The sequence below is a fragment of the Tenrec ecaudatus genome, chromosome 8 (genome assembly GCF_050624435.1).
Source record: "Tenrec ecaudatus isolate mTenEca1 chromosome 8, mTenEca1.hap1, whole genome shotgun sequence".
NCBI classification, from domain to species: Eukaryota; Metazoa; Chordata; class Mammalia; order Afrosoricida; family Tenrecidae; genus Tenrec; species Tenrec ecaudatus.
The window spans coordinates 151,510,683-151,582,771 of NC_134537.1; positions in this window are offsets into that span (position 1 = coordinate 151,510,683).

A 72,089-nucleotide genomic window follows, 5' to 3' on the forward strand; every position below is an offset into this window, starting at 1 on the left:
GAAGGCCCTTCAGGAGACGGATTGGCACTGTGGGTACCATGATAGGCTCAGGTTCAGGAACAATTGTGAGGATGGCGCAGGATCAAGCAGTGTTTTGTTTTGGGGTGCATAACAATGTCGCTGTGGGTGGGAACTGACTCGATGGCACCTGCCAACAACAGTAACAACCTTCCCTGAGCCTTGCTCCTGGTACAGTGTCCCTTCCCCTCGCTCTTCAGTGCATGGTCCCGTGTGACGCGTCCACATTTGCATAGAGATAGCATCTGGAGCGAAGGAACAGGGAGTGGGAGGCAGGAGAAATAGGCCCGAGTGTTTACCCGCTGCAGAGAGCCTGCAGGCATTTACTGTGGAACATGCTCTTGAGCATGCTGCCCCCAAATACTTCTCGACCGCCTTCTGTCACCAAAGGCTTGAAGCTACAGCGGTGCTTTCCCAGGCCGCTGGCATTGGGATTCTGGGATGTACTCTTCTCTGTCAGGTTGAGCGTGACCACCAGTTCACAGTGAGGCCCTTCTTAAGTTTGGCCGTCCAGGCAATTCCAAAGCTCTCTGTGGGTCTTTATGCTCAGGTGGCATGTTCTGCTAGGTCACAAATAGGTCAAGCTGCAACTCATGTGATGGGCTACTTGAGGATGATGGGATGATACTAAATTGACTGAAAAATCACAAGGTAAAAACAAACAAGTAAACAAACAACTCACTGGGTCCCTCAGTGGTCCATTAGAATAATGATTAAACATACTTTTTAAATGAAAGGAAAATACACAGGGGTTAAGCCTCCGATGAATCCCCTCTGGCCATATTCCAAGGCTGAGAATGGCCTTGCTGTCATGGAAAGATGATTATTGCAGATGCAGTTAGGTTAAAATGTTACATTTTATCACTTGATCTTCCTGTCGGCCCATTTTAATTTTTCCTCTAGTTTTTAAAAATATTTTCTACTTTCTTTTTGATTGAGATTTTCCCGTTTTACTTTCTTGTTAGTTTTTTTCATTGTTGTTATTTTTGTTTGTTGGCATGTTTTCCTGTATCAGAAATCCAGGATGGGTGGATCTGTAGTGACAGTAACTGGATTAATGGTTTCTTGAGAATATGGCAGGGAAGGTTGGGGTAAGCAGGGAGCTGGTCACAATGAGCACAAGAAAGAAGAAAATGGTTTAAAATTGATTGTGGTGATGATTGTACAACGGTTCTTGATATGACTGAACTACGGAGTCACATGATGTCTGGATTATGTGCCAATAAAGCTGTGCTGCCAAAATAAATGCTTTTTACAGGAGTCCTCGAGGCACAAAGGTCGAACACGTGGCTACTAACTGAGAGGTTAGCAGTTTGAATCTACCCGTGATCTGCACTTATAGAGATTACAATATAGGAACCTGTATGGGACAGTTCTACTCTGTCACATATGGTCACGACGAGTCAGAATTGACTGGATGATAACCAACAGCAACAACAACATGCTTTAAGATTTTTTTTTTCCGGTTGGATATGTGTGATATGCCACTTGGTGTGGGTCTGTGTGTTATGTCCTAAACAGAGCAGGGGCCTGGTAGAGAGTGAATACTACTTTCATGAAATTAATTTAACCTCTACTAAGTCTCAAGGAAAATGAAATATTTGACAATTTCAATATATTCGCCATTTATTATGATGTCGCTTATTGGTCCAGGTCTGAAGAGTTTTGCTTTCCTATGTATGGTATCATCTCTACTGAAGGCTGTAGACCTTGATCTTCATCAGTAAGTGCTTCAACTCTTCTCTACTTTAAGCAAGTAAGGTCGCATTGGCTGGAGAGCGTAACTTGTTAGTGATTCTTCTTCCAATCCTGATGCTAAGTTCTTCATGTAGAAAATTTGCTCAGCATACAGATTGAGTATTTATTGTGAAAGGATACAGCCTTGAATTTAATGGGGGAAAGGACACACATGCTTCTTGATTTTAAACCCAGCAGGATTTTGTTTGAATGACTGTCTCCTAGTCTAGGTCCAGGCTCTGCATGAGCACAATTAGTGTTCCAGAATTCTTCACAATGTTATCCCTAATTTGTTATTGTCCACACAGTTGAATATCGCATGCCTTTGCATAATTAATAAAGCAGCAACAATAACAAATCCTTTCAAGTGCATGAAGCTATTGAATTTCTTTGTTAATAGATGCTGCTTGCTGGATTGTTCACACATTTAAAAAATAGCATGATAGGTAATTTTTAAAAATCATTTTATTGGGGTTCAAACAACTCTTACCACAATCCATACATCCATTCATTGTGTCAAACACATTTGTACTTTTGTTGCCATCATCATTTTCAAAACATTTTCTTTCTACTTGAGCCCTTGGTAACAGCTTCTCATTCCCCCCCCTCCCTCCCCAACCTCCTGCTCTCATGAACCCTTTATAGATTATTATTATTTTCATGTCTTACATTGACCGATGTCTCCCTTTAGCTACTTTTCTGTTCTCCATCCCCCTGAGAGGAGGTTACAGGTAGATCATTGTGATACGTTGCCCCCCTCCCCCCAAATCTTCCCCTTACCCTCCTAGTATGGCTACTCTCAATATAGGTCCTGAGGAGGTTATCTGTCTGTCCTGGATTCTCTGTTTCCAGCTCTTATGTGTACTCATGTACATGCTCTGGTCTAGCTATATTTTAAGGGTGAATTGGGGTAATGATAGTAGAAGTGGGGGAACATTGAAGAACTAGAGGAAAGTTATATTTTTCATTTGTGTTATATTGCACCCCGACTGGCTGGTCTCCTCCCCACCACTCTTCTGTAAGGGATGTCCAATTGCCTACAGATGGGCTTTGGGTCTCCACTCTGCACCTCCCCTCATTCACAAGGATATGATTTTTTTGTTCTGGGTCTTTGATGCCTGATACCCGAACCTATCAACAAGTCATAATCACATGAGGCTGGTATGCTTCTTCCACATGGGCTTTATTGCTTCTCAGCTAGATGGCTGCTTGTTTATCTTCAAGCCTTTAAGACCCCAGACACTATATCTTTTGATAACCAGGCACCATCAGCTTTCTTCACCACATTTGCTTATGCACCTACTTTATCTTCAGTGATCCTGTCGGAAAGGTGAACATCATGGAATTCCAGGTTAATAGAATAAAGTGTGCTTGCATTGAAGGTGTACTTGAGTAGAAGCTCAATGTCCATCTGCTACCTTAACACTAAACCTATAAATATAGTTACATAGATCTATTTCCCTATCGTCATATATATTTGCATATGTACATGCCTGTATTTAGACCTCTGTAAATGCCTTTGCCTCCCAGTACTTTCCTCTATTTCCTTTTACTTTCCTCTTATCCCGCTATCATGTTCAGCCTCTTACACTCTCCTCCCCATCGATTTTAGGTAACTTGCTGTTCCCTTGTCCCTGAGTTTGTTAACACCCACTTCCTTCCCCCTGCCTCCCCCTCTCCTGTGTCCCCCTAGAACTGTTGGTTCCATTGTTTTCTCCTAAGGTTTGTTTACCCCACCTATCTTATTGAGATAGACATACAGAGATAATAATATCTACAAAACCAAGACAGATAAAAACAAAGTAACAAAACAAAACAACACCCCCCCTTAAAAAACAACAACAGAAAAGCCTATACATAGTTCAAGGTCTGTTTGTTGATCATTAGGAGTGTTTTCCCATCAAGGCTGATAGGGTGCCACGTCCTGGCCCTACAGTCTAGTTTTGGTATTCCCCAGGGACTTCATTGCTTTGTTCTTGCTGTTCTATTCCACACCCTTAGTGTGTGGTGGGTTCAGATTGGGCAGCATTCCCTCACTGTGTCTCCAGTGCTGGCCCCCATAGTGCTAAGGGTCAGTGAGGGATGTCGTGTCTCGTGGTGGGGCCGGCCCTATGGTTCTCTCTGTGCATTGGCTGCTCTGAGCAGGTATATCATCCTCAAGGCTTGGTGGGCCAGGATGTGCTCCTCCCTGTCTCCCTTCTCCTTTGTTTGCTCCTGTGGGCTCTGATCATACATGTCCCTCTCCCTGACCTGTAGCTTCAGTGATGTCCTCTGAAGTGAATTATTCTGTGGGGAGGGTGGGCTGTTCATGTAGTTGGGATTGGGGCTGGCCTCTCAGACCGCTCAATTGGTTCCCAGCTTCATGCTGGTATGTTGCATTCATGTCTTGGAACACTGGGTTGAAGTCTGGTCCCTCTTTCCTTGTGGAGATATAAACAGCATCCTCTCCTTGGGTGGGTTAGTGCCCTGTCCCTTGTTACCCATGTCTTCTCCTCCCTCCAATTCCAGCCCCCCCCACTTGAATTTCATCTAGCCCCTGACACACTACCTGGACCTCACCCCAGGAATGTATGTATACATAGCTTTTCCCCTATGTCCCTTTTGCAGTTTTTAAGCTAACCTCATTGGACTCCTGTTTTACTTGTCCTTTTCTGAATATTAAGCAGTTTTTTGTGTTAACTTACAAAGTGTAAATTCTGATGAAACTATGTATGAACACTCATATACTTTGGAAGACTGTCTGCATATCAATAATTGTTGTTGTTTATAGGTTCTGTTGAGTAGGTTCCTAATCATAACAACCTTAGATAAAGTAGAACAAGGTGCTAGCCATTACTGGGGTATCCCCACATTTTTGCTATGTTTAACCCCATTGTTGTAGCCACTCTATTCATTCATATTGGTGAGAGCATTCCTCTTTTCTCTGGATTCTCTGTCTTACCAAGTCCTCCTCCAAGACATCTTTATCCAGGAACTGGACCCTTCTGATAACATGTCCAAAGATCTGAGCCTAAGTCTCTCCATCCTCACTTATAAGGAGCATTTTGGCTGTCCGTCTTTCAAAACAGTTTTGTTTGTTCTCTGGCAGTCCATATATGGTGTATTTGCTATTCTTCAACACCACAGTAATCCAAAGGCATCACTTCATCTGCCTCTTCTATGCATTGTCTGGCTTTCACATGCATATGAGGTGATTGAAAATACCATGGCTAGGACCAGGTGCCTTTTAAGTCCAAGTGCACCTCATGTCCTTAAGGTAACATTTTTTTTTGTATTTTGAAACACTTAAAGATATTTAAAGGTCTTTCAGCAGACCTGCCCTATGCAATATGTCATTTGAATTACTGACTGGCTTCCATGGGCCTTGGTTGTGGACACAACTAAAGGTCCTTGACAACTTGATAATGAGAGATATGTTAATGCTTCTTTTGTCTCTTCAGAAAACAGACATTGCAGTCTCTAGCCAACCCGCACCCCGTCATGCCATCCACAGGTAAGTACGTGCTGTTGTCCTTCACTGGACAGAGTTAGACCTATCTATTATTAAATCCGAGGCTTTTGTACCAACCACTCTATGCAATTTATTCTTACTGATTACGATAGGGGAGCCTTGGCAACAGGGAGCTTGGTTTCCCATTGGCTGAGAATACCTGTGAAATGTCACTTGTTTGCAGTTGTTAGAACAAGTGTCTTGTCTGTGGGCTCACTGGCCTTCAGAGCCATTGAAAAATCCTAGTCTATGTTTAATATATTTATTTATATATATTAAAAAATTTTAAACCCCAGTAGGATTTGGTGCAAAGATGATGCTCCAAACGTAGTTAAAACTGGCTATTTCCTGAATGGTGTTTCTCTCTGGCGGTATGAAAAAGACCTGGAATGCCCAAGCCACTTGCCTAGTGGGTGCCTGGATTTTCAGCCAGCTGGAATGCCCGAACCACTTGCCTAGTGGGTGCCTGCATTTTCTGCCAGTGCCTGACACTGGCTGCGGCACTGGTAGTTTGAGGGTAGAATTTGTCACAAAGTTGGAGCCCATGCTGCTCAGGAGAAGACAACACCAGTGTGCCAATTGGAGGCTTATCTGTTGCTATGAGGCTCAACAGGGAACCCTGCTGGTACTGTGGTTAAAGTGCTGGGTTGCTCATCAAAAGGTCAGCAATTCGAACCTACCTGCTGCTTTGAGGTAGAAACATGATAGGAACATGTGGCAGTGGCCTTCTGTGAAGACTAACAGCCTTGCAATCCCTAGGGGGGCAGTTCTACTCCAACCTTTATAGACACCCCGAGTTGAAATTGACCCCACAGCAGTGGGTTGGGGAGGTCAATGAGGCTTAACAGATTTCAGGGAGTTTTCGGAGTCAGGGGGATTAGGGAGAAAGGCCTGGAAATCTACTCCTGAAAAATCAGCCCATGAAAACTCCGTGAAAGAGAATGTTCTGACCTGCACCCAAGCTTGGGGACGGTTTAGGACCGGGCAGCATTTTCTCTCACTGTGCATGGGCTCACTCTGAGTCAGGGGCTGACTCAGTGGCCGCAAATGACAGCAGAACACTGGATACAATCCTTTGACCCTATTTTGGTTTGGACCTCAGTTTTATTTTTCTTTCATCCAGTTCTGTTTCTTCCTGAATCCTAACCTTTCCCATTAGTCCAGCTCATTCGTTGTGTGGCCTCAGATGGCACATGGGCAGGGACTGGCCAAAGTCTCACAGTGGGAGGAGAACCTGGGACTTGGGCTTGACCTCCCATGGGTCATGGCTCCAGGTCTGGAGCACGCTGGCTACTCACAACGTTTGTAAAAGTTGGTGGAATAAATATAGAAACCCATACTCCTGTCAAGCACATTTTCAAGGACTGGATTCCTTGATTAGGAGATGTAAGTCTTCTTCTGCCTCTCACCTGATTTCTTAAGGGAGCTCTGTAGTAAATTAAGTAATGATCACTTAGCACCAGGATAACTCTCAAGACACGTGGGATGCAAAGAGGAGCCACAGGGCAGGAGCTGAAGGAGATGAGGGTGGAGCAAAGAGGACAGCTCAGAGTCAAGGAGAGAATATTTGTAAAACTTAGAGAAAAAGTGCCTGACACATAGTAAATTATATCTCGCTCTCTCTTGGGCTTTGTTAAATGAATAATAGTTGGAGTCAAGCAGACTAGGGTTTGCTTGTGACTTCCACTTTTTATAAGCTGGGGACTTGGTAAATTGCTGAACTTCTCCATCTCAAATTGGCCTTGTGCACAATAGGACTAATAATCATTTTCGTCCTAACCCCAGACGTTGGATGCGGGGGTAATATGAGCTAATGACCATTTGTGTAGGGACTCAGGGAACTCTGGAGTGCTGGGCATGTTGAAGGATCATACAAATCATTGGTGCAAATGTGTGGTTGCTCACTCGTTATTCAGCCTCCTACGGCTTTCTGAACACCATTTCTCACTTATTCTATTGTATCTTTCCTCATCACTCCTGACCTTTCCTCTTCCGTTTTTATTCCAACAGCTGTAATTAAATTTACTCCCTAATGTTTCTCCAAGTCTCTCCCGAGTGTTGCTGTGAGGGCCAGGACACGTCGCTTTCATCGTGGAAAGTTCAGCAGGGAGGCAGTGGCTGGATCCAATACGGGTTCCTCCTTCAGGGAGGGAGATGCATATGTGCTGCCGGTGGGCAGCAAGGCTGTTGTTTTGACCCATGTCCAGGGGTTTTGATTCTAGGAAGTGCACAGCAGAGGAGTGGGGGATGTTTGAATACATCAGAGTCAGCCTGAACCTGAACTCTTTTACTCACTAAACAAAAGAACAAGTTTGTCCCATGTCTCATATCTGCCTTCTCACCAGGAGCAAGCCTTCAAGTTCTCATGCTCTTCAGACCAGAGGGGTCTTCCCTGGGTCTCCCCTCGAGTAAGGTGTGCAAACGGTTCTGTGTCACTGTCGTGGGAGGTGGCCATTTGCTCTTGTGGGGCTGAGTGCAAGCACAGTCATTCCTGACACTTTAGAGCAGGAAGCATTTGGAATCGGACACATTCTACTGGCCTTCTTTCCATACGCTTCTCCTCCCAGAATTACTTCCTGAAAGGACCCCAGGAATCTTGAAAGAAAGGATTTGGGATCCAGTGCGCTTACCATGGAATAGTAGAGAGAATTGTATCTACAGACTTTATGAGGATCAAGGAGTCCAAGCAGAGACATTACTTGTAGTCATGCTCAATGATTGTGAGACTCCAGGCACAACCCACCTAATTGCACAACCAATTCTGGTAGAGGACCGGAACTCATCTTTACCGCAGCCGGTGACCTGCGGGTGACCTATAGACATCTTTATTCTGATTTTCCTACTGATTGAACAAACAGTAATGGAGCCTTTACTCTTTGCCAGGTTCTAGGGGGCCAGGTATGGATCTTGGCCCCAACATTTTGGAGTTTACTGTCTAGTAGGAGACATTAATTAATAAATAGGTCATGGCAGGCACAAGGATATGGTGGGAGAGAGGAAACACATTTGCGTGGATGCTGGTTGGTCTTGGAAGTGTTCTAGGAAGCGGTAGTAGAAGCTCATTTGTGAAAGGGGAATTCATTTTAACTGGAAGAGGCAGTGCATGGAGCCAGGGGACCACTCATAAAGTGGCCTAACATCACAGCTTGGTTGGGACTGTGGGGTTTTCTTGGATATTTGATTTTTCAGTGCCAAGACCAAGACAGTTTAGGTAAAACCAGGGTGGCTGGTCATCACAGGTAGTGAAAGAGCCCAGATTTTGAATCGGAAAACCTGGATCTGAATCCCAGTTGAGCTATTTAAAATCTGGGCAAATTGTTTAGCCATGGTGAATCTTAACTTTCTGATGTAAAATATGAGGGTAAATGTGTCACCTTCATAGTTGTATCAGTAAGTGGTAGTTGGGGTGTTACCTGGCCAACTGACTGAGAGAGATCCTTATTTGTACATATTCTAAAGAAAGCTGACTGAACAAAATGCTCAGACTATAGAATGATGTCATTGATATGCACACAAGTAAAATTTTACTGAAGCTCATCCAACAAAGGTTACAGCAGCACATGGACAAGGAACTACCAGAAGTCCAGATTAGGTTCAGAAGAGGACTTGGAACAAGGAATATCATTGCTTATGTCTGATGGATCTTGGCTCAAAGCAGAGATTACTAGAAATAGGTTTGCTTATGTTTACTGACAATGCAAAGGCATTCAACTGTGTGGACCATAATAAACTGTGGATAACTTTGAGAAGAATGGGAATTCCTGAACACTTCGTCATGCTCATGGGACTTGTACATGGATCAAGAGGCAGTTGTACAAATAGAAAAAGTGGATGCTGCATGGTTTAAAATCAGGAAAGGGGTGCATCAGGGTTGTATCCTCTCATCATACTTGTTCAGTTTGAACACTGAACAAATAATCAGAGAAACTGGAGTATATGAAAAAAGAGTAGGGCATCAGGATTGGAGGAAGGCTTATTAACAAACCTGCAGTATGCAGATGACACAACCATACTTGCTAAAAATAAGGAAGAATTGAAGCACTTGCTGACGAAGATCAAGGATCGCAGCCTTCAGTATAGGCTAAAAATCAGTGTAAGGAAGGACAAAATCCCCACAACTGAACCAATAGTTAACATCATGCTCAATGGGGAAAAGGTTGAAGTTGTCAAGGATTTTGTCTTACTTGGATCCACATCAATGGTCTTGGAAGCAGCAGCTGAGAGATCAGAAGACATATCACATTAGGTAACTGCTGCACAAGACCTCTTTAGAGTATTGGAGAGCAAGTATGTTTCTTTGAGGACTCAGGTGCGCCTGACCAAGCCATGGCATTGTCCATTGCATCCTACGGATGTGAAAGTCGGACATTGAATAAGGAAGATCATAGAAGAAGAGATTCACGTGAACCGTGGTGCTGGAGAAGAACAATGAAAGCATCATGGGTGCTGAAAGGACAAACTGCTCTGTCTTGGAAGAAGTAAGGGCAGAGTTCTCTGTAGAGGCGAGCATGGCAAGACTTCGTCTTACGTACTGTGGCAGTTACATAATTTCATGTCTACTTGAAGCTACAGGGATGGAGGTTAGCCTGTCAGTCAGGTCACATTCTGATGGTTACTCCTTGTGGATGTGGTCTTCTCATAAGGAGGGTCCTGGGAGCCTCCCCATCTCTCTCTGACTTCACCTTCCAGTTGACTGACCTGACTGCTGCCAGAGCACTGTGATGCGTCTACCATCATTAGATCCACCAACCTGTGACCTTCCTGAATTCTGCATCATTGCATGTAGCTGCATGAGTGTGAAGAAGGACTTATGGATGAGTTTTGGACTTAGGGACTTGAGCTGGACTGGGCTGGGATGTTTTATTGATGAATAATTACTTCTTGATATCAAGCTTTTCCTTACACATATAGGGACATCTCTGGATTTGTTTTTCTTGTCAACTCGGGATAACACATCCCCTATGGACATATTGTCGGGAGAGACTAGCCCCAGAGAAGGACATCATGTTTGATACAGCAGAGGGCGGTGAAAAAGAGGAAGGCCTTCGTCGAGATGGATTGACACAGTGGCTGTATCAATGGACTCAGGCAGAGGAATAATTGTGAATTGGTGCTGATGCATGCAGGGCTTCATTCTGTTGCACACAGGGTTGCTATGGATCAGAGACAACGGGATAACACCTAACCACAACATGAGATGTAAGGTGGTGAACTCAGCATTTTGAAACTCTAGGCGGTATTTGTGAATGGAGGAGAGTAGAAAGCAGCATGTGGTAGGTAGCTAGGTTGGAAATAGAAGCAGGGAGCAGATATAAAGAGTGTGAATAATAACATAAAGGATTTAGATCCTCCACCCCCACCCCCACTAGAACAATGGCTAATCATTGAAGAATGGAAAATGAGTCACATTTTTGTCTTAAAAGAGAATGCCTTGGAAGCAGAGGAAAAAGCTGATTAGAACAAGTGAATCGGAAGGGGTATGGAGGGCAAAGATGATGTCAGAACGATAGACAGAAAATGGGAAAGCTGAGTTGAGAATTCCAGGGCGAGGTCACCAGTCAGCCCACAGGGCTTTAAAGGGACAAAGACATCATCATTTGGGATTGGGCACTGTCTGAGTTGTAGCCAGATGCTGGGCTGGGCCGGGCTGGAAGGTTATATGAGCTTTCCAAACAGTACCCTTGACAACTCCATGAGCTCCTTGGCGTATGGTGTAGATCTGCTGGCGAAGGGGCAGGTCTTTCCTCTTTTCCCTCCATCTTTCCCCTTGACTTCACCTTGCATAGATTTCTTGCCAGTGCTTTGACATCTCACCATTTCCATGGAGATAGAACAATGGTGTCCTAAACACATGACCTCACTGCGTGATTATGTTAAAGAGGGGTTGAGTGAGTTGGTAGGGGAACTTTAGGGGTTTGTAGATTATGATTGGAATGGGAAATCCTTTGGATCAGATGTCTTCTAAGCAGATTCCTTGAGCCCTGGGAGGGGATGGGCTAGCTTGACCTTTGAACCATGGTGGGTCAGGGGGTGTAGGGACAATCATCTTAGCTCTTTAGGATTGAGAAGGACATTTTCTAAATAAAAAGTAACTGGAAGATGTTAGAAGAGCAACTTGGTAGCATTTGCCTAAGCACATCATTTTTGTATGTAAAGGGTCAAATAAGTAGAAAAAATAAGAAAATTTAAGAAATTATTTGTTAAAAATATACAATACCTTATCTTTAATGTGTAAGGGGTTTCTTTTGTTTGTTGTTTTTAACAAACCAGAGTAATTAATGGGAAAAAAATCTGCAAACTCACTCACACATGCATACACAAATACTTGGAAAAATGTGACAGAGTTCAAAATCATTGCATTTATAAAGGAAACGCCGCCCTCCATTCATCCTTTCTGTACTTCTGTTGAGCATTTACTGTGTGATCAGTTCTATTCTTGATGCAAGAGATACAGCAGCAAACAAAGAAACAAAAATCCCTGCCCTTCTGGACTTTCGATGCTCTCTGCCGACTCTTCTGATGAGTATTTTTATATTAATTTCAGATATTTACCTGAAATGATTTTTACATAAAATTGAATAGTGCATTGATTGCTCTACTCCTAAGAGCAAACCATGTATGCTCTTAAGTGATTAAAAACATAATTACTTAATTAATGATTAACAAATTAATCATTCATTCTTTCCCATCCGTCCTGACATACCATGCCATTTTTACCAAATAATACATTTCTATATTCTTGTTTCATGAGGCCTTCCTGTGCTAATGGTTTATCTAACTACTTTTTCTGCAGTTCCCCACTGTTTGTATCCTCATAGCTTTAAGCCAGGTCAGATTCCAGAAGGTTCACACGACTGGGAAACATTCTGACAGCAGTAACTGGATAGCGTGGTGGTTGGTTCTCCATAAGATGGCACTCACAGTCTTAATTAAATCTAAGTCTTAGTTATTAAATATCTTATCTTGATGCAGAAGTAGGGACTTTTGAACCGTCACTGAACAAAGAGAACTTATGTGTCACAATTTCCAAAACAGAGTTCAACTGTTCTCATAGTTCATGTTCTGTCATGTTTCTAAAACTTAACAGACTTTGCCTTCACAAGGACGTTAGCACATTACTTTTTGGCATGACAAGGTGTCACGTAACCACCAGCAGTAGGATGGGTGGTATCGTTCTGAAAACCTTGCTCTTCTCTTGCCATAGATTACTTTTCTATTAAGAAGTATTTGGCAAATATTTCGAAAACAGAAAGTTTGCTCAATGGTAACAAAGCATTTCTTCTAGTCAAGTCTGCTTTTACACCTCATAGTGGATCTTTACAATGCTTTTATTAGACATTTCATGCTCTTATATTAATAGGATGTTTCTAATGCTGACGAATAGAATGTTCGTTCCTGCTCTATTGTCTAACTAGTTACCTGTGGCATACAATTACCATACATTTCTTCATTTTACAAAACGTATAAGTTTTTAGTTCTGATATTTTCTTCAGTTGATGTTTTTGGAAATGTTTGGTTATTTATTGGTGGACTACAGTATCTTTCACAATACTCCTCTGGGCTCATTGTTTTGCTTATGGGTTTGTCTCCTGTTATTAACTAGAAATAGAAAATGTGGATCCAGGATAGTGAGACAAGCCTGACTTGCCTGGCTTCGAGTTTTAGTACACATGGACACATTCTTTTGCCAGAAGCAGTACGCTATTTACAAGTGTAAGTTCACTGTAGATTGCTAAGCTTTCTTTTTGAATGCAAAAGTAGTATTAATAATGATCAAATATATCTTTAGAATCTATGAGGATGATCTTATGATTTTTCTATGACATTAATGTGCACTAATACATGTTTCTAGTCTTAGGTCACCATAACATTCTAAATACTCCTTATGTTGAAACTCCTTTTAAAATATTTTTATGGATTTTTTTATTAATGTGTTTTATCTGGGATTTTTGCATCCATTCTTATAAGCACAATGGATCTATAGGTTTATAAGTGCATTTTTATTTGTATGTACACAGATAGTATTGTGTTAGGTTAAATGGCATTGAAGCAACTTCAAATTTTAGCAAGTCTGTGTGACAGAGTAGAACTGCCTCGTAGGGTGTCTTGGGCTGTAATCTGCCTGGCAATAGACTGTCAGTTCTTTCTCCCTTGAAGTCACCGGGTGGGTGGATTTGAACTGCCAACCTTTCAGTTAGTAGCTAAGCACTTAATTTTTGCGCCACCAGGGCCCTTAGATAATATGATATGAGATGTGTGAGGGTAAGTCAAACATAGTGCTGCCGAATCAACAAGACCTATATCAAATAAAAATATAAAAACTTGCAGCTACTGTTTCTTGACATGCTCTCCACATAGATCGATACACTTCTGAAAGGCGCTACTTCCACCTCTCCAAGCTGTCCCCAAATGACTTTTCACTCTTCAGTTGATACCACAGCGAGAAAGCAGTTTTGGGAACCTCAAGGGACTCAAGGCACGCTCCATTTAAATGTTCGTTGAGTTTTGAAAACCAGGAGTCTAAATGGGCACGATGAGGGGTACAGGTGGATGGGGACCGTTTCCCTGATGGGATTCCCATAGGTCACCCCTTGCTACTCTCAAAAAGAGGGGCAAGTGCATTGTGACGATGGAAAAAAAATCACAGCAGAAGAAAAAACTCAGCATAACTTTCCTAGACCTTTCTCATCCACAGAGGTTTCCATTTTCTTAGAACATCCTCTCAATAAGATCCTGCCATCAGCCCGTATCCTCTGAGAAACGTTATGGAGATTACTCCTTAGGAATTCTGAAAGGCAATAGCTATAATCTTCTCTGCCTGGAGGCTAACTGGTGCAGCAGATCACCTCGGCAGCCATGGTTTAGATCAGGCCTTTAAAAAATCATTTTACTGGGGGCTCATACAACTCTGATCACAATCCATACATACATTAATTGCATGAAGCGAATTTGTACATTTGTTATCCTCATCATTCTCCAAACATTTGCTCTCCACATAAGTCCCTGGCATGAGTCCCTCAATTCCCCCCTTCCCTCCCCACTCCCCCTCCCTCATGAACCCTTGATAATTTATAAATGGTTATTTTGTCATATCTTAAACTGTCTGATGTCTCCCCTCACCCACCTCTCTGCTGTCCATCCCCCAGGGAGGAGACTATATGTAGATCCTTATATTCAGTTCTCCCTCTCTACCCCACCCTCCCTTCACCCTCCCAGTATTGACACTCAGCACTGGTCCTGTAGGGATCATCCGCCCTGGATTCCCTGTGTTTCCAGTTCCTATCTGTACCAGTGTACATCCTCTGGTCTAGCCAGATCTGTAAGGTAGAATTGGGATCATGATAGTGAGTGGGGAGGAAGCATTTAGGAACTAGAGGAAAGTTGTATGTTCTATCCTTGCTACATTGCACGCTGACTGGCTCGTCTTCAGGGTGTGACCCTTCTATAAGGGGATGTCCAGTTGCCTACAGAATGGATTTGGGTCCCCACTCTGGACTCCCCCTCATTCACATTGATATAATTTTTTGTTCTTTGATGCCTGATACCTCATCCCTTTGGCACCTCATGGTCACACAGGCTGGTGTGCTTCTTCCATGTGGGCTTTGTTGCTTCTGAGCTAGATGGCAACTTGTTTATCTTCAAGCCTTTAAGACTGCAGATGCTATATCTTTTGACATCCGGGCACCATCAGCTTTATTCCCCATATTTGCTTATGCACCCACTTTGTCTTCAGTGATCATATCGGGGAGGTGAGCACACAATGATATGATTTTTTGTTCTTCGATGCCTGATACCTGTAGATTGGGCCTTTTGTTGAAAGCACCCTGAAGAGACTCGGCCAAGGTTATCACCGAGGGAACTTGCCTGCAGCTCTCCACCAATCACAGAGACATAGCTCAACCCACTTCGCTTGGAATAAACCAACACATGCAGGAGCTGGAGCCCTGGTAATAATACTTTCTCACTTACCCTTGTCTAACATGCAATCCTCTAAAGCTCATTACAAACGTATACTACCTTTATCAGAGGAATTGGCAAGTTTACCATCTTTGTTGCCCTGCTCTAGACTGATCTGAAGAACTCACCCATAGCACTGAGATCAGACTTAAAAAAAATATAATTTTATTGGGGGCCCATACAACTTATCACAATCCATCCATCCATTATATCAAGCACATTTGTATGTTTGTTGCCATCATCATTCTCAAAACATTTGCTTTCTACTTGAGCCCTTGGTATCAGCTCCTCATTTTCTCCCCCTTTCCCCCCTCCCCCTTCCTCATGAACCCTTGATAATTAATTAATTATTATTATTTTGTCATATCTTACACTGTCTGACATCTCCCTTCACCCACTTTTCTGTTGTCCATCTCCCAGGAGAGAGAGGGATTGGTTGATTCCCACACAGCTCAGGTGTGCTCATTAAGGGGTGCTTCTTCTGGGGATCACTTTCGTTAGGGTAGCTCCGGTTTCACTTTCCCCTGGAAGCAAAAAAAGGTCTGAAACGAGAACTTAGCATGGTCCCCTGGAGCTTAGCATTTGTCTTTGGTTTCCAGCTATCAAGTTCAGGGTGAACACAGACCTAAGGGCCAATTTCATGTGTCATTGCTTGACACACTTTGTATCCATTACAGGGAGGGCCATGACGTGAAGACAGGTTGGAACCATATGGGCACAGCCTTTGATGGCATCTGGTAGCTGAGCTTAGGTTGGCAAGGGCAAGCGCAGGGCAGGGACACTCTAAGTCTGCCCATGAGAGGGCATATTTCTGGCTACTGCCTTCACTGGAGCCTGCACTGGCAGTGGAAGGGTTTTAATGTGGCCAGTGCGCAGTGAGATGGAGAACAGAGTCAATGGGATTAGAGACCCCAAAATTGAATTTAATAGTTATGAGTTTTTGTGTTGTTTTTTTTTTGTGTGTGTGTGTGTGTCTGTTCATCTGTTTAGTAGCATAGCAACCATTTCCTGCTTAATTGATCATAAGCAGTTTAAAAATTCATTTATATGTGCCAGGGGGCTAATTGAATCCAAGTATCTTAAAATGCTGGAAATAGAAGGTCCTTTTACAGATTTTCTTGTCCCAACTACCCTGTTTGAAAGATCAGAAAATTGGGACCTTAAAATGAGGGGTTACTCAAAAAATCATATCCATGTGAACGAGGGGGAGTGCGGAGTGGAGAGCCAAAGCCCATCTGTAGACGATTGGACATCCCCTTACAGGAGGGTCACGGGGAGGAGACAAGACAATCAGGGTGCAGTATAGCAAAACATACAACTTTCCTCTAGTTCTTCAATGCTTCCTCTCCCCTATTATCATTACACCAATTCCATCTTACAAATCCGGCTAAACCAGAACATGTCACGGTACAGATCAGAGCTGGGAACACAGGGATTCCAGGACAGATACACCCCTCTAGACCAATAACGAGAGTAAAGATACCAGGATAGTAAGGAGAATGTGGGGGGGGGGGGAGGAGGAGGAACTGATCAGAATGATCTACATAGAACCCCCTCTCAGGGGGATGGACAGATGAAAAGTGGGTGAAGGGAGACATCTGTCAGTATAAGACATGACAAAATAATAATAATTTATAAATTATCAAGTGTTCTTGAAGGAGGGGAGGGAGGGGGAAATGAGGAGCTGATACCAAGGGCTCAAGTAGAAAGAAAATGTTTTGAAAATGATGATGGCAACATATGTATAAATGTGCTCGGCACATGGATGTAAGTAAGTGTGGATTGTGATAAGAGATGTTTGAGCCCCCAATAAAATGATTTTTAAAAAACGAGGAATTACTAACCCAGAATCACAATTGAGGATATAGACAGAACTCAGATGTCTGCCTCCGTTTAGTCTGGAGCGTGTGATGTCTCGGTTCCTAGACAGGGTGGATATATGAGGCTGCTCCACTGGCGAGCCGTGACAGCTTCATTGGCAGCCACCAGTGGTCATGGATTATTTGGGTAACAGTACCTCAAACAGGGCCAACCCTCGCTTGTCCAGGGAACTTTACAGTCAGTAATACGTTAGCATGCATGCACCATCCTTTCTAATCTCCCCTCACAACCATGTGCTGTGAGTGTTGGCTCTGCGTGGATGTAGAAACCCACAGTTATGGAGGTCACAGTCACAGAGGCACCTGAATGGCCGTTTCCTCTATGTTGGTAATCATTGATTGTTTCTGTCTCTTCCTTCTCTTGCCAGGATCTCCCAAGAACTCTTCTACCTTGTGATTCTGTGATCCGCACCTTTACCAATTTCGGATTCTGTGTCCTTGGTCAGCTCCTAGAGTATGGCACACAGAAAGGAACACCTTGCAAAACATCCAACATCTAGCTTTGTTGTTCCCAGTGGGTGAGAGCATGGACAGCCGTGGACCAGTGCAGTCACCCTTCATATTGCCCACTTACTTCTTCTCTTAGGAACGAACACTTGGGTTTTTCCTTTGTTCTGCTGGTCCTCACGTCACTCGGCTTCTTTTCCAGTATGTTCCCAGGTATTTAAAAGACACGTCTTCATTTTCAGCTTTCGATCGTTCATTAGTCTGTGGTTTGAAGTCTGGCTCTTGATCCTACAACCCAAGCTTCAGGATGACTCGTCCTCCCTTGTTTTCCACCTCAACGACCTGGCCCGGTTTTGATCTTTTTTGTACCACTCAGCGCCGTTGGCCACCTACTTCTTATTTCCTTTGATAACTGTATCCCCTGAGGTATCACTTAGAAGCCAATTTGTACTTTATTTACAAACAGTAACTGGTTTAAAGCAAACAAGGCTTGCTTCTGACTCCTTGTTACGGATCTTTTGAGTCAGCTATGGTTTTGTTCCAGGTCATCTTTCTTGGACACTCTCTGGAACACTTGGCAGAATGAGACCTGATAGCAGAATGAAGGAAAACTTGGCTGTATTTTATATTGGTCTTAAATGTCCACCCTGAAACTGACATCACTCTCACCCACAGCACAGTGAAGAGAGCAAATAATATGTCCCCACAGCTACAAAGGAAGTCAAGAATGACAGTCCTGTCGTGTGCCTTGACGAAGAGACAGGACTATTGTTGAACCTGACTGGTGACGAACAGTGATACACTTTCTCTTCTCTTTGAATGTCTTTCCTTTGCCCCCTTCTTGGAAATTTTGTCTCTTTCCTACTCTCAACACTGGAAGACAGACATTTCCAATGGGATCTAATATGCCCTCAGTCTAAAGCTTTCTTTTTTCCTTCACCCACTCCACTCCTTCTTTGATACTTCCCCAGTCTGACTCTCCACCTTGCCCTCTTTTCTGATTTCCGATATTTCTGATTTCTACCAGCCTGTTGCATAGTTCCAATTGGATCTTTAACAGGAACCCCATGATCAAACATGTGCCAAACCAGACTTTTCATTTTGCCTATACAAATGTATCTCGTCCCTTTCAACAGTGAAGCTGGTCACCTAGACCCGGTCTCTCTTGGCAGTAGCTTTCTCATCAACCAGTTTTCACCTGTAACTCACTTCTTGGTTTTACCCTTGGTGTTCCTGACGATTGAATTTTAATATTCCCTTTCTTGATTCCGGTGAGTCCACAGTGCCAGGACTCCAGGGTGACCAGAGGCATCAGACACTCGAATGTCTCTCATCCCAATTGTATTAGTCCTTCGTGTCTGCATTCCCAGCCCCCATCCCAGACCTTCCATTCCGTCCCAGGTTCTTCCTCCACAGTAATTCTGGAATGCTTTCTCTGATCCTCTTTTCCTGCAGCAATGTCTGAACAGCAATTGGTATCGAGGCCTCTGAGTCCCTTCATTTCTCTGGAGCAATGGAAAGTCCTTCCATGCTCTCAAGGCCGAGCGCTTAGTCAGCCTGCATTTACAGTTAAAACCGCCCTTGGCCTTTCTGGAAGCCCCCGAGAGAGTCAGTGAGGTTTCCATCATCTCTTGTTGAGTTTCTTGCCTCTTTGAGTCTGCCTAAGGCTTGTATGTGAAAGAGTGAAAGAAAGGGAGGATGTGGGGCTGTTGAAAAATGGCAATGAACTTGATGTCTGCAAACTGACTGTGGCCCCTTGTCACTGCTGGTTTAGGTCAACCACGACTGGGTCAGCCAAGCAGATGAATTGGATGGTAATAAATAGAGCCATTCAGTTCTGACATGTTGCACCCAAGGAGAGGGTGAGGCATGATGGGAAGAGTAGATCCGAGGCGTTCTTGGCATGGCTGGTGGTTCGTAATGCACTCTTTCCCCTCTTCACCAAGCCTTGTTTCGGTTATGTCTAAGCAGCTGGGGAGCATTGCCTCAGAAACCTCCTGCAGCCCTGTTGGCCTGACAGCCCTGGTGTCGGCCCTTCTTGGTGTCTGATTGTCTATGGGAAGCCTGGCCCTGGGCCCTGGCTGTGTGGAAGGCGAGAACTCCACGACTTGGATCTGGCTTGCCCCTTCCTTGGAAGTGCCAGTTTTTGATTGGGAGCTCCAAGGAGCTTGGATCTGTAATCTGGGATATCTGAACCTGGTGTGCAGACAAGGAGAGGACCTCTGATTACTTGTGGGGTTTGTAATTCGGGTTTTCATGGTCATCAGCCCTCCCGATAGTGGGACACAGCCAAGAGCAGAGGGTGAGTCAGAATGGCTTGCTTTCATAGGAGACCCAGAGAGTAGCCACTGGGTGCTGTCCTTCTGTGGTGTGGTGGCTGGGTACTGGGTTTGCTAGCTTGGAATTGGGGACTCAAAGCAGTAGGATGGCTTTTGGGAGCAAGAGGCTTGTCTCCAGCCTGGATTACCCACTAACTCATGAGGTGTTCCGTTTCTCTGGGATCCACTTTCTTCACTGATGGGGCAGTTTGTTCTCTCTACCAACCGTCTGTTTGCTCACTCTGTCCAGTCAGAGTCGACTCCTTGCCGATCCCCCTAGGTGTGCCTACTTCAACTTCAAAAGACCCTGCCTACGAGGCTTGGTGCCACTGAGCCAAAGATGTTTTCCTTGCTCCCCTCAGACCTTCACTATATGTTAGTCACTGCAGTTCTTAAATGCCGTGGCGTGGCCGCTTCAGTGGGCTTCGGGCTGCAGATGCCAAACCGACCCTGACAATCTGTAGCTAGTCTCAATCTGCAGATATCACTAAGGCCAGGCTCATCTCCCAGCAGGCAGTGACACTCTCCCTCTATCTGCTGCTTTCTGAGCATCTTTGTTCTCTCTGTTCCCGTCTGCGGGACCGCTGCTCCCCTGTATCTACTTAAATAGCTCTGGATGTAGGCTCGGAGTTTACATGTGTTATGAGGGCTACACTGGTCAGCTTGTTTAATTCAGTAACCTGTGCCCTTCCCTGCCCTAGTGCAGGTGAGTCCCCTCACCCTTTCTTTCGTCTCCATTCTTTCCCTCATCACACCAATTATACTCTATACAGAGTGCTTATTTTTAAAAATATCCTTTTCTCTCCACTAGCGTGTAAGTCTCCAGAGGGTCTTCATTCTGTTCACCACTAGAACGATGCTTGGTACACAGTAGGTACTCCCAGAATCATGAAGGGGAACCCGAGCTGTCAGGATGGATCCAGTGGGTCATGCCTGGGAAGACATTTTCAAATACACAGGATCAGCTGTTCAGACGCATTCTCAAAGGTGGGAAATCAACCCCAATATGAGAGGGAGCTCTAAGGCCACACCAGTGGAGGCCTTGGTTGCAGTGACCCTGTGTAGGGGACAGAGGCCTGTGACATGGACTGGCTGACTCAGCAGCACAAGGGCTTTTCTTTGGGGCCAGATGAGGGCTGGGGGCTGAGACTGAGCCATAGGTGGTTTGTTAATCCTGATCCCCAGTGAACGGGAGTGGACCATGGCTTTCTGGGGCCGAATGAAAGGGGGCAGCGATCAGGTTACATGCTGGGTGATCAGTGACATCTGCAGACTGAGCTTGTCACCGGAGTTTGGTACTGCTGGTTTGGTGTCTGGGTTGTTGCCCACTGGTATGGTATTCATCTACAAATGAATAGCATATGTTTAAGGGCCGAAAGAAGGTTGAAAAAAATCCAACCCCCCTCACGTGGATCAAGGAGCCATGGTGGCCCAGAGGGCTTAGTGTTGGGATGCTAACCACAAGGTTGGAAGTTCAAGCCAAGCTCAATAGCCTCTCCACTACAGACAATCTGCTCCTTCAAGAATGTATAGTCTCCGACGCCTAGGGAGTCTTCGATTCTGTGCTGTAGGGTCACTATGCGTCACAAGGGACTTTACGGCCATAGTTTCACCAGGGTCAGGTTTCATAGGTGGGTTTCCATGGGTTCAAAGGCTAGAATAAGAGAAGATTGGAGCATGGTGGGTATCCGAGAGCGTGTCTCAGATGTAAACCGAAACCCCGTGTGGATTTGCAGTTGCTCCGCCAACTCAAGCCTCCTCCTTTCCTTCGTCCCGTTCTCCATAAAGTCTGCCCTTCTCAGCCTCTCTTCTCTGCGTCCTGGGTTCTACTTAGACCTGCGATGCATGTAATCAGACCAAGCTGTGAATGCGGGCTGGTGCTCAGCGTTGCTAATCACTCTCAAATGTGAGCCCAGGGAACTTGGATGAGGAGGTCCTGCAGGCCAAAGATAATCTAATCTCTACAATCAGCAGTGACTAAAGAGCCATTTCCTGCCTACATATTAATACCAGCAGCTGCCAAGACATAGGAGGGAGGAGCTGACAGGCAGGACCCTGGGAGAGTCACGGTCCTAGCCAGGCCAATGCCTGGGGGTGGCCTGCACTGTGAGATCATCCTGGCAGGTCCCTCTGAGCTTGTCACACCTCAGACATTGTTGGCTGTCCTATTCCACGCCAAGGAGGCAGGTTGGAATCTGAGGACATACAACCTGCCATGTGAGCTCTGGTTGCTTTTCAATGATTTCCAGGCCCGGAAATGACCCGAGGACCCAGGAAGACAAAGAAAGCCTTCCCTCTTCCCATCGGGATGCTCTATCACGGAGAATGGCCACAACTACATCTTTACTATATTTCAGGCCTCCTCCTACTCGCAGAAGGGCGCCGAAGGTCCACGGGAGGCCAGAGCTTGGGGGAACGGTACTTTGGAACTGAGACATTGTTGCTTACTTACTGTCACTCTCAAATTGGAGCCCTGGCATGGTGAGTTATGCTTTGGGCTGCTAACCACAAGGTCAGCAGTTCGAAACCACCAGCTACTCCTCAGGGGAAAGATGGAGGTTTTCTACTTCTAGAAACATTTACAGTCTCGGAAAACAGAGGTAATTTTCTACTGTGTCTTATAGGGTCATTCAGACTCAGCATCAGCTCTATGAAGGTGAGTTTGAAGTTGCTCTCAGGACAAAGGCCTGGGTGGGTCAACAAGGCTGTAGGACAGGCTACCTCACCTGCATCCTTCCAGAAGAGGTGATGGTTTTGTGAATGTCCCTCAGCTTGCCTCTTGGGCCTTTGTTGATGCTATTCCTTCAGTCAGGAGCTCTAGTCTTCTACTGTCCTCTCTTATTTTTCCTTCTTCCCTTCCACCCAGCCCGCATATAACCGTCTCCATCTAGCTTATGCCAATGCAGCTCTCAAATGTCCTCCAGGGAGCTTTCTAGGACCCTGCCAGGTCTGGACTGGGGTTCTTCCTTGTCCCTTCCCCTGTGGTGACATTTATCTGACTCTTCTGTAACTGTTAACTTGCTGGTACAGTCTAGTTTATGACCCTTCTGAAGGCAAGGGCGGGAGTTTATGTCTACTGGTTTTGTGAGTAGGGCAAACTTTCTTGGCCTGAGCGCCCAGTAGCACTCCACAGAACTCCTCTACTGACAGGTACTCTATCCTCTCTGAATTGGTCTAGCTATCATGCTGAATAAGAGCATCAGTTGTCAGTTAATGAAATACCTGGATTTGACAGCAGGTGCAGAGTGGTCTGCTTGAATTTCCCTTCAAGAAGAACGCATCACATGGCTACAAGGAGTGACCATCTTCAGCTGCAGCATCTCGGGGATCCACTGCTGTATTGGAACCAACACCACTCCCCTCTTGGGCTCCTTCCAGTCATTGGCCAAGCATAGGAGTAGGACGCGGGGCCTGGCCTTTTCTGCTCCGCTGCTGATCTTTGCACGGAAGCTGCCTGTTGGACTGGCCGAAATGTTCTTAGATTCTCACAGCAGCCTGAGCTCTTCCGGTCGAGTCTCTCCTTTCTCAGTGGCCAGACCAGCACTGCCGTGGGAAGCTTCCCTCCGCTGCTGCCCCGGAATTCCCTCTCCCCTTCATCTGTCTCAGGCATCACCCCAACAAAGCTCTTCAACTTCCTACTCTGTCTTGGAGTTTGTTTTCAAGAGAATGCAGTGACACAGTCTGTGATATTAGACACATTCTTAACCAGCCTGTCCCGTAGTTTCTTCATCTGTAAAATAAGGTTAGTAATTTGCTTGGTTTCATTGTATTTGAATTAAATGAAACAATGCCTGGTACGTGCTTACTGTGGGCTACTATCAGACTTAGGGACTTAATCTGAACTGGGCTGGGATGTTTCTTCAATATTCAACTGTTCTTGTATATAAAGCTCTCTTTTATACATATATGAGTGTCTCTCTGGATTTGTTTCTCTAGCCTACCCAGACTAACACACGGAGGCTGGGAGAAACCCTCTTATTTTCAGGGTTTCAGGTAAGCACACTGGGAAGAGTTTTGTGACCCAGGGTCACTGAGCATAAACAACCACTCTGGTGGAGGTCTTCATGGTAATCTACCCAGTTGTACGTCCATGGGCACAAAGTGCTGCTGGCCTAAGTGGCTTCAGTGATTTGTCCTTGGGACAGTGCCTTGATGAGGTGAGTCTTTGGAAACAACTTTTCTTGAGTAGACAAGTTGCCAAAGCAATACTTGCCTGGGTATCTCAGCTGACACAAGGTCCCTAGACCGTACGTTAAGCCAACCTTGGGGACTCAGAGAAAGGCACAGTTTCCTTTTTGGACTCCTTGCAATCAGAGTGGGGTCTCAGAGGGTCAAGCACTCAAAGGCCAAGGTTCCCTGACCCTTTCCTGTGTGCAGGGGGCCATACAAGTGCTTCAGAGACATCCTTTCCGAGGAAGAATCATAGCAACTGTGGGAGATCAAGATGGTCGACACTTTTTAAAAAAAAAATATTCCCCTCTCTCCCTCTACCTCCTGCCCCTGGTCCCTATAAAAGTCTGTTTTCCTGGCATGAAAACCTTTTTATTTATTTCTTTTTATAAGAATGGCCTCACACAATAGCTGCCCTTTTGTGATTGACTAACTTCACTCAGCATAATGTCCTTCAAATCTATCCATGTCATGAGGTGCTGCCCCCATGGTTTCATCATCATTTTTTTTCTTTTTTACATTTTATTAGGGGCTCATACAACTCTTACCACAATCCATACATATACATACATCAATTGTATAAAGCACATCCGTACATTCTTTGCCCTAATCATTTTCAAAGCATTTGCTCTCCACTTAAGCCCTTTGCATCAGGTCCTCTTTTTTTCCCCTCCCTCCCCGCTCTCCCGTCCCTCATGAGCCCTTGATAATTTATAGATTGTTATTTTGTCATATCTTGTCCTATTTGGAGTCTCCCTTCCCCCCCCTTCTCTGCCGTCCATCTCCCAGGGAGGAGGTCACATGTGGATCCTTGTAATCAGTTCCCCCTTTCCAACTCACTCACACTCCACTCTCCCAGCATCGCCCCTCACACCCCTGGTCCTGAAGGTATCTTCCACCTTGGATTCCCTGTGCCTCCAGCTCCCATCTGCACCAGTGTACAACCTCTGCCCTATCCAGTCCTGCAAGGTAGAATTCGGATCATGGTAGTTAGGGGGAGGAAGCATCCAGGATCTGGGGGAAAGCTGTGTTCTTCATCGGTACTACATCGCACCCTGACTGACCCATCTCCTCTCCTAAACCCCTCTATGAGGGGATCTCCAGTGGTCGACACTTGGGCCTCAGGTCTCCACTCTGCACTTCCCCCTTCATTCACTATGGTATACACACACACATGCATATATATATACATATATATTCTTTTTTTTTTTTTTGCGTGATGCCTTATACCTGGTCCCTTTGACACCTCGTGATCGCACTGGCTGGTGTGCCTCTTCCATGTGGGCTTTATTGCTTCTGAGCTAGATGGCCGCTTGTTCACCTTCAAGCCTATCTCTTTCGATAGCCGGGCACCATCAGCTTTCTTTGCCACATTTGCTTATGCACCCCTTTGTCTTTGGTGATCGTATCATGGAGGTGTGCAGCCAATGATATGATTTTTTGTTCTTTGATGCCTGATAACTGATCCCTTCGGGACCACGCAATCACACAGGCTGGTGTGTTCTTCCATATGGGCTTTGTTGCTTCTGAGCTAGATGGCCGCTTGTTTATCTTTAAGCCTTTAAGATCCCAGACACTATCTCTTTTGATAGCCAGGCACCATCAGCTTTCTTCACCACATTTACTTGTTCACCCGCTTTGGCTTCAGCAGTTGTGTCGGGAGAGTGAGCATCATAGAGTGCAAATTTAATAAAAGAAAATATTCATGCATTGAGGGAGTGCTTGAGTAGAGGCCCAAGGTCCTTCTGCCACCTTAATACTAAACCTATAAATATAGACACATAGATCTATTTCCCCATCCTCATATATATATATTTGCTTGTACATGTCTTTGGCTAGACCTCCATAAATGCCCTTTGACTCCTAGCTCTTTCCTCCATCTCCCTTGACTTTCCTCCTGCCCTACTACCATGCTCCGTCCCCACCTGGGCTACAGCTATACCTCTTCTCTACGCAACCTTACCCTTGATCATTCCCCACCAGGCCTGCCACTCGCCCCTCACTACCATTTTGGGTCCCATGTTGTTCCCTTGTCCCTGTGTTTTTGGGGGGGGGGTAGGGGGGTAAGGAAGTGGTGTTAACATCATCATTCTTTAGTCACGCACAGTCGCCCCTTGTGTGTCTGTCCCAAGGTTTATTTGGGACCCGCTTTTTACAGATGAGGAACTAATCAGCTCGGAGCAGAAAGGACTTGCCACGTTGTCCAGTTGGTGGAACCAGATTTAAATCCCCACGTGCCTTTCCTCAAGAGCAGGTATCCTAACCACGGAGCCCATCGCTTTTCCATCTAATTGGAGGCATAGGAGGCAGAAGGCAGAGTTTCTTTTAATCTGGAAAACAAAGCTCCTCTGATAGCGCCTGTTAGTAGAGCCTCCCTTTTTTCATTCATTAAAATGACTTTCCAAGCCAAATCTCAGGAAGTCTCCTTGCCTGCACCTGGCTCCTACCACAAGAAAACTCGAAGGGATGGGGTTAGCCTGAACGCGCTCTCAATTTGAAAACAAAACAAACAAGCTTTCAGGCTTCTCTAGCTGTGTTCTCTCTTAAACTGAAGCTGAGTGCCCACAGGTACTGTCTGGTGCCACTGAGGTGGAAGAAGACAGCTTGTGGCTCATGGCAAGCTGAAGGTGATTAAGCAGCGGGAGGCCAAGGAGCAGAGGCCAGGCGAGGCTGGTTTCATGAGGCAGGACTCATGTCGTTGCCTAGAGCCACATGCTGAGCAGAGTCCTGTGCTTACTCATTTGTCTCATCTTATGAATTGAGCTTTGAGTTTGTGGAACCATGGAACAGATGCCAGAGATGTAAGCGTCTCGGCACTTTTCAAGTTCCTAGTGCAGTGTTCTCAGCCTGTGGGTCCCAACCGCTTTGGGGGTGGAATGACCCTTTCACAGGGGTGATTCATCACAGTCGCAAAATTATAGTGATGAAGTAGCAGCGAAAATAATTTTATGGTTGGGTGGGGTCACCACAACATGAGGAACTGTCTTAAAGGGTCTCAGCATTAGGAAGGTTGAGAACCACTGTCCTGGTGGGCTTACTTCACAGGTTGCCATGTTCCGGGAGTGGCCAGTGTGCATGGGAGGAGGGAACAATGCCTGGCTTGGCGTCGTCATTCTGGGCTGAGGCACCAGGTGTGTGTCCCGTAGCTGATGAGAGAGGGAACCTAGGTGCCGGTGTGCTGCGCGCACATAGACTCATGCATTAGAACCCCTAAGCACCTGTGAAGGTCTGTGCCTGCCAGTATTCTTGAACCTAAAGAAATGTGCTGTGTGCTACAGATTGTACAACTCTTCTTGATATGATCGAAGTATTGACTTGCATGATATGTGGATGCCAATAAAATGGTTTTGCATTTCTGGCCCCCAAACCTATGAGAGACCACATTTCTGTTCTTTCAAGTTACCTGCTTTGTGATAGGGTGTTCCAGCAGCACTCAGAAACTGTGTGAGGAAGTGAAATGACTTAGAATGGTCTTTCTTTCTTCCCCACCCCCATCCATTTCTTTGTAATTCCCACCAAATGATGGGATGGGATTATACAAATGCTGTTGTTGCTATGGGCCGCTGATAGTAACAGAACATAACACTGCCTGGTCTTGGGCCATTCTTACACTGAATGGTTCTTGTGCTTGGTCCCCTTGTTGCAGCCACGGTGTCAATTCATCTTGTCAAGGGCCTTCCTCATTTTCACTACCCCTCTATTTTACCTATCATGATGCTTTTTTCCAGGGACTTGCCTCTTGAAAACATGTCCAAAGTATGTGAGAAAGTGGCTCACCCTTCTTACCCCCAAGGAACACTCTGACTCTTCTTTTAAGACAGATTAGCGGGTTCTTTGGGCAGACCATATACTTTCAATATTCTTCACCAGCACCATAATTCTGAGGTACCAATTCTTCTTCGGCCTTCCATATTCAATGTCCAACTTTGCATAGAAGGCAATTGAAAATTCCATAGCTTGGGTCAGCCACACTTGAGTCTTCAAAGTAATATCCTTGCTGGTTAACACTTCGAAGGGTCTTGAACAGCACATTTATCATCTTTGATCTCTTGATGGCTGCTTCCTTGAGCATTGACTGTGGATCCAAGCAAGACAAAATGGTTGGCAACTTCAACATTTGCTCCATGTACCATGGTGCTATTTATTGTTACAGTTGTGCTAGTTAGATATTCTTTACAATGAGTTGTAACCCATATTGAAGACTGCAATCCTTGATCTTCATCAGCAAGGACTTCAAGTCCTCCTCACTTTCAGCAAGCAAGGTTGTGTCATCTGCATATCGCAGGTTGTTAATAAGCCTTCCTCCAATCCTGATGCCACATTCTTCCTCATATAAACCAGCTTTTCTGATTATTTGCTCAGCACGCAGATTGAATAAGTATGATGGGAGGATACAATCTGGATGCACACCTGTACTGATTTCTAAGCATCTGTTCTGTTCACACAACTGCCTCTTGATCCATGGACAAGTTCTGTGTGAGCATAATAAATCCTCATTCTTCTCAAGGATAGCCATAGTTTGTTATGATCCACACAGTTGGATACCTTTGCACAGTCATTAGAACACAAGTAAACATCTTTTTGGTATTTTCTGCTTTGAGTCAAGATCCATCTGACATCAGCAACGATAACCCTTGTTCCTCATCCTCCTCTGAATCCAAGCTGAACCTCTGCTAGCTCCCTGTCAATGTACTCCTGCAACCACTGTTGGATGATCTTTAGAAACAATTTATTTGCTTGTGATATTTATGGTATTTTATAATTTGAGCACTTTGGGGTCACCTTTTTTTGGAATGGCTATAAATATATTGATCTCTTCCAGTTAGTTAGCCAAGAGGCTGTCTTCAAATTTCCTGGCATAAAAGAACAAGTGCTTGTAGGGCTTCATAGGCCTATTGAAACTTTTCAGTTGGCATTACATCAATTCCTGGATCCTTGCTTTTAGCTCTTGCTTTCAGTGCAACTTAAACGTCTTCCTTTAGAACTCATTGGTACTTGCTCATATGCTACTCTGTGAAATGGTGGAATGCCGACTCGTTCTTTTGGTTACAGTGACTCTGTGTACTCTTTCCGTCGGCTTTCGATGCTTCTTAAATAATTCAATATGTTGCCCATAGACTCTTTCATTATTTCAACTCAAGGCTTGACTTTTTTCTAGAGTTATTTCAGTTTAAGATAGACTGAATATGTTCTTTCTTTTTGGTTTTCTAATTCTTGGTCATTGAAAATTTCATTATAATATTTGACTTTGTCTTTTTGAGCTACCTTTGAAGATTTCTATTCCACTCTGTGGTATCATCATTTCTTCCATTTGCCTAGCTATGCCATGATGAAGAACAAGTTTCAGGATCTCTATATTTAAAAAAATTTTATTGGGGGATCATACAACTCTTATCATAATCCATACGTACATCTGCACATTTGTTGGCCTTATCATTCTCAAAATATTTGCTCTCCACCCAAGCCCCTGGCATCAGCTCCCCATTATCCCCTCCCTCCCTACTCCACCCCAACAGGATCCCTTGATAATTAATAACTTATTATTTTGTCATCTCTCACACTGTCCAAGCTCTCCCTTCACTCACCTTTCTGTTGTCCACCCCCCAGGGAAGAGGTTATATGCAGATAATTTTAATCGGTTGCCCCACCCTCCCTCCACCCTCCCAGTATTGCCACTTTGGGCACTGGTCCTGAAGGGATCATCTGCCCTGGATTCCCTGTGTTTCCATTTCCTATCTGTACCAGTGTACATTCTCTGATCTAGCCAGATTTGTAAAGATAGAATTGGGATCATGATAGTAGAGGAGGGAGGGGAGGAAGCATTTAGGAACTAGAGCAAAGTTGTGTATGTTTCATAGTTGCTACACTGTACCCTGACTGGCTCGTCTCCTCCCTGAGACCCTTTGCCTACAGATGAGTCTTGGGTACCCAATCTGCACTTCCCCTCATTCACAATGATTTGATATTTTGTTCTTTGATGCCTGATAGCTGATCCCTTCGGCACCTCATGATCAAACAGGCTGGTGTGCTTCTTCCATGTGGGCTTTGTTGCTTCTGAGTTAGATGGCCACTTGTTTACCTTCAAGTCTTTAAGATCCTAGATGCTATATCTTTTGATAGCCGGGCTCCATCAGTTTTCTTCACCACATTTGCTTATGCACCTGCTTTGTCTTTAGTGATTGTGTCAGGAAGGTGAGCATCATAGAATGCCAGTTTAATAGAACAAAGTATTCTTACATGGAGGGAGTACTTGAGTGGAGGCCCAATGTCTATCTGCTACCTTAATACTAAACCTATAAATATATACACATAGATCTATTTCCCCATCCTCATATATAAATATATTTTCATATGTACATGACTTTATTTAGACCTCTATAAATGCCCTTTTCCTCCTAGCTCTTTCCTCTATTTCCTTTTACTTTCCTCTTGTCTCACTATCATGCTCAGCTTTAAGTTGGGTTTGAGTAATTCCTCTAGGTTACATTACCTGTGATCATGCCCTACCAGACCTCCTACATCAGGGTCTCTTTTGACATATACTTGAAACTTTTCTTCCTTTCCTGTGTTTTTAATGACCTTTTGCTTTATTTATGTATGATGTTCTTGATTTCCTCCCCCAGTTAATCAGGTTTAGTGTCCTTGGTGCTCAATGCATCAAAACTATTCTTGACATAGTCTTGATATTTAGGTGGGATTGACTCAAGTTCTTATTTTGGTTCTTGTTTTGTTTAAATTTCTTTCAACTCCAACCTTAACTTACATTGGAACAAGGAACCATTTATGGTCTGTCCCATAGTCAACTCCTGGCCTGGTTTTAGCTGCTGATATTGAACTTCTTTCTGGTCTCTTCACAGAGATGTAGCCAATTTGATTTCTGTGTATTTCATCTGGAGGAGCCCATGTGTCTGATCACTGTTTGCATTGTTGGAAGAATGTAGTTGTAATGAAGAAGTCATTGGCTTTTCAAAATTCTATCAAGTGATCTTCAGCTTTGTTTCAATCACCAGACTATATTTTCCATCTACTGTTTCTTCCTCTTTGCTTCCACCATTTATGTTACTATCACCAATAATTATGAATGCATCTTGATTGCATGTTTCATCAATTTCAGATTGAGACTTTGGTAGAATTCTTCAATTTTTTCACCATTAGCTTTACTGGTTGGTACATACATTCAAATACTAGTTATATTGACTGGATTTCCTTGACTAAGGATAGGCATTATTTATCCTAACACAGACAACATTGTGTTTCAAGATAAATCTTGAAAATGGCCTTTTCAATTATGAATGGGAAGCAATTCCTCTGGAATCTGTCCTTCCCAGCCTAGTAAACCATATGTTTTCTGATTCAAAATGACCAATAACAGTCCATTTCAGCTCTTTATGAGCTCAATTTCATTTTTGAAAGTCACGGTTTTCTTAGATTCATACTTCATATGTTCCAAGTTCTGATTATTAATTGATGTTTGCAACAGTTTCTTCTAATTATCAGCCAAGATTCAGCAGCAAATAAAGGTCCCAAACGTTTTCCTCTTATAGACTTACTCCATCCAAGTTATTACAGTTGACTCTCTTTTGAAAAGGCAACAGTTCCTCTGTCACATTTTGTGTACTTTCTGTCCTGTGGGGCTTGTCTTCTGGCAAATAGGGTGTGTGAAACACTAATAAAGTGTTGATCAACTATGCCATTCCAATGGGTATGGAAGAGTGAGCCATTTCATAAGGAGAGAGAGTCCTGTGACCATCCAGAAGGAAGAGTCACCAGAGAAGCATATATGCACAGCACTGTGATCATGAGGCAGAGCAAAGGAGCCTTGCTGAGATCATGAGTCAGAGTAGAGGGTCAATACTCTGACTATGAGGTAGAGAGAGCAGTGGCCGACTTACTGATCAATGGGGGCAGAGACCTAGGGACCACGTGGCTGGGAAGCAAAGGACCAGAGAGAGACATGCCTGCCAACATGATTAAGAAGAGGCATTGCAGATAGTTGAACTGTATCCGCACATGAATATTGTCCATGAGTTCTATGTGGCCATTGCAATGAATTACTGAACCAAGAAGAGACATAAGGTTCTGGGGGTGGGAGGGTTGGTGCAGTGTGGGTGTCAGAATAGGGTAAGAAGAAGGGAGGTGGCAGGCATGCCTTATGGCAATCAGCTTTCATCTGGTGTGGAGTTAGTTGGATTCTTCTCTTTACTAACACTGATGAAGGTCAGACTTGGATCCTGCAGGGGCAGTGAGTTATTTAATATGACTTTTCTTTTTAATCATTTTATTGGGGTCTCTTATAGCTCTTATCACAATCCATACATATATTCATGTGTCAAGCATATTTGTATATATGTTGCCATCATCATTTTTTCTTTTTTAAAATTATTTCATTAGGGGCTCATACAACTCTTATCACAATCCATATATCAATTAATCATGTAAAGCACATTTGTAAACTCATTGCCCTCATCATTCTCAAAACATTTGCTTAGCCAAAGTCTCTAACTCCTACCCAACAACCTTTCCTTTGCATGGGTCTGGTAGGTAGGTGGAGGAAGATACTGATGGGATTCACATGTGAGTACTTGCAAACAGGATTCCTGGGAATGCCATCCTACTGAGTATACAGTGAGCCCTCTGAGAAGGATGGGGTGGGGGCATTTCATTACCAGCCAGAGGCAGGAATGGAGCTCATCCTCTGGACCCCAAATCCCTTCACAATGGACTTCCTGAATCCAAAAAAGTATCAGAGGAGCAGCAGCAGCAGAAACAGGAGACACAGCCTGGAATGGAGTGCTGGACTTCCCAATCCACAGAACAAGCAAAGCTGAGTGCGTTTGTGCAGGAGATGGCTTGCAGAGTGGGGTGCCTCTGGGCACTTAATTGGAGAAGCTGGGCTTGCTGACCCATGGAAGTGGAGCTGAGTTCCTTTGGGCTGAAGCTTCCTGGAATGGGGTGTCTCTGGGCACTTAATTCAGGGAGCTTGGCTTTAATGCTTTTAGATTGAGGCTTCCAGTGGAGTGGTATGCCCTTTGGGCATTATTAGTAGACCTGAAAGAATTTTGTAGCATCTCCTCATAAACAATTATCCTGAGTATTTCTCAAAAAGAATTATAGCCTGTTAATATGAATAAACTCTTTAGTCTTGAATTTTGTCTGTGGGTTCTGTGTAACAGATAGAGTGGTAAAATGGAAAACATTAAGACAACAGAGCTCCCATACCATTTTTTTCAGAATCCAAGACACTGTACATTCATATATTTCCTTGCTCTGTCAATGGAGAGCAAGGATACTTTAGCACCAGTGAGCATATCTGGTACCCCAGATCTTGATTTGTAATACCGTTTCCACTCAAAGAAACCAGGCATCCTTAGAGAAAGGGAAGATTGCGAGGCTCATTCAAGGGATAGACAAGATGTAGCCTGGAGGATTTTGTAGTGACAGAAAGTGAAAAAATGTGCTCAAAACAAATGAACACACAACCACTCATGAAACCCACCATGTCCAAGACAATAGAAAACGGGCCCAAAGGAACATTTGAGTAACAAGAAAAGTGAAGCGATACCAAGGGCTCAGGCAGAAAGAAAATGTTTTGGAAATGATGATGGCAACATATGTACAAATGAGCTTGATACAACAGATGTATGGATTATTATAAGAGCTGTAAAAGCCCCCAGTAAAATTATTTATTAAGAGAAAAAAATAATAAATTATGACCCAAATGGTAAAATAGATGTTTATGAACGAATATTGATACACACTGCCAAATAAATGAATAATTGGAGAATGACAACTCTGTCATGTAGGGAAAAAAATCAAATAATTTATATAGATTATCTGTCTTTGAGGGGGTGGAGCATAACTCCTGACCCCTGGTGTGGGCTGTTCATAGTCACTTTCTTCCAAAGTAGTGAGCAAATAACCCGAGGAGCTGATGATAGGCAGAACAAGCATCAGAATCAGAGGAAGATCAATTAACAACCTGCAATATGAGGATGATGCCATCTTGCTTGTTGACAAGATGAGGATTGGAAGAACTTGCTTATGAAGATCAAAGATTACAGTATAAATCACAGTCCAACAGAAAGAAAACAAAAATGCTCCCAAGTGGACCAATAGCAAAATTATGGTAAATGAAGAAGAGATTGAAATTGTCAAGGATTTCTAAAATGCAAGTGTAGCACACGTGGATCTATATCCCAGGCAAGCAGCAGGCAAGAAAGCAAATGCTGCCCTGCTTTGGGGACATTTGCTGCAAAAGACCTTTCCAAAGTGTGAAGAGTGGAGACTGAGGTGCATCTAACTGTAGGCTTAGTATTTTTAATTGCTTCATATGCATACAAATGTTGGGCAGTGGAGAAGGCAGAACAAGGAACAACTGATACATTTGAATGATGGTGTTGGCAAAGACTGTGGGATCTATCAGTGACCACCAGGAGAAGGACACATCGCTCTCGGAAGTCTAACAACCAGAATGATGAAGGATGAAGAGCCTTCATCTCAGATGCTTGGGACAGTCTCTCAGGAAGGACCAGCAACAGGAGAAGGGCATCCTGCTTGGTAAAGTAGAAGGTCAGCATCTAAACACAAAGAGAATATGAATTATGGGCTTTACTTAATGACAATGTATCATATTTATGCCATATGTTAGTAATAGGCACAACTGGTAGCTCTGTACAACTCTCTCATTGCCACTGAGTAGCTAGCTAGTGACCCTATATCTTACCATTTTTTCTGTACATCTAAAGTTATGACAAAGAAGAACGCTTATTTAAACAACCAAAGAACCCACCCCAGGTTGAGAAGGAGGCGAAATGTTTACATTTTAATACTTTTAACAGTATTTTTATGTTTTCATTTTGAACAAAGGCCCACACTTTCATTTTGCAGTGGGCCTTGGAAACTGTAGATGGTCTCGGTGCTGGCATCCATGGATATCCATGGTCTCGGCGTATCAGGGGTCTTTCACAGTAAGCTGAGATGACCACGCCACAGTAGGATTGCTCTTGTTTCTCTCCAAGAGGGAATACACCAAGGACCATGCTAACTAGTTGAGACTATTTTCGGGCCTTGGATAATCTGGGCATCACAGCACGAAGGAAGCACACATAGCAGGTACAGAATGCCCTGTTAGGCACTATGTGGAGGGAGGGTGCCCGGCAGTTAGGAGTTAGTCTTTACCCTCCATGCATGTACAGAGGACCCATGCTGTAGGCCAGTTGTTCTCAACCTTCCTCATGCCGTGACCCTTTCCTACAGTTCCTCATGTGGCGGTGACCCCCAACCATAAAATGATTTTCATTGCTACTTCATCACTGTCATTTTGTTACTGTTATGAAATGATCCTGTGAAAGCTTCGTTTGATCCCCAAAGGGGTCACAACCCACAGGTTGAGGACTGCTGCTCTAGGCTGTCTGGGCGAGGAGAACTGGCACGGATCAACACTGGTCAAAATGAACCGAATCCTGCAGGGAGGTTAGGAAAGCTTCCAGGAGGAGGGAGAGGGGAGGCTGTGGAGCCTTGAAGAATGGGCAGGATCACAGTAGTTGAGAGAGGGAGAAAAGGGATCCAGACTCAGGCAATAATCCATATGAGATGGGTGGCCTGAGCAGGGTGTGTGTGGTGTGGGGGGAGGGGGCAGGGAGAAGGGAGGGGAGAATAAGGAAAAACCTGGAGAATGAGGCTTGGGACAGAAGAGCCTTAATAGTTCACCTAAGCAATTGGGTCGGGAATGTCCCAGGGTTCAGGAGCAGGGTTGCCATCTGCTCTTGTCTGAGATTTGGAAAGTTCTTGGTCGCTGCAGCAGGGAGGGGAGTGGATTTCTCTGGAGGAGGAGTGAGAATAGCATTGTGTAGAGAATAACATTGTAGAGAGTAACGTTGTAGAGTAATGTTGTAGACAGTAATGTTGTAGAGAGTAACGTTGTAGAGGGTAATGCAGAGAGTAACATTGTAGAGAGGAACAAGGTGCAGTGAGAGTAACACTGAAGTACTCCAAGTCTGATGGGAGAGACCGCAAGAGCTGAGTTGGGGTCATTTGAAATGCCTTTATTGACTCACGTGGGGACCCGGTGGTGATGGGAGGATGGGCTGATGATAGAAGCAGTGAGTCCTTCTAGGGATGTGAGTTTATCACTGACCGCAGAGAACAAGGTGATCAGAAAAGGCAGACAAACTGATCATCACCTTTACAATAGCTTTTGAATGATCAGTGAACAATGCATTTAAGTATTGTCTGTGCCCAGGTTGGACACGAACAATCCCTCTCCCACCGTTCCTTGGGACTCTGCTGCAATCGCAATCTCTCTGGTGCAGGTATGTGCCCCGGACACATGTGCACAGACATGCATACCCCCACCTTGGATACAAGCAGATATGCACACCTACATCCAATCTACTCCTGTACCAATATGCGTGGACCTGAGTATTAGACCTCATGCACACACAGCACACATAGGCTGACATGGCACACACACTTATTTCCACAGGCTCGGAGGCTGACATAGGGACAGGGGCATGTCCACATACCGAATCTCTGTACACCCCAATCCCAGGTATGGCCACTCAATCACAGTGCATGCTTTGTTCATATGACATACCTTCATTTTTTTCTTATAGCAAATTATGTCGGCTACTATTAAATTCTAGACTCGGCTATTGTTAGGTTCCAACCCACAACAACCCTAAGCTCAACGAAACAAAGCACAACCTGGACCTGGGCCATCCTCATCATTGCTCCTGTGCTTGAGCACTCTCCGATCTGTGCTGGCCACTAATCACTCAGGAGACAGCCTGGGTCCAAAGACCAAAGACACAGAAACCACGAGACCCGGTCTTTTCTTTTTATTAATCATTTTATTGGGGACTCATACAGCTCTTTTCAAAATCCATCCATCTATCCATCCATCCATCCATCCATCCATCCATCCATCCATCCATCCATTGTATCAAGCACATGTGTACATTTGTTGTCATCATTTTCAAAACATTTTCTTTCTACTTGAGCCCTTGGTATCAGCTCCTCATTTTTTCCCTCCCTCCCCCATGAAGCCTTGATAATTTATAAATGATTATTTTTTATGTTTTATACTGATCGATGTCTCCCTTCACCCTCCTTTCGTCTGTCAGTCCCCCCTGGGAGGGGGTTCTATGTAGATCATTGTGATCGGTTCCTCCTTTGTCCCCCCAACCTTCCTGTTACTCTCCTGGTATCACTACTCTCATTATTGGTCCTGAGGGGCTGGCTTATCAGTCCTGGATTCCCTGTGTTTCCAGCTCTTATCTGTACCCATGTACATGCTCTGGTCTAGCCAGATTTGTCAGGTAGAATTGGGATCATGATAGTGGGGGTGGGGTGGGGAGGGAGCCTTAGGCATTGGCTGACTTGAGGACATATTCTAGAGTTGCTTTTCTGGCGCTGCCCTCCTCCATGTGCATCTAGGGCTTTGCACCCTCCGTGCCCAGCACATTTGCTTCTGTAGTGACATAGCTCATCCGGCAACCTTATCGCTAAAAACCACTGTGTGGATCTGATTGCAGTCAGGAAGTTGCTTGGTCAAGATAAAAAATTGCTGAGCTGGTTGGCCTGCCTTGGTCCAGCGGACCCCACGTTCCAAGGCCCTTCCTTCCTGTAGCTTATTTCAGGAGAGTCACGGTGGGCTGGATTTCATTCAGGACATACCAAGCTGACTCAGATTTTGCATAGCTTCATTAACAGTTGGATCTGGAAATAGAAATATTGACACTAAGTACTGACTTGAAAGTACAAACAGTCATGGACCATTCTCAAAAGAACCCTAATGGGAGTTCTCCCTGTGTTGAATGAGCTCCTAATGCAGTCCCTGAGTCCAGTCATTTTATATCAGCTACAAGTTCAGCAGCATTGTCCTGCTGGAACGGGAGGGCTTGTCCTGCTAACTCTTCTCTGCCAGGCAGGAGACAGTACAGGCATGCCCTTCTCGCTCTCCCCTCCTTATGTCATGGGATCAAATCCTTCTTATTACTCATGTGTATCAGGTAGAGTCTGGAATGTTCCTTGACGTATCCTCAGATAAGTACCATGGAAGATATGGTTTTGACTCATTCAGAGACACAGGAGTGAGTTAATAATATTCCTTAACTATATCTTTATAGTTCCTTTCTATATCTTTCTGTTCAACAAATATGTGTTGAGTTTTTATTTCACACCAGGAATTAATACTGCTGTATTCAGAACAAAACCGTAAAGAAGGCACAGTTTCTTCCTTCAAAGTGCTTCCATCCTAATAGGGAAGAAGGAAAGTGAGCGGATCATTTGAAAGCAAGGTCATCCGCATTATTTTAGGAGCTTTCAGAGCACAGTAGAGTAGCCTCAGCCCAGATGGTGGGGACAGAAACGCTTTCCTGGGGAAGTCACAGCTCTGACCTGTAGTGACATCCTTGTGACTAAGGAATGCCAGCCCGGACCCTGAGTTCTTTATAAGGAAGATGTAAGGAAGACGTTTTAGATCAAGAGATCAATCCAGCTATTAGTATCAGAGCTCAGGACAGAAGGAGGCTGAGCACTGAGCCCTTGTTCTCCAGGCCCAGTGCCTAGCCTTCCTATTGTTGTCTCAACATAAGGATTTGGCTTCCATGGGGACCAGACTGACCCCAACTGGTCTTGGAGCACTGCAAGGCCTCGAGCCTCATGCCTGGCCTTTGTCATCTATTCCTTGTCAGGAGGGCAGGGCTGCTTCCTCAGATGGGATGGAATGGGAGTGGTACTGACCTGCCAGTTTCAATACTCTCCACTTTCCTCTCTGGATCAGAGCAAGAGAGAATAAACAAAGCAAATGTTTTAATCCAGCCCTGAGGGGCCTTGGTCTTGATCTGCCAAGGCCATTCCTGCAATCTTTAGCCAGATTCCACTCTGTCTGTCCAAAAAGAGGTTGAGCTCATTGAAGATCCATTGTGGATACCCTGACCTCAACTCTGGGGAATGTTCTGGAGGTGCCTGTGCCAGAGTGCTGCATGTCCTGTTGGGGCTCCATCAGTGTTGAAGTAGATAGTTTATTGTGCCAACCTGGCTGATAAACACGTGGGGTTAAGTGAAGGGCGGAGGGATAAATGGCTCAGTAAGCCTCGCCTTTCTAGTTCTCAGATATCTTGCTTTGTGATGATCAGAGCAGGGTGCTGCTGCCTCAGCCAGTTCCCTGTTTCAATTGTCAAGGCTCACTTCCTGCAAGACATCCCCGAGGAGAAGTCATGGACCCACCCCGATGCAGCCCTGGTGCTAGGAGCAGCTGTATGGAGACCCCTGCCAGTGCTGAGATGCTTACATGCTCACTGATTCGGCTTTCCTCCTCTAGTCGGTGTCATAATGTGTCTTTTGTGAGATGGAGGAGGACTTTGTGGATTGGTGTCAGACATATGGGTTAATGTAGGACTTATGGGCTTGGGCAGCACTGTGTTGGGATGTTTTCTTGATGTGCACTTAACCTTTATATAAAATGTTCTCTTATACGTGAGTTTCTGTGGATTTGTTTCTCTAAAGTACCCAGACTACTAACACAGTGTTCAAGAGCGATAGACTTATAGGACCAAAGGGGCATTTGGGAGATTCCCATCCAACTCCCTTTTTATGAGGATTCTCAACAGGCTACCTCCCACAGTGGTGACCAAGGATCATATAAAGGGACACTTTCAAAGGATGCGCTTCAGAGATTCAGGTCCGTGCCGGTCCAGGTGTATGAAAGTGCAGGTGGGCAGAGGAAGGATGTGTCCTACATCATGTTGGTGCTGGAGAAAACAGATGACTCAAAATTACATTCTACTAAATCTCCTGTAACCAGGCCTTGTCCAGATGCCTTGATGTAGTGATAAGACTGTCACGTGGGGCACTCATTGGTACTGTTAGACAGCGTGATTGTTAGAGAGTGTGTTAGTCCAGGTAGACTAGAGAAACATATTCATAGACACTCATATGTGTATAAGAAAGAACTTGATATAAAAGAGCAATTGAATATTGACATTCCAGCCCAGTCCAGATCAAGTCCATAAGTCTGATATTAGCCCATATGTTCAATATCCAATCTATAAAGTCCTCTTCAGACTCAGGAAAAAACATGCAATGACACCAAATGCAGGAATATCACAGGCCAGTGAAAAATCTTGTGGATCTAGTGGCAAGGGAAGCATCTCAATGCTGGCAGAGGTCTCCACGTGGCTCTTCCAGCTCCAGGGCTCTGGTCCCATCAGTGTAGCTCCATGTGTCTTGTCAGCAGGAAGACCAAGCAAAGAGTGTCTCTCTCCTCCCAAGAAGGAGTCCAGGATTTCCCAGAATCCTTAGGAGAAGACCATGCCCACATGGGGGCCTCATTGGTGATGGCCTGATTGACAGGATAGAGTCCACCCCTTCACAAATTGACAGGAGATTATGTAATTGCCACAGAGGGGAAATTTGCCTCCTTGGGAAGTATACCTTGCTTCCAGTTGGAGGGAGGAGTATAAGCACTGGGTTAGGCAGACTTGGGTTTTATTTGCAGTTTTTATGACATATACACCCTTGAGAAGGTACTTAGCACCTCTGAATGCCATTCTCCTCGTGCGTGACATGCTGGCTACTTCTCAGAGGGGTTGTGGGAATTACAGGATGATGAGGGTGAAGAGCTTACACTAAAGTCTGAGACCTCACTCAACAGCTGGGCTTTCCCCAATTCTCATGAGCTACAGAAAACAAGCTATCTTCCTCTTTAGATAATTGAGGGTGGTCCTCTCATCTCCTTTGCTTTCATATAACACAGGCAAACCTTCATCCACTTAAATTAAGCTCGCGGGTCAAACCGAGCAGTTGCTATAGGCAAATAGAGATGCTTATGGCAGTTTAATTGAGGAGGTTAAACATGATGCTGTTTCTTAAAGTGATTTTGTGTGTGGGTGGTGAATATATGGGTAGCAAAACATTTGCTGTTCCAACCATCTTGACACGTCTACTTTTCAGTAACGTTCAACCTGCGTATCATGTACACCTGTCACCATTCATTAGTCTCACATTTTCCTATTACTCTTACCCCCTCCCCCACAAACAAACAAACAAACAACCAAACTCACTGCCATCAAGTCAATCCCGACTCATAGGTGTCTGAGTCTGTAAGTCTTGACGAGAGCCGAAAGCTTTCTCTTTCTCTCATGGAACGGCTGCTGGGTTTGAACTGCTGGCTTTCTGGGTAGCAACCTGATATGTAAGCCACTACATCCCTAGGGCTCTTAAACAGAAGCTCAATATCCCCTAAACCTGGTGTCTCCTTTTTGCCCTCCCACCTGCCTGCTCTTGTCACTCGTAGTAAACTTTGGTCTCTCTACTGTGGCCTAAAATATCAGGAGGCAGCAAGTGCACACTTCATTTTTCTTGACCTTTGTTTAATTGCTGGTGGTCGAGTCGAGGTCCAGTGGCTGGGCTTGCCTGTTCCCTGCTTGAGCCACTGGTGGAGCTCAGTGGTGTGTGCGCAGTTCTGCCCTCTCTCCTGAGCGGGTTTCCATTGCCGACACCTTGAAATGTTTTATAGGGCTAATTCCTACTTGTCAGCAGCCATGTTTCCTAATCTGCTGCTCATTCATTTCTCTAAAGGCTTCTGACACTTGTGAGTAGCTGCACAGAGTTTGGTGCGGGCCTGGACCATCCAACATGCAGGCAGGTCCAAGTGTGCTTACACCCTGGGGCACTGCCAGAACCCCCACTTTCTTCCATTATTCTTAGCCTTGAAATGGTGGGAGCAGGCATGTCAAAACCAGACTTGGGTTTTTGAAAACATATTTTGGCCTTCCTGCCTACCTATTTTTATTTCCTGCATATTTGGAAAGAGAAAATTCCCAGACATGAGCCTGGGAATCCGGCTGTTCTCAGGTCAGTCCTTAGCTCCAGCGTCCCACAGCTTGCCTTTGCAGGGGAAGTGCTACTTTAGTTATCCGGCATGTGGTTTCCCACCTATGCACAAGAGCCCTCGGCCCCCGTGGAGGACCTGGCACCGACACCCATAGCTCCAGCAACTGTTCCCATGATCCTGAACGTGGGGTGCTCTTTCAGGCAGAGGGAGGATCAGAGCTGTTGAAACAGCTGCCCAGGTGAACTGAATGTCTGGACCTGAGGCATAGCCCACTGTTTCTGTTGGAATCATGCTTCCCAAGTACCCGTGCGTTATACTCGACCCTACACAGTGGCATGCTGGGTAATGCCAACGTCACCTGGACTAGGCATCAGGAAAGTGGGCGATATTAATCACCATTGTTTATTTTCTACATTTCTCGTCTGCCTCATTGATTGGCCACTGGCTTCAGTCAATGGGACACTGGGTGGCTCTTTCCCTTTCAGCCACATCCTGCAGGGACACAAAGTCTGACCTTTCCTGGATGTGCTGCCTACTTCTTGGGATGCAAAGACTAAGCCCTCAGACCCCTCTTGGGTGGACCTTAAGGTGAGGTTGCCTGTGGTAGGGACTGTGGGTTGTTTATCTTTCTCATGCAAAGGAGACAGTGTTGGCAGCAGTGGCTGCTTAGAGGATGTGTTTTAATAGTAATCGCACATTTATCTTGTGAATATTAATTAGTAATGATTGAATTATGACAATGAATTTGGTTGGGATTGGAAAATATTAACTTTCTTCTCAGGAAAGAGAACCAAAAAACCCTGAAAATGCCCATCTCCTTTCCTCCAACCAAGTTCAGTGGAATGAGCCCTTTGCCGGTTTGATGGGAGCGGAGGTCAATCGTGGCCCTTCTATCAGGGAGTGGGGAGGACTGTCATACCCCAACCAGAGGTCTATCAGAAGATTTCCAACAGGGTGGCAAGTCCCTCTTAAACCATGTGACAAGGACCAGGTGAGAAAGCTCAGGTGAGTGTGTGGGGTGGAACCTGGCGCTGCTGAAGAAGTGTCTTCAGTATTGCAGGGCCTGTCTTGTGAGCACTGGGCCTGCAGTGGAAGGAAGTGGGGTGAGTGACGAGACAGTGTGACCACGGACAGCTCATTGTAGAGACCAGCTTCCTTATGGAGAGCTTTCCATAGAAAAATTCTATTATCGCCCCCCCTCACAGTTTTTAAAAACCATTTTACGGCACTTCATCCACATATCATACAATTCAATAGTTCAATCATATGGAGAAGAGTTTTATATCATTACCACAATCAATTTTAGAACTTTTTCTTCTTCCTTGTATTGTTATTCACTAATTATTATTATTATTTTTTAATTGTGGCAAAATATGCACAATGATCATTCTCCAACTCAACAACTTCTACATGTAGAATTCAGTGCCAGTGATCATGCTCGTTGTGTCGGACAACCATGATTGATACCCTTTTCCATATTATCCCACTGCCGTTAACATAAGCTCATTGGCCCCCAAGCAAAAACTCTTCCCCCTCCACCGATAGGAATCATTGGTCAAGTTTGATTTCTTCCCTTTCTTTTTTAGTGGTTTTCTTGATAGAATACACATATCGTATACTTCCATAGTTAAGTTGCTTTTTAAAAGAATTGTATCTACATCACAATCCATTCTAATGCTCCCTCCCCACTCCTGTATTCATTGTTTGCTTTCCAATTCCCTTCACCCTATCCACCCCACCCCACCCCATCTCCCCATAGACCATTGCATCAGTTCCTGACTCCGTGTATCCACTCCTTCTGTGCTTCATAAGCTGGGAAACCCAACAGAAACAATAACAAGTGAAAACAAAATGAAACAGAAAGAAGAAAAATAAAAATAAAGATTAAGAAAGAAAAGATGACCTGTTAACAATATTTTAAAAGCCAGAGATGAAATTTCTGTTGAGGAACAAGTGGGAACTATTTGAGCCCAGAGAAAATTCAGGTTGGGTCAAGAGGGAGGTCAACTGACCAATCGATTATCTTTTAATTCACAAACCTTTTGAAGCTCTCTCTCTCTCTCTCTCTCTCTCTCTCTCTCTCTCTCTCTCTCTGTGTGTGTGTGTGTGTGTGTGTATCTGTCCCTGGGTCACTCTTTCCTTCCTTCCTTCCGTATTCCCATTCTCATTAGGAAGGCACTCTGTGAGACACACCTTCAGAAAGGCACAATTGGAAGGTGAAAGTAGTTAACATTCAGAGTTAATATCAGTATCCCAGGTTGCTTTGAGTGGCCATCCCCCCCCCTCTTGTGGGCTTCACCCTCAAATTGACTGCATTTGCAGGTCCTGGGTCAGCATTCCCTGGAAGCTGGACAGTGGGCTGTGGCCTTGTCTGGTCCTACATGACACGATAGAAATTGATGCAATCCATCATGTGTGTTACCTTCCAGTAACTTCAGGGAGATGGACACGCTGACAGTGGAGGATTTAGGGCAGAGAACACCCCTCCCACTAGTCCCCTTGAGGTCTGGAGTTGCCATGGGCAGCTTAAGAAGTTGTGAGCAGAGTTCCCTGCTTCCTCAATCAGCACCTCCAAAAGCGGCAGCTGGGGGAGTATGATAGGTAAGTGTATTGTGCCAACCTGGCCAATGAACACACATGGGATTAATTGAAGGGTGGAGAGAAAAATGGCTCAGCAAGCCTCGCCTTTCTGGTCTCTTGTTTTCTGATGGTCAGACCAGGGTGTGGCTGCCTTAACTAGTTCTCTGCCTCAGCTGGCTCATTCCCTGCCAGACATCCTGGAGGAGAAGCCACATGGACATACTCTGATGCAGCCCTGGGTGCTGCCGCAGCCGTGTGGAGACCCCTGCCAGCGCTGAGATGCTTACACATTCACTGAGTCGGCTTTCCTCATGCAGTCGGCATCATTGTGTGTGTCTTGTGAGTTTGAGAAGGACTTTGTAGATGTGTCTCAGACATACGGGCTAATGTTGGACTTGTGATTTGGACTGGACTAGGATGGAATGCTTTTTTTGTATACACTTACCCATTATATAAAACTCTCTCATACAGATTTGAGTTTCTGTGGATTTCTCTCTCTAGTCTACCCAGGTCTCCTCTAGTCTACCCAGACTAATGGGGGTGGGGTGGGGGGGAGGGCTCCTCCTCTTCTCCCATTCACAGGCAACTTGAGTTTATCTTAAATGTCTCCGAACAAGTGAGAACTTACTTGGGGAGCCACAGCTCAGTTTAGGATGGCTTTGCCCTTTTCATCTCCTTACCACTTTCTCCTCTGCCTTCTTCCTTGCTGTCCCTTGCTGGCCATTCTCTAGGCCCTAGAGTCCAGGGCTAAGTAGGAGAGAACTCTCCATTCTGACAGAGATATGGTGGCGGCGTTGGATGATCAGCAATTACTACCTTACTTGTCATTTGGGTATCACCTGCAATCTTTACAGAGCACCCAGTGCCCTGCTGAGTAGGAGATATTCTACCCCTATAGGAACAAGTAATGTTTGTGTTAGGGTCAGGAGTGAGTTCAGGTTAATTTAATTTGTCCCGTTCCCCCTAAAGTCTGGTTCTCCATCGTGTACAGGATCCAGGAACACAGCGAAACTTCTGGAGACCCAGCAGGCCCGGTCTCAGGCAGAAGAGAGCAGCAGTGCCTGGCGTGTGGCTGAGAAGGTCACTGAGCAGGGAATACTAGGTGAGTGTGAAGCTGTGAATGACCTGAAGGCCTCTCGCCAGTGGGAACTATGGGTCTGCCAGTCACTGAGCTGAGAAGAGCCGGTGTAGAGAGTTCTGGAAATGCTTAGACAACCTGGGGAAGACTGAGGTGGCACAGGGTCCAGAGTCAATCCAGAGACAGCAAGGAACAAATCCTAAGACTGCTCTGCAGATCTATTTCTTAGGCCTTTTCCTACCTCATGGGGCTTTTCAATGTCAGGGGCTAGTGAGGAGTGAAGCAAGGGGGAAAGGCATGGGACGGAAGTGCAATGAGAGAAGGACTGGAAGGCTGTGCGGCCCCAAGGACAAAGACGGGCAGGTACTGAGGTGACATTTTTATGATGGCCGTCTCCGTAGGGCTAGAATCAACCCCCACTGTGCAGCTTGACCTCAGTACCCAAGGGGCTGAAGAGCTTGTGAAGTGGCATTGACGTGAGAGAATGGATAATGAAATGGGAAGGAGCAGAGGTCTACATTGTAGGGAGCTCAGGTGTGGAGAGCAGCAAGGCGGGCGGGCGTGGCTCTGAAATGAGCACAGGACCATTTCCGCAGGTGCTGGGAATCCTGCCGATGGCCAGCTGATGGCCATTAGTGAGAAAGCCAACCAGGGAAAGGATAACGTTTCTTTAGGACGAGGTGAAAGGAAATGGAGGAGACGAACGCTGCGCAGAGGTTACAGATACACAGACACGAATAAAGCTATTAGGAAGCAGAGAAGGATGGGATGTAACTGTCATCTTCTATGATGGTCCTCGTCCATGCCAGCAAGTGTCCAATAACATCTCAGTCCTCATCTCTTCCCCGAGGGTATGGATTATGATGGCCAATTCTAATCCAGGAAGCTGGTAGAGTACCTCTTAAGCACGGGACAGAATGGGGATTGGAAGCCAGGTGCATTTGATTTTAAAGATCTTAATTATTTCATGCAGTCTCGCACAGAAATTCAAGGCTTCAATGGAGCGGTTCTCAAAAGCAAATGAAACCAGGTCTCTCATTTTGCAGATAAGAGATCTGCGGCCCCAAAGTGAGAGGGGAGTTTCCTCAAGACATCATGTCAGAGGAAAAGAAAAGACATTAGAACCTCGTTCTCTCCACTTGTGGTCTAGTGGAATGTCAGGATCTCAGCCTTAAAATAGAATGTTCCAGATTGCTCCACCTGTTGGGTGCCGTTTTTGATGTTTATTAGCTCTGACAGCTCTACATTAAAATGAATTAATTCTACATGAATTTTGCAGTTATTTTAGAACATATTTTTATACATTATTCATAACATATATTTATATGGATCACTTTAAAGCCAAGAGAAATAAAAAACAGCAGCTTCTGCCTTTTGGGCCATGACCCTGCATTTTCCGTTACGTTCCATTACACACATATATACATCACACACACATGTGTATTTCCATACAACGGGGACATGTGTTTTCTGAAATAATATTTGTCCATCCTATTGTGATACACTTTGGGCCTTTACTACTTTTGTCTGCTCTAGTTTATTAAATAAAACAACAAACAGACGCTGGTTGTGAACCATCTAAATTGATTTCAAAACAAATTAATGGTTCATAACCTGCAGTTTGAGACACCATGACCTGAACAATGTCTTAATCAGACACGGTTTAAGAAAAGGCCATTACAGAGGAGAGGTAAAGTTGCCAATTATATTTAGTCATAATGGTAAAGTAGTAAACTTTGATTTTCATGACTTCCCAAAAGGCAATTGCATGTACGTAGAAAATAAAATCGCATAGTCTCAGATATTCTCCAGATCTCCCCAGTTCTGTGATACCTGCGCACACACACGCGGGTAGGGTAAATTATACTGCCATCCAGACAGAAGAGACAGGAATGTAGTACATCCTTTGGGCCCTAGGATCCCTGCATGAATCTCTTCAATCCAGGAGACAGAGTTGTGATGCCAGAAAAAACCACAGAGGCAGCAGCACTGAAAGCATGAGGCAGAGTGGTTGGCTTCTTGCCTCACTGATCAAGTAAAGCTAAGTGCCTTCAAATGAGAAACTTGCTTATGGAGTGGAGTACCTTTAAGCACTTCATAGGGAGAGCTAAGTGTACTGACCTAGGGCGGTAGAGCAGAGCACCTTCAAGCTGAGGCTTAGCTCAGAGTTGAGTGTCCTTTGGACACTTATCGGCAGCGCTAAAAGAGTTTTGTAATGTCCAAGCGGGAAGAACCCACGGGCTACCTATAGGCCTGGTTAGACAGAAGGTGTCCTGACAGACGAGCATTTCTGATCCAGAATTATAATCGGTTAACGTCCCATGTAACCCCCCTAGTGGTGAGTGTTGTTTGAGTTCTGTGTAACCATTGTGATGAATTAATCAGATCCAGCAGCGAAACAAGGCTTTCTATGGAGGGATGGTTGGTGTCGGAATTAGCACCAAAGTTGGAGAATAGAGCCATGTCTGACCTCCATCTCCGAGGAACAGGTCTTGGGCTGGCGTGTTTGATTCTCTTTCACCCTTGTAAAACCAGAGGAGAGCAAGTGCGGCCCTCATGCCAGTTTTACAACTTGAATTGATGCTACAGTTATAAGGCAGCAGGCTCAGGCTTGCTCATCCTTAACTTAAGCAGAGACCCTTTAGTCTGACACCTTCGGAGGGGAGCAGCATGCGCACATTTGACACTCATTTTATATACTGGGATGGCATTAAGGTCCGGTGCTTTATAGGATCCTGGGAACACGCTCTTAGGCATCCAAATTTCTAACATTCTTCCCAGATCTTGGGCTAATTCGTTTGATGGTGCCAGTCTATACCAGTTACCTCTTTAGTCCGGACATCAGATGACCGCTGGTCCCTCTTCCTCTTTAATAACCACCCCCCCCATTGGTTCTGTCCTTCTCCTTACGATAGCCATGCATCCTTTCCTTGCGTTTAGCGCCTACAACTCATTCACACACCCATTCAGAAGTGACTGGCATTAGGATGGTCCTTCTTTACAGGTTAACTTTTAAGCTAAGACTTGAGTAATGACAAGATAGTCCATACAGACCTGGCAAAACAACATCTTTAGTAAAATAAGTGGCAAATGCACCCTGTTAAGAAATGGGTGTGTCGGGTTAAGAATAAAAGTAGGTCAGACAGGTAGGAGCAAAGTGCCTACAGATAGAATGGTACATCATGGGGTGGATGAAGTGGACAATAAAATATTAAACCACCAGAATGGCATAGATCTTGACAATCAGAACAGCTATGGCTGTATAGATGACAAATTGTTATTTACAGATCATAGTAATGTGTTTGGGATTTATAATTGTAGTGGGGAGGTTTTTAAAAGGGGAGGGTGCTAAATCATATTGAAAAATTTAAAAAGACCACTCTAGCTAATGTGTGGAGAATAATTTGTATGGAGTCAAGAAAATGAGGTTAAATGATCAGTTATACAAAATGGTAGATCAGATAAGAGGTATCAGTGGCTTAGACTAAAAATTTCATGATAAAGATAATGAGAAATAGTCAAATTAAGGATTATATTTGGAGATTATGCCACTATAGCTTCTGATTAATTAAGTGGAGTGTATCAGGATCTGATAGTTTTTTTGTGCCAACTAGGCCAATAGGAACATGTGAATGGCATTTAATCAGGTTGCAGCTTGATTGGAGGGCAACCAAGATAAGTAAAGATGGCCGGTATCCCAACCTCCTTCCCTTCCCTGGTGATCAGACCAGCCTGCTGCTGCTTGCGCTAGTGTGCTGCACTACTGGTGGGACAAGCCACATGGATCGGGTCACTAGAGCTTCAGGCTCTTTGGAGACCTGCTTCTTCATTATGCTGGTGCCTACATTGTTTCAGCTGGAGGCTGGTGGATGCTGTCGCTGTACATTGCTTGAGTTTGAGATGCCACGGGGCCTGCTTTACCAAGCTCCCATGCTACTGACTGTTCCTGACCCATCATGCTGTCTGCTTCCTGAGGGAAGACTCCACTGTCTGCTTCCTTGACCGTGGACTAGAAGCCCATGTGAGTTGAAGGACTTCCAGTGTATTAACTGTTCCATGAAAGTGAGTTGAACTGAATCCCCTGTACTGCTGTGTGGACTGGTTAGCTATTATATTCATCCTTGCTGTATAAATCTACCTCTATGTATCTATGTATCTATGTATGTATGTATGTATGTATGTATGTATGTATGTATGTATCTATCTATCTATCTATCTATCTATCTATCTATCTATCTATTCATAAGTGTCCTGGTTTTGTTTCTCTAAAGAACCTTGCCTAACACACAAGGAAAAGAACGTAATTACTAAAGATCACTTGTTTCAAGAATTGCATGCATGATACTGTTATTGAATAATATGAAGACTTGGGGAATGGCAAATTTCACAAGTATTTGTGTGTGTGTGTGTGTGTGTGTGTGTGTGAGACAGGCAGAGAGGAGAGGAGAGTAGAGGTGAAGATAAGAAAAGAGTAAGGAGAATGAGATAAACAGTAGATGATTTAGGAACAGGTTAGATCTGAAATGTTTATACTCACTCCCATAGAGGAACAAATATATGGATTAAGAGGAGCTGTATGAATGAGTTTTTGGAATTTGGAATCATCAAAATATGAACTTTGACACTGCTTGAGATCACCTATATAGAGAGAGTGAAAACAGAGGAGAGGTAGACTGAGAATAAAACCCGAGGTTGGACATGGGAGTACTTGGTGAGGTCGATGGACCAGGAGAAATATGTAGCATCTCCACAAGCTTGAGAAGAAAATGCTTTCATTTCCTTTGTCTGAGAGTTTGATTATAATAACGATAATAACATTTATCATTGGCCCTGAAAACATGTTATTACTAATCTTAGTAAGACTTCCTTGTATGGGGGAGCAATGATGCAAGCCTAAATGGGGTGAGCTGAAGAGAAAGGAACAAAGCCTTGATAGCCTGAGACAAAAAGAGATTCCAATGAAATGTGAATGGTTTTACTTTCATAGAGCAAAACCACACACACTTGGCCATGACAATGAGAATGAGGAATGATCAGGGTTACCTGCTGACCTTGAGGGAACTGCAGATATTTGAAGGGATTAGAGAAGATCTGAAATAGTTGCTTAAAGATCTGGAAAGTGAAATGATTAAGCAACAATGTAGGATTATTGGCAGTATGTTGTGCCCATTTGAAATGTGCGATTAAAGCAACTCTGAAAAGCAAATCTATTAAAGCAAATCTAATAAGTATGACTATGACATAATTCTCCCCAACAGTTGGTTGGGTAAAACTCAGAGTAAGTAGAAAGTTTCATTTATCCAGGTTCAGGTCTTTCCAAGGTATGTAATATGGAGCGATAAAGAGGCAATACAGGTGTGAGTATAGTGCTGATGAGATAGTCAAGGAAGAGGGTGAGGGTGTGTGTGTGTGTGTGTGTGTGTGTGTGTGTGGTTGGTTGGTTGGGAGAGGATAATAATAAGGAATGGGAAGGTCCACTAGCTTGAAGGTCTCAATGTCAGTTTCTGGAATAAATGCTCTTGATCAAGTTAAATGAAAGTAAGGAAAGAAGTGATCAATGATTACAAATGTTTTGGAATTTCAGAGGCAGTATGGTTAATGATTAAAATTACAGTTCAAGAGATTTAAAGTCTAGCTACACAAGTTGATGGCTGAAGGAAGATAGAGGAAAGATCATTGAATCTGATGGGACCAAAGGATGAAGAGATCAAAAGTTACCCAAAGTATTGGGGATGGGCCATCAATATGGCGATCAGGGGAAGATAGCGACGAGTGTTAAAGTCATCAGTGACTGAGTGGGAAGGGCAGGGAAGTCTGTCTAGGACAACACAAGGCAGACGAGTGGGGGGTAAAGACTTACACTTCAAAGTGTCAAGGGCTGTTAGGGAGGAAAAGAGGTGACTTGGAAGCAACAGTGGGAAGGGAAGGGGACACCAACTCCCTTCTATATCCTTTAGATCTTTGGAAGAAACAATGCAGAACAAACAAAGAAAATCCCAGCCTATATTTGAGAGGTACAGCAGGTGAGGCAATGTCTTAGGGAAGAGTCAGGAATAGATGAAGGGGAGGGTGTTTCCAAAGGAGCTGATAACGGAGCAGACTTTGGCATGAGGGGAAGTGCTCATTAAATAAGTAGATGCAGAAGTAAACAGAAGGGATCCAATGTATAAATTCCTTAGAAACTCAAACAAGGGCTAGGATGGCATGATTGGAACAATGCAAAGAGCTCTTTAGGCTGAAGATTAGGATGGATATAGCTCACAGATGTGCCGTGGCTAAGGCATAGAGAGCCTTGGGTGTTGTTTAAAAAATAATGGACCTGGGGAGCCATGAAAGGATTTAAACAGAGAAACACATTACCGAATGTGTGTTTGCAGAAAGGTACATTTGGCTTTAATGTGGAGGATGATGGGATGGGGACAGCACTGGAAGCCCGGAGATTGCTTAGGAGGCTGTTGCCATAGTTTGTAAAGACTACTGGGACAGGATAATTTTGAGTCCCTCTGTCTGTCTCAGTTGATTTTTGGGTAAATCCCAAAGCTAAGTATTCCCACACGATGTTAAAGGATGGAGTAGCTCTGATTTCCTGCTAAGAAAGGGGCTGCCTCTTGGTCGGTCCTCAGGAAAGGGATGAGTGTGTCCTTTCAAAGGAAAGGAAAGGGAAAGTGGCGGTTCCTCTTCATCCTGCTCCTGCGTGGGGCTTAGGGCCGCCTGAAGGTAAGCACACAGCATATAAAACAAAGACAAACAAACACAACAATAAACGGTGTAGTTGTGGTGGGGGAAAGGACAGAAAAAAGGCACCTGATGATGTTCTTGGTAGAGCCATGAACTTGGCTCGATTCTTTCTCTAAGAGTTTTTCCATGTCTTCTAGAACTGCCCAAGCTCCCATCGTCCTGCGCCTCTGTGGTCAATGCCTTGAGTTTCTTGTTCTCAGCACTGAATTTTCAGATTTTCCTGCCTCTTGACTCCATGTGTGAAGCCATCTGTTTAGTAAACTGTTGAACTTTAAAAAAAAACAAACAAACATTTTATTAGGGCTCATACAACTTTTATCACAATCCATACATATACATACATCAATTGTATAAAGCACATCTGTACATTCTTTGCCCTAATCATTTTCAAAGCATTTGCTCTCCACTTAAACCCTTTTCATCAGGTCCTCTTTTTTTCCCCCTCCCTCCCCGCTCTCGCCTCCCTCATGAGCCCTTGATAATTTATAGATTATTATTTTGTCATATCTTGCCCTATCTGGCGTCTCCCTTCACCCCCTTTTCTGTTGTCCATCTCCCAGGGCGGAGGTCACATGTAGATCCTTATAATTGATTCCTCCTTTCCAACCCACTCACCCTCTACTCTCCAAGTATCGCCCCTCACACCCCTTGTCCTGAAGGTAATCTCCACCCAGGGTTCCCTGTGCCTCCAGTTCCCATCTGCACCAGTGTACAACCTCTGCTCTATCCAGACTTGCAAGGTGGAATTCGGATCATGGTAGGTGGAGGGGAGGAAGCATTTAGGATCTGGGGGAAAGCTATATTCTTCATCGGTGCTATATCGCACAGCCTTCTCTGGATCTTGGGGATACACTGTCTTTTCATTAAGAAAATGGACTATGTCTCCTATGGGCCGGAGTCATTATTGGTGGTAATATGGCTCCAGGTATTAAAATTAAAATCATACTTGATCTCTTTGTAAACATTATTTGGGAGAATGTCTCCTATGTCTTCCTCAGGCCCTTGAACTGGGATGAAAGCTGCTCATAACCAGCAAAATGATTCCTGACTTGCTCATTTGCTATCTTTGTGTTTCCTTGGGTACCAGCATCTGGTGATAGACACTGGGCTTCCACAATAATGGGATCCGTTTCTGGAGTTGAGTCTTGATATGGAGGTCAGTCTGCCAAGAACTCTGCTCTGATATGGGCAGCTCCCCCGGCTCCTTTAGATGGTCTCAAAGCCCAGGTCTGGTCTACTCCCACACAACTTTCTGGTAATCAGAATATTATTTGCTATACAATGTTCCTTCCTGAGTTGATCTAACAGCCCCCACAAGACACCTGGCCACTCATCACTGACCACACCACTCAGAAACTAACACTTGAGTCTACCAAACTCCCTGTCATGGAGTGACCCCCTGTGGGTTCCTGAGACTACAGCTGCTTCAGGGAGTAGAAAGGCAAGTTTTCCCCATGGAGCTGCTGGTGGTTTCGAACTGCTGACCATGGGAATCACAGCCCAACTTTATGCATCCACTTTGCTACCAGGTTTGTCGTATACACAAGCACACCACCTCACACACACTTTTACACATAAACTAAATACCTCACACATACCACATGGTACACCCCCCCCCACCACACACACACATCTCACAGTTGTTCATATCTCACGAAAAACATCACTCTGTCATGGATTGGGTTGTGTCCCTGGAAAAGCTTGCCTGGCCACGATTCCCAGAGGCTCGGCATAACTGATGTCATGGTGTGATCATCCCCCATGCTGTGATCTGACGTGATCAGCCAGCCAGTAAGGGGGTTTGGGTGGGGTGCTGCACTCATATTCCAATCACTGCCTGGATCTCATGTGAGGGAGATTTCCCCGAGGTGTAGCCATAATCACCTTTTATCTTAGAAGAGATAAAAGAGAGAGGAGTGCAGAGAGTGAAGGATTTACTAATACAAAGCACAAAGAGCCAAGAGGGCCTCCTTGGACCTAAGATCCCTGTGTTGGGGAGCTCACAGACCCAGGGGAAGACAGGGCATCTCCAGGGGACTCTGGCCCAAGGGATGCTCCTAGACAGTGATCCAACATAGGGGGCAAGTTTTCCCCTAGAATTCAGTTTCTAGCTTTCTACATGGTGCGAGAATAAATGTTTGTTAAAGTCACCCACCTGTGGTATTCTGGCTCAAGCAACTCTAGGCAACGAGGACAAACTCACACTCAGGTGCCCCACACATCACACCACAGCATGTGTTGTTAGCATGTGCACCTATGATGCCTCTTTTCTCAGTCTCAAGTTCTACCCAAGTGGTTCTTAACCTTCCTAATGTCGTGGTCCTTTCATATAGTTCCTCATGTGGTGGTGATCCCTAACCATAAAATTATTTTCTTTGCTACTTTATAACTGTCATTTTGCTACTGTTATGGACTATAATGTAAATATCTGATACACAGGATGTATTTTCATTGTTACCAATTGAACATAATTAAAGCATAGTGATTAACCACACAACAATATGTGATTCTATATTATGAAATATTTATGTGTTTTCCGATGGTCTTAGGCAACCACTGTGAAAGGGTCATTTAACTCCCAAAGGGGTCATGACCCATAGGTTGAGAACTGCTGTTCTACCGTCTGCACGTTACACACAGTGTTGCAGAATGAATAGACTCTAAGTGACATCACACACTGCTCCTCCCCGCCCCCCCCAGTGCACCAAGCATCAAGGTACCATTTCATCACAGCTGCTCCTCACCCTGCACACACCTACAAGAGGGGGAACCTCCTCATTGAGGTGCCTGCCCTAGGATGCGCGGCCAGCCGCGGCCAGAGCTAGACAGCCATGGTTGCCTGCTGCAGCTCCTGCCAACGTTGTCAGGAGGTTGATGATGTGTCTAAAGAGGAAAGAAAAAAGAACAAGACATGATTTGGAAAATATTTCCAGGATTTGAAAATAAACCTATGATATTTGATCTGTTTGTAGCCCTCGTGCTGCTGAACATTGCTCGATGGGGAAACGATTTGGCAAGCATGCCAAGCTTTATTTAGCGGTCAGAGGAGGAAAAGAAAACCCCAAACAAATAAACAAGAAACAACTGCTCAATAAAGCCTGAGCTGAGATAGCCAGGCAAGACACAAGGGAGTGAGCATGGAAGGTTGTAATAGAAATTGAAGACCAGGACCCTAAGCAGGTCCATCAGAGCCCAGTTCACTTAGAGCATCATCTACACGAGTGATGAATGAGCAAGCCTGAGAAGGAAAACTAGGTTGTGTCCATGAATATTCATAGGTTTGACAGGCTACTTGTACTTGTGTATTTACTTTTGCTGGGAACATATGTATGACGTGGGGGAGGGGCACATGGTGGTGAAGGTATGAAAACTTCTTGGATGTAATCAAACACCTTAAGGGAGTGAGCGGTTGGGCCTGGAAGCCTCAGGGACTGAGTAGGGACCACTTGTGGGTGGTCCTTCAAGGTGCACCTATTTGGTGTGTCTATCCAAAGAAAACACAAATGAAAAAAAAATAGAAGGTCCATGGAAACAATTAGTCCACTGGACTGATGAACTAGGGGGCCTCAACCTCCTTCTGCTCTAGATGGGGCTGGGCTACTACTACCAACTGCTCTAAAAATGATGTTAGAAGGTCCTGGAAAGAGGCGCTCTGGTGATGGAGTGGCTTATACCTGAGCCTGCTAACTGCAAGGTCAGAAGTTTGAAACCACAAGCCACTCTGTAAGAGAAAGACGAGGCTTTCTTTTCCAGGAAAGATTTATAGTCCCAGAAACCCACAAGGGCAATTCTACTCTGTCCTTTAAAGTCACAGTGATAGGTGGGTTGTGTGTGTGTGTGTGTGTGTGTGTGTGTGTGTGCCCCAACATGGCTCCTGTAGGAACATGTGGGTGAATTTTAGCCTGTCAATCAAGTCACATCTTGATTGAAGGGCACCTGAGATAAAGGGCTGGGTGGAGGCAGGTGTCCTCTCTCTCTCTCTCTCTCTCTCACACACACACACACACACACACACACACACACACACACACACTACTATTGATGAGCCACGCTGATGGCAGCCAGAGTAAATGGAGATGCACCCATCTCCATTGGATCCACACAACTTTGCACCGTCTGGCCTGTAGATCTTCCTGCATTCGGTATCATTGTGTGTAGCCGCATGAGTCTGAAGAGGGATTTATGGACTAGGATCAGACTCATGGAATAGTATTGGATTTATGGACTTGGTCTGTAGTGGGCTGGGTTGTTCTTAGAGGATTTGATTATTTCTTGATGTAAAGCCCTTTCCTATACATACACGAGTGTCTCTGGATTTGTTTCTCTAGTCAACCGGTCTAACACAGTCACCAAGAGTACAAATTGATTTGATGACAAAGTTTTTTTTTTGTGTTTTGATTTTTAGGAAGAGGGAGAAAAATGTGAAATAGCACTCAAAATCATAGAAGAGGACTAGAGTGGGTCAGTTTACTCTCTGCACCAAGGCTACTTGGTGTCCAGTTCTTGAATGAAAGGGTGACCTCTGAAGTCTCTTGGGTTGCTAAGAGACTAGATAGAATTGGCTGACGACTGCAGCTCATATCACAGTGTAACAACCTCCTTACCACTATCTTTGTAAGCCTGCTCAGCAAACCCAAAGGCCTTTCTCTCCGGATTTGCTGTTCTCGTCGTGAGCACTGGGCAAGAAAGAGCATCTCACGTCACGTGTTTTCACGAGGCAGCTCCAGGACGGAAGGCCTACTCTTAATCTGTAGGGAAAATGCAGAGATTTAGAAGGAGGGTGAGACAGTGCTTAAGACCAGACCAGGCTTAACTTCCAACATGAGCACTTACTAGTTATGTGACCTTAGGCAAGTTATTGAACCTCACTGAGGATCAGTATCATATTCTCTTTTAATAGGTTATAACTATTATAGGTTATAACAGGGCTATAACTATTCAGTTGATTTTATAACTTTCAGGATACTGCCTATGCATGGTGAGCTCTCTCTAAATGGGGGCTGTTACTTTTCATCATGGGTTTTTTTTTTATCATCATTCATCCTATTCAACAGATAGTAACCTCCTTCTCCTGGTGGAATCTGTTCTGTAAAGAGAGGCCTTGGGCACGTTGCAGCCTGGTCATCTTGACCTTAATTGATAAAGTTCGGGCTCCAGTCATGAGCAGCAGGGACTGTTATGGGAAAGACAGGATTAACCTTTATATAAAAAAGAAAAGAGTACAGGGCAGGGGGTAGGGGAAAGAAACAAGAATTGTCCATCTGGGAAAGAAATGCCATTTCCTTCCCAGGAATTCTAAAGGTTAAATTTGTAGCTTTCAGTTCCCAGCGAAAATATGGTTCTTTCTCTTGTTCTTCAGCAATTCTCTGGAGCAGATGCCCAAGATTGAGTTTTCTCAAAGGTAAATGAAGTCATGAAGCGGTGCCACACTTGCCTGGGTGCCGTGGTGCCTAGGGGCTAGTCTGGGTCCAAACTAACTTGAAGTAAAGTAATAAGACCTACCTGACCACCCCTTCTACATCCAGAGTGACAAGCTGCTTATGACTAGGACCAGAATTGTCTCCATCCACTGGGCCCAAATGACCAGGGATCCCTGCTGACTTTTGCTCAAAGAACAGATAGTGACCCTGGGGAAGATGTTTGTAGTCGCTGAAGTGTAGGAAGAAGACTCCAGGCTGCTCTGAGAAGAGAGAGTGGTCCTCCTCTCCCTTACCTCTCCGAGGGAGGCTTATGATGAGAAAGAATGAGTTCACGGCAATGCTAGAAGCTGTGAGGACAAAAGTGGGGGTCCTCTGCTATGATCTTGTTTTAATTCTGTAACCCATCTCTTGCAGGTTCAACACCGTTCACCACCAGACTTGTGGGTATCATTGACGTATGTGAGATAGAGATAGAGAGATAGAGAGATAGATAGATAGTGAGAGAGACAATGTGTGTGTGTGTGTGTGTGTGTGTGTTTGGAAAATGTCTCTTAGTCTTTAGAATCTTAAGAGTCATACAATTTCGGGTATGGAAGTACCCTTAGACATCCCAAATACCACACTTTTATTTTCCATAAAGGGTACATCGAATCAGGCCCAGAGAGAAGAAGGAACTTGCCAAGGGTCACATAGGGAGTTAACAGCAAAGAGAGGACTCGGTTCTCTTGCTTTTTAGGACAGGGCTCACTGACTTGCCTAATTAGCCAAATCCATCCCAAACTGGAATGAGAGACTGGCCGCGTCTCTAACAGCATTCCGGAACCGAGTCATAAATCCGAGCCCCGCAGCCACTCTGCTCTGACATTTGTTGTGTCTTACTGCCAAATGCTGCTGCTGGGAGATGCCATCTCCAGAGGGGAAATTCTTGAAAGAGGTCCTCCCTTCTCCCCCTTCCCAAATTAGGAGTTAATTAGTACCAAAAAGCTTGCAGGGAGGGGGTGAAGGAGGTACACGGACTGGCCTCTACCTCCGCTCCCCAAAGTGGAGCAATGTCTCATTTTGAGAGTGCCCCGCTGTGCCCCGTGTCTGTTTGGAGAAGGGAGTCTACAGGTCTGTGCCGGGCACCCTCAGGGACAGATCTGTTAACTTGCTGTCGCCTTCCTTGGAGATACCATCATCTTGTAACACCGAGCAATAAAATGTGTCACCGTGGGCCTTTTGAAGCAAGGCTGTGGGCCCTGGCCAGTTTGTTTACCTTGCAACGTTGAGTCTGACCGGCTTGCCCCCGCCCCCGCCCCCCGCCCCCCCCCCCAATCATACAGGCACACATTTGTCCCAGCATTCTTCCTGCTCCGCTTCCTTGCTGTAAGCCTCCTCGCTCACGCTAAGGATCCCCATCTTCTCCCCACCCCCCTCTCAGCACTCCACATTGCAGAAATAATTGTTTTCACCCCAAACTCTAGTTTGGCCCAAGAAGGCTTTCTTTCTTTGGAGGTGTTAGAAGAAGGGCTGGCTCTCTTCATCTGCTGGAAGACAAACTTCCCAGAAAGGCCGTGGGCCCCTACATTCCATCCCAGTTGCCTTTCCGGCACCCGGCATCCTCCAGGCCCAACCCTGGGCTTGGAACTCTGTGAGCATCATCGCAGGGCTGGGAGGTCACGAGCTGGGGGCGGCACACCCGTTGGGGGAGGGTGGCCATGCCTCCCTTACTCTGCTCAGGATGGCATTTTGTATTACTCAGAATTTAAATGAAGGTCTCAAAAGACAAAACTAATTATGATTTACGAAGGCTGCCATTGTATGATAATTCAATACCAGCTCATTATTAGAACCACATTTATTGAGGTTTAATCACTATGAAGCAGAGTACCCTGGCATAGCTGTCAAACCACACAAAATGTGTTCTTAATAATTAATCAGTACAGTATCTTGTCGTTCTAGCCTTCATGTTGGGCTTGGGTGTGTTTTTAAAGGGGCACTGTCAATGTGTTTTTAAAGGGGCACTGTCAATGTGTTTTTAAAGCTTCATTGTCTTTTGTTAATAATGCTTCAGATCATTTAAGTCTGGGGAAAGGAGAGAGAGGGGAAAAAAAAAGATTTCTCAACAGATTCCATTCCTGAGCCCCTCATGATGAAGAAGCCCTGGAATGTGATTGAAGCCTTCTTTGGAGGGCTAAGCTGCTGACATTTTGTTTTTTAAAAGGAGAGAAAAAAATGCACCGAGCATTCATAGTCTGTACTGATGTTCCTTAGGGCTTTGAACCGGTTCCTTCTGTCTCAGCCCCCTGCTGAGAATTCTGCATATCCACCCTAGGTAGACTGAATCAGATTGGACGTTTGAGCAAGCTGGGGAATTGGTTAAAATATCGGTTATGATTCAGTCTATCTGGGGTGGCAGAGCAAGTCCTCAGCAGGGGATTGAACCAGGATGAACTGGCGCGAAGCCCTGCTTTTCCTTGAGTGGCATCTGTAGGCGCCATGAGAAATGGCAGCTTAGGTGTGGAGCTGGATGCAGGTTCCCTTTGCACCCAAGGCTGGCAGCAGCGTGGCTTATCACTGGACACCCGGGCAGAGTCATGGGATGAGCTACTGTCTCTGCCCCATAGTCAGAATGGCTGGCTTCTTGGGTTTCATTTGCGGAGACCAACTGAGTGAAATATGGATTTTTGGCTACTTTTTTCCCACCAAGGCTGGGAAGACTGGGGAAAGCTTCCTTAATCTCTCAGCATTCCTTAACTGCACCTTAATGACCTTTCAGGATTGCAAGAATCAAAATCTATGATCAATCACTTCTCATTCTGTTTAGGGTCTTTTCTAAGCCCATAACAGAGAAGTTTCTTAATTTTACTGCTAAGGTTAGACCTGGTGGTATAGTGGACTATGAATCTGGCTTCTAACCGAAAGGTCAGCAGTTTGAACCCAGAGAGCAGCTAGAGAAGTGGTTCTCAACCTGCAGGTTGTGACCCCTTTGGGGGTCAAATGACCCTTTCACAGGGCCTATCCGATTCATAACAGTAGCAACATTATGGTGATGAAGTAGCAACGAGAATAATTGTATGGTTTGGGGAGTGGGGGTCACCACCACATGAGGAGCCGTATAAGAGAGCCGTGGCATTTGGAAGGTTGAGAACCACTGAGCTGGAGAAAGATGAGATTGTCTCCTCCCGTAAAGGTTTACAGCTGGGAAACCCCAGAGAGCAGCTCTACTCTGCCTGGTAGGGTCATCGTGAGTCGGAATTGACCCCACAGCAGTGAGTAGTAAGTAAGTTGGGGACTGTGCCCTTGGGAAGGCAGATTTCAGGGTCTATCTGTCTGAATTCAAATCATGGCTTCAGTACCTGCTGGATCACAAGTAGGCGGTTTGTCCTCAGTAACTACAACATACTTCTTAGAGCTCTTGGGGAGGCTCTTAAAGAGGCCAGCCCCGAGTGAGACAAGAACCCCGGTAGGAGTGAAGTGGCAGGGATCAAGCAAAAACACCCAGAGATGCCTCAGATTGGAGGCCACAGGCCCAGGTTGGAATTCAGGTCAAAGATGAGAAATTGATGGTTGTGTGCTGTGTCCTCATCACCTCCTAGAACCCACCTTCTTTCCACAAGGCAGGTCCCATTAGCAGAGTCCCTTAGGCGCCTGGGAATGTGATGGGAACTGTGTGGAGAGGATGGTTCCATGTTCTGTAGAGATTCGGAGGCCAACTCGGAGGGATCCAATGCTTCATCCAAGGCCACACAAGTGGGAAACAGAATTGGTGGTCAAAGCAAAAGGACTACAGAGGTTTGGAAGGAGCCTGGCACAACTCGTAACTGGAATCAGGGCAGTTCAGCTCCGGCCAGTGCCACCCTGTCCTGGGTAGTACATATTAAAGGGGTGCCACCTTCTGAGGCAGATCCTTAAGAAATCGGGGTTCTAAAGGCGAACCTAGCTCTCCAGGTATTTTAAAGGTATGCTTGTCTCGGTAGGAGGATAGGACTTCTTTCTTCAGCAATGCATTCACTTGATTCATAGTTGCTAAATATCTATGCGGTGGCAAATGGTATGCTAGCCCAGGTCCCGCCCAAGTCAGGGGTGAACTTGGCTCCAGCAACTGGCCATTGGAACCTGGTCTCTGTCATCTGTACCATCAAGGACACCCCTCATTCCTTGTCTCACCCCATCTTCAGTTAGGGAGTACCAGCAGCTTTTAGACTACTCTCCCGGTTTCCAACCACACTGCTTTTGGATGGAGACCTTAGACTTCCTTCTGGCCCTCAGGGGTTTTCAGGCTTGATGACCTGCAGGGAAATGGCTTGTGCTATTCTCATGAGAAATACTTTTCACCCAAATCTTGGTCAGATTTCCAGGTCACGAGCGCAGGCCCCCAGAGAAGTCTCCCTTCTGACTCATTCCTTCACGGCTTGCAAGGTGTGTTGCCCACTTTCTGGGCTCTGGTCCCAGGAGTGTGTCTTTTTATCTGCCTGCCTGCCTGCCTGCAGGAACATTGCTGACCGAGTATGACTGGAGCTAAGCTCTAGTGACAGAAGCCTGGCAGCGCCTGGGTTAAGGGGCTTCCGGGGACGCTGACTTCCATTGAGAGCTAACCCCAGGAAAGTCCCAGCCAAGCCTGGCAGGCCTGCATCTCCGCAGCAGCCATCCACCGGTGCCCGGATGATGCTGGCTGCTTCAGATGACTGCCTTCGAACTGAACAGACGTGGTGCCCCCAGTTATTGTTCTAAAGCAAGAAACCTGACCAGGCGATTTCCCTGCTTGCAAACGCCTTTATCCAGACAAAGCAAACCCCTGGTGGGAGACACACACATTCTTTAGCAGGCTGCCTCTGTACCTCTGAGAATTTTGCCCTTCCCTGAACTTCCCTTGCTCTTTCACGTCTCCACGTTGCCCATGGAGGAGTGCTTTTGCCCAGAATGCCTTCTGCTGGGGCATGCTCCCACTCAACCCTCAGAAGGCATTCAAGTGTAACCTGCTCTGGAAGCATTTCTGAAAACTCCCCTTCCCCTACCCCTACAGGCAGAAAGAATTGTTCACTCCACACACCCCCTCCCACCCCCCACAGCTGCCTTTGCACTTTGTACCAATTCAGCCAGTGTTTATTGAGTGAGCTAGGAACTGTGCTAGGCACACACTATTATAAAAGCTCTTTATGCATTATGACTATTAGCTACACACACACACACACACACACACAGCAGCTTCTAACTTGTTGAAGTCCTGGAAGAGCTACAGTCCCTTTGTGTAAAGAAGCACACACACGCACCATGTTGTGCATCGTTTGAGGGACTTCAATGTCTACCAGCAGGGCCACAGAACCGGGGTATGGAAAGATGCACGGCCATGCCAATTGCTGGGAGCCCTTTCTGTCTGATTTAGCCTCATTTTCCCGATGCCGAGCAAAGAACTTTCCACGGAGTAGAGGATCCAGGAAGAAGTATAGAATGAAAGAATGTTCTCCCCACCATCTCCCCCAAGGGGCCCAGCTCTGCTGTTTCTTCCAGCTCTGGAGTCTGTCGCTGTTCTAATATGGAAAGAGCAGAGGTCTTACCCACCGCACTGCCCAGATGCTGGGAAGAGAGCAAGGGGTCGGCCCCATCTGGTCCCACAAGAGGAGGGGCCACACCGGGCTACCTGGGGGAATATATTGTGAAAAATGCCTGCAACACCCATCAGAGATGGCGATGCCGGAGTATTGTTGGCGTCAAAAGAATAGGAACGTTTTTGGAACCTAACTGAAACCTTATGTAGCCACATATTGTTTGTCACAGAAAGGGAGCGTAATTAGGTCAATTCCATATTGTTCTGATGGCCCTGGATACACAGCGAAACCTCAGTAGGATGCAAACAGCCTGCGCTTCTGAAAGGAGTGGTGAGACCACCTTGGGAAAGACCCCACGTATTAAAATGGATCCATTTGTCACAAACCTTGAGCTCTGGTGAGCAGCCCTCCCGACTTCTTTATGACCAAGCAGTCACACGGAGAGTCCTTAACCCCAATTGCAAGCCCTGCCATGCCCACCTCGGATAGGGAGGATGTCTTTGCTTTTATACCCCTATGTTGTCAGGGACAAGCAGCTCGTGCCTGAAGTTGCAACCTGGTTTCCCCTTCTCTTCTTCCAATGAAGCTCCTCACACCCACACCTCCCGGTGGCACAGGAGGCTTCCAGCAGCAGCAGCAGGCGTCCTGGCAGCCTAGTTTGGTTTCAGGATCTAGGTAAGCAATGCTTTTCCTGCAAAGGGAACAATTATGTTTCCCCCAAACACACAGAAGCATCAGAATTCACAGCATGTGCTTGACAAGGGCAATAAAGTTTTATATGCAGCTCAGTGAAATACCTAATACAGCCAATTATCCACCAAAATAAACTGATGGGAGAGAGAATGGCTATATTTGGCTCAGACTTAATTATTTTGCATTTGAACTTCTTAATTCCATGTCATAAAATTCCAGTCTGCCCTTATTTCCTGGTTAGGTTACTTCATCTCACCTCCGGTAACTGAAGCCCTGAGCGGGGTATACTGCCCAATGTCAGTGGTAAGAAAATGTGAAAGGGTTGACATCAATTACAACATTACACACAACATAAAACTTAACAACTTGAATCAGGCTTTCATTGCCCTTTAAAGAGACTGTATGGCTTTTTAAGATTTGAAAATTAATCAGTTTCTTGGAGTCATGCTTTTTTGAAAGCCTCAGATCTTACACTCCTCTTGCAACGAGAAGGGCTGATCCTGATCATTGAGAAGCATTGATCCCATGCAGTCGTCTCTCTCTCTTGCCTTCCTTCTTGGACATATGTTTCCAAAATTCAGTTCAGGCTCTTCGGTTTCTATTTTTCTAGGGAATCTTTCTTTTCTTTTTTACCCTTACTGTAAAGAAAGGAGAAACAAAAGATGTGGAAATTGAGTTGTTCTCTTAGGGAAGTGAGCTTTCTTGGGGATGCAGAGGTACAGGTACAGAGGCTTTCCATGTGACTGTGCTTTAAGGCCAACCACCTTTCTGTGTCATGTCCTTGTGTAATCGTAGAAAGATTCCTAAAAGGTGTTAGTCCTAATGGTAGGGTTGGTGGTCCCCACCATTAATCAGTGGAGGAGACTCATTTTGCTCTGAATTCTGTAGACAGGTTTAGAGACCAAAGAGTAGATGGGCCTGAAGGTAGGTGTCCCCCAAAGGCACATCTTGAAAATTGCTTTCCAAGCTAACTCTTTGGCATACATGTACTAAGATCCTACTTGACTTCTTTGAAAAAGTTAAAGTTGGAGGGGAAAAGGAGGAACCCCCACATTGACTTTTTCTGGGGCTGCTGCTCTTTCCGTCTCTGGTAAACAAGGTATCCCCACAAGGCTTCCTCTCCAGGTGATCATGCATGACACCCAGCATCAAGGGGACCAACGTTCACCTGTAGACCTTCTTATGAGAACTTGGAAAGCTGAAGCCTTGATTGGGATTTCCAGAACAGTCCTTGTCTAGGTCCAGTTATTCTGTTAAGGTAGAACAAAACCTGGCACACCGTGGGCACGGTTGATCCGCAGCCAAAACAATGTGCCAAGGTGGGTGGTATTTAACAAGAAAAGACAAGACTTTATTATTTTTTTCTAAAGTCAGCCAAACATATACGGTGGCTCTAGGAATAAGATAGGTCAGGTTGGATACTGAAGTAGATGCTGGGGATGCTGGGGTAGCCTCGTAAGCACCACGCCCAAGTGTCTGCACCCTCTTTTCTGGCCCTGGCCCGCTGTTAACTGATCCTTCCTGACAGGGAGCTTTCCGTGGTGGATCTGAGCCAAGAAGGGACATGACGGCAGGACACTCTACAATAGTCAATGAGTTCATGCTCTTGTTCATTTATTGGAGTTGTCTGTGCTCCAAGTCGTTCTGAGGAAGACACAAACCCAAACAAGCAAACCAATAAAAACCGTAGACACTGTGCCGAATCAGCTCACCATCTCGGGGTAAAGATTCCACCTTGGGGGGAAGCAGAAAGCAAGCAGACAATCTTGCCTGCTCCTTACTGGTCTGAAACTCCCGGGGGTCCTTCAACAGTGCCTGCCCCCGGGCCCTGCCAGAGGCACAGCTGCTGTGAGCCTGCGCTGCTGCTCTTTGACCTCAGGCCTGACCTGCCGAGACCACACTTACTAAGGAGAGAGGTAATTTCCCCTGTTCTTGACGTGCAATGGCCTATTATAGGCTGAAACCGGTGAATTACATATGGTGTTTTATGAGCCGATCAAGTGTCCGGGAGAGATGGTGTGGGGGCTGCCACAGAATGTCAGATGCAGACCCCAGAGTAGGGGCCTGAGGCCTCCCCACAGAGCCATCCTGGCTGCCCCCAGTTGGCAAATGAAAGTAATCCTTAATAAACAAACTTAGCCAGGAACCTAGTTCCCTAATAACTCTCCACTGAATTTGGTTTTTTTTTAAGCTGATATTTTACAATTAATTTTAACAACCCCTCCCCTCCAACTGCCTTGTCCTACTGCCCCGAATCTTGCTATTTAAAAAATATTTCTACGAAATCATCTAATGTGTGAATTTATTGGCATTTCTCTGAAAATATTATAAATGACTTGCTGGAATAAATAATGAAGATAGACAGCCAGGGTATTATCCATTAAAAAGTATTTAGTTCACAGCTGGGAGAGTTAAAGGCAACAAAACCATTTTTATGACAGCACATCACAGATCCCCTACATAATTTTATGAGGAAGGTCATTAAACTTCTAGCTACTGCATTATCTTTTCCCTGAGCCCATTTCTGAAACATTAGTTTTTCACACTTCTTTACTTTTCAAACATTAAAAAAGCCTTAACCGATGCTTTGACATAAAAAGCAAAGGGCTAGGTTTCCCATCATAAAACGTTATGTTGTTTACACAAAAAACTGCAGCTAACCTCATAAAACTCTATTGATTTCCCAGTGGGGTCCTGCAGGGACACTTGGCTATGCTAGACGTCACACTGATTTCTAGCGCTGGAGCAAAGCGAACTTCCTGTGGAAAGCAGCTCGGAGTCCGGCCATTCCTAACCGGGCCTTTCAATTAGGGCACCCCGAAAAGGCATCTTCTCTCCCATCACGGCCAGAAACATGCTCCTCTGAGCACCTAGGAAAGCATGCAAAGAGGAAAAGGTCCACACAAATACCCATAATTCCTGTCGCGTCACCCCCCACCCCCCCCATCCACACTTCAGAGACCGGAGTTCTCCCAGCCTGGAGTTCTCTGGAACCTCTGTTATATTCCTGGGGCTGCTCAGCAGGCAGCACCGCTGGAGTGAGAAGCCCGCAGCTTTGGGATAAGGGGGAGGCCTGCTGCCTGTCACCACGCTTTCCTAGAAATTCCAAGTTCTTTAAAAATCGCCCATGAGGTGCCCATGACTCACACTATCTACTGGTACCTTCGTGTGGGTTTTGAATCACGGCAGCGCCCGTCTGCGTACAGAGTAGAGCTGCTTCATAAGGTTCTCTTGGCCACCATCTGTTCGCTTTTCCCGCTACATTTTATTGTTCCCACATTTTATTGTTCCGTTGCTGAGAATATGCAGGTCAACAGCTTCTTGCAGGTACTGTCTGGAGCATGGATGGCGTTTTCCCAGATAGACGTTTTCCCAGATGGACAGACGTTCTTACCCTTCTTTTCCGAGTTGTCCCTCTCTCATTCACATCAACTCTGTCACCTAAGATTCTTATCCAATGTTCCAATTGGCTGTTTGTCAGTTTGGTCCCACGGAGATGTATTTTAAAAGAGCATAGTGCTCAAGGCAGATGGTTGTTTTTTTTTTTTTTTTTTTACTAGTTCAGCTAAACTGCAGTTCAGTCTGTTTTTCCTAAAACTTTTTTATTGTTAATTGGCTGAAAGTTTACAGAGCAGATCATTAGTTTTACATTCCACAATTCATACGCATGTTGTTTTGTCTCATTCGTTATAATCTCTTCCGTGTAGCATCACTTACGCGACTCCCTCCCTGGCCTTCCTATTTGCCTTTCCCCTTCTTTTCTCACTTTCCGAACTTGTCTTTAGGTGAATGCTGTCCTTTTGATCCCAAATAATTGGGGGTTCTAAAGTGTATGTACCTCACTTGTGCTCCATGTGTACGTCTGTCTATTGTTTGGCTGAAAATTGAACCATGGGAGGGAGTTCCGTTTCGACCTGAGAGTTGGCTAAGGGCCACAGTCTCCAAAGTTCCACCAAGAAGGCTGTTCTCTTTAGGTTACTGAGTTTTGTACGTTTCCCCCCATTCTATATGGGGCCTGCCTTCTCATGTAATCCCCTCCAGAGCGGTTGGTAGCGGTCACCAGGCACCATCTAGTACTTCTTTTCGCAGTAAACTGATGTTCATGTGCTCCCTGGCTCCACTGCACTAATTGTTTCCATATGCCTTGGATTTTCACCAGTCTTATTTCCTCCAGGCAGGGAGAGACCAATAGTTGTACCTTCAATCGTTGCTCACCAGGTTTAAGAATCACAGTTGCTGCGAACTAAAATTGGATGTACAAACTCTTCTTAATGGCTGGTGTTACGCCCATTCTCCTTGCAGCCCTCAGGCCTGGTGACTCAGTCTCACAGGTTGTTTGCCAGTGTCTATGGCGCTTTTCATAAATTTGCCTTTTGTATGATTCACTTCATTCATGAATATAATTTGCGGCAAAGGTAAATAACCATGTACAAATATCCTTGGTGAAGCCGACATACAGTTGTAGCTACTCCCACACTGGTTCACCTTGAGTATCTATCCATGCGACAACCCAGAGAGCACCAGGACTACAGGATTGTGTCTACAATAGTGCTCACTTCAGTCGCCTTTAGCTCTTGCACTTCCCCCAGCATTCTTCCCCTCCCTCTATAGTTTTTTGTTTTTGCCAGCCTTTCTCTTATTGCTTATTGTCTTCCCCTTGACTTGAGTTAACACACCCTAGCCGGTGACTTACCCTCGTTGCCCCTTGCGCTCCTGGCAATCATCAAAGAATGTTCCTAAAACAAACAAACAAACATGTTCCTGATGTTTTACAGTAGTGTCCTTTCCTGATTGAAAATTCACTCCTCATAATATCCTCCAGGTACATCCATATCAGGAGATGTTTGCAGGTCCATCATTTTGTTCTTTAATCAAGTGTAGTATTATATTGTATATATTTACTGAGGTGTGTTTATCCATTCTTACATCGATGGCATTTAGGGTGTTTCCAGCATTTTGAATTTGTGAATAGTGCCGTGATGCACACGGGTGTGCATGGATTATAGCTGTTATTATTTATTTGAAAGGATATATCCACGCTAGAGGGATTGATGAGTTCTGGTGGCACAGTGATTATGTATGGGCTGCAATCCACAAGGACAGCAGTTCAAAACTACCAGTCATTCTGACAAAGAAAGATGAGGTTGTCTACTTCTGTGAAGTCCTGGAAACCCCCACGGTCAGTTCTATCTATACTGCCCTGTAGAGCCGGATTCTACTTGGTTGCAGTGACTTGGATTGGAGAGGGATTGCTAGGTGTATAAGACTGAGTTTTCTAGAGAAACAGAACCAATGCAGCCCAGTCCAGTCCAACTAAAGTTCTTGGGTCAGACGCTAGCTGGAGACTCTCAGACTCATGCAGCTGCTGATGGATGAAGCAAAAAGGCGAAGTGTGACGTTGGGAGATCACAGCCTGGTGGGTGTAAAGTTGAGTGAACCAAGGAGAATAGTAGGGTACTACAGCTGCCAGGGTTGGCACACTACATAAGCTGGGAGCCCCAGAACTAGACAAATGTAGACAAGCTGCAAGGCAAAGGGCGAGAGAGATCAGCTCTCTCAGTGTCTTTCTTTATAAATAAAAATTTTAAAAAGCCACACCTTCAAGAACAAGTAATTAAGGTGTGCCCTGATTGAGAGGTTGGACTCCACTTCTGCCTCCCCTGAAGTGACTTGTTGACACAACACCGAACTATCACATTAGGTCACATGGATTTCTTCTTTCAACAGTTTGAGAAATTGCCATACTATTTCCATAGGAATTGTATCACTTTATAAAAATCCCACCAGCAATGTAGAAGGGTTCCGGTCTTTCCATATCCTCACCAGAATGTGTTGTTTTCTTTCTTTTTAAAAATATTTTACTTTGCTCTTAATGTTAGGGTAGGATTACATATCGTTGTTTTGTTTTGCTCTTCTCGATTTGAAGGGCTAATGTCCATGAGTCTTTCTTCATATGCTCGTTAGCCACCCGAGTGTCTTCCTTAGTATGAAGATGATGTGTCAGGCAGGGTTCTCTAGAGAAACACAATGAGGACACTTGTGATTAGAAATATTAAAAAGGATAGGTTTATACAGCGAGAAGGAATATAATGGCTAATTAGTCCACACAACAGTACAGAGGGCTCAGTTCAACTCACTTTCGTGGAATAGTTTCAATATACTGAAGATCCTTCAACTCACTTGGGATATTGGTCCATGGTCAAGGAAGCAGATAGCGGAGTCTGCCCCCAGGCAAGACAGGCAGGCCAAACTCAAATGATACTGCAGCATCATGAAGCAGGTCTCAAAGGAGCCTCAAGCTCCAGCATCACTACCCAGCAGTTGACTTGGCCTACAGGTGGGGAAGTGCATGGTTGAGGCAAAGAACTAGCTCAAGCAACAGTACACTGGTCTGATCACCAGGGAGGAAGAGACTGTGTGCTGGCAGTGAAAAGTACTTATCTCAGTCGCCTTCCAGTCAAGCTGCGACCTGATTAAACTCTGCCTACATGTTTCTATGGAGGCCCTGTTGACATAATAAACCAAACTATCACAGATGACTTCAAAGATATTTTTAATTTAAAGTTTAAAGATTATCTTTGGGTGAAAGTTCCAGGTATTTATTTACCCTCCATGACCTTAGAAAGTCTAGAGCAAAGCCTCTCAAATTGTGGGTCACCAACCCATAGTGATTTCATAACTGACATGGGGGATCATGAGAAATTGGGCGACAGTCAAAGATTTCTGGATGAACAAAGACCAAAATTTAATTTAAAACCCAATGTATTTCTCAGCAGCACTTGCCTGTTACATATTTCTTAGGTAACTGGGATTGAGAGTAGAAAAGTATTTAAGAAGACCTGTTCCAGAGTACATGAAAGTTTGAAATTCTGTATTATATATTTCCCCCTTTGATTAGAATTCTTCTATTCTTTTGTTTTTAAATCATTTTGTTGGGGGCTCATACAGCGCAGCACAATCCATACATACATCCATGTGTCAAGCACACTTGTACATTTGTTGCTATCATCATTCTCAAAACAGTTGCTTTCTACTTGAGCCCTTGGTCTCAGCTCCTCATTTTTCCCCTCCTTCCCTGTGTCTCCTTCCTCATGACCCCTTGAAATTTTGTAAATTATTATTTTGTCAAGTCTTACACTGTCTGACGTCTCTCTTCACCCACTTTTCTGTTTTCCACCTCTAGGGAGGGGGTTATATGTAGATCCTTGTAATCGGTTTCCCCTTTTTACCCCACCTTCCCCTTACCTTACCTTCCTGGTATCGCTACTCTCATTTTTGGTCCTGAGGGGTTTATCTGTCCTGTATTTCCTGTGTTTCCAGCTCTTATCTGTACGAGTGTACATGCTCTTGCCTAGCCGGATTTGTAAGGTAGAATTGGGATCAGGATAGTGTGGGGGAAGAAGCATTAAAGAATTAGAGGAAAGTTGCATGTTTCATTGTTGCTATACTGTACCGTGACTGGCTCGTCTCCTCCTCATGACCCCTCTGTAAGGGAATGTCCAGATGCCTACAGATGGGCTTTGGGTCCCCATCCTCACACCCCTTCATTCACCATGACATGATATTTTGTTCTTTGATGTCTGTTACCTGATTGCATTGACACCTAGTGATCACACAGGCTAGAATGCTTCTTCCATGTGGACTTTGTTGCTTCTCAGCTAGATGTCTGCTTGTTTATCTTCAAGCCTTTAAGACTGCAGATGCTATATATTTTGAGAGCTGGGCACCATCAGCTTTCTTCACCACATTTGCTTATTCACCCAATTTGTCTTCAGCTATCATGTTGGGAAGGTGAACATCATGGAATGCCAGTTTAATAGATCAAAGTGTTCTTGCATTGAGGGAGTACTTGAATAGAGGCCCAATGTCCATCTGCTACCTTAATAGTAAACCTATAAATATGTGCACATAGACCTATTTCCCCATCATTATATGTAAATATATTTACATATGTACATGCCTGTATTTAAACCTCTATAAATGCCCTTTGCATCTTAGTTCTTTCTTCTATTTCCTTGTACTTTCCTGTTCTTGCCACTATTGTGTTCAGCCTTCATTTGGGTTTCAGTAATTCCAATCGCTTACATTGCCCTTGACCAAGCCCTACCAGGCCTCCTATACTCTCCTCCATGCCACCGATTTTGGATCACTTGTTCCCTTGACCCTGGGTTTGTTAACACCAACTTCCTTTCCTCC